At 34.9% G+C, this 72089-nt stretch overlaps 1 protein-coding gene and 2 pseudogenes across 1 annotated transcript; 2 read left to right on the top strand and 1 right to left on the bottom strand.

The window, feature by feature from the left end:
• Nucleotides 1-9531: 9531 nt before the first annotated feature.
• On the top strand, nucleotides 9532-10879 carry LOC125809065 (uncharacterized; annotated as a pseudogene).
• Nucleotides 10880-12381: 1502 nt separating this feature from the next.
• On the bottom strand, nucleotides 12382-15855 carry LOC125809066 (uncharacterized). Its single transcript, XM_049488737.1, has 7 exons — nucleotides 15534-15855; nucleotides 14640-15245; nucleotides 14439-14594; nucleotides 13868-13937; nucleotides 13403-13571; nucleotides 13055-13246; nucleotides 12382-12963 (listed from the first exon to the last, which is right to left on the bottom strand). The coding sequence occupies exons 1-7, from the start codon at nucleotides 15853-15855 to the stop codon at nucleotides 12382-12384; spliced, it is 2097 nt and encodes a 698-aa protein (XP_049344694.1).
• Nucleotides 15856-38984: 23129 nt separating this feature from the next.
• LOC125809042 (F-box protein CPR1-like) lies at nucleotides 38985-39835 on the top strand (annotated as a pseudogene).
• The last annotated feature ends 32254 nt before the right edge of the window (nucleotides 39836-72089 follow it).

A 72089-nucleotide genomic window follows, 5' to 3' on the forward strand; every position in this document is an offset into this window, starting at 1 on the left:
GACGCATAGCTTGCAATAAATCTTGACTCAATTCTCATCTTTTATACCTGTGAAAAGAAGAACAAAAATAAAATTAAAATTTTATTTTGAAGTGTTCATACTAGGGCCAACAATAAAATCTTTTTTATAAGACTTATTAAAAAGATTATCCTTGGTATTACAATTCCATTTATATTTAGATGTAATTCTTATCTTCGGATTCAATCTGAAAATAGTGTGTATGTGTTTGCTTTAGGCATACATAAATTTTAATCACTATAATTAAAAGTGTCAATGGTACGGTTCGAATGATTATTGTATAAATTTACATCATAGCAATTTTTCGATTATTTAGTTGATATACTCAAAATTAGACTTTTCAAAACCATTTCACCACGTCAACTTTTTTTGGTAATAATATGATTCAATTAATTAGTTATTGTATGTGTCTATCTTTGTTATAAATGTTCCAACATAAATAAAATATTTTCCTGTAATAAATTAAGTAATTTATTTTTATAATAAAATAATTAATCTTAAGAAAAAAGGTCAAAAAAAAAGAAAAAGGATAAACACAAATAAAGCGATAAAAGGTGTCACATCTCCTTGTCTATATTTCTTCTTTATATTATATAAATATATTATGTATACATATAATTTTGTCTTGTTTGTTCAATTTATCCCCTTTAAATCTTTTATTTTATACTTTGTCCCTTTAATGTCTCATAATTCCTCATTTTCTTTTAAGAAATGTCAAATCATTTTTTTCTTCATTAACTATCTAATAATAAAAGATAAGTTACCAAAAAAATAATATTTTCAAGTCTGAACATAAATTGTAAAAGAAAAAATTTAAGAATACACTTCGACTAATGAATACAATTTCCAACTGAAATTGTATACAAATTTGTTAAGTGAATATGGATCAATGATATGAAAATAAATATGAACCAATGTATACATATTGCAGTTACAGTACACATAAACTATATTACATGATTTTTTTTTTTGTATACATATATTATATTAATCTCTTTATCCATACATTATATAGTTACCACTATAATTACTGTTAATATTTTTATGTATATAAACAAAATATAGTTTATCTATACATACTAAAATTGATGTATACATCAACTAAATTTATACGTCAATTTATGAATTTTTTTGTATACATATAGTATATTAAATTTTCATGTATTTATTATGTAATTGCAATTATAATTGTTGTTAATATTCTTATGTATACAAACAAATATAATTTATGAATACGTATTGCAGTTTCTAATAAAAATGGTTGCTTTTATTATTATTATTTAACTATTTATCTTCAATTATCTGGTAATTAGTAGTCGTTAATTTTTTTCATTAATATATTTTCATGCCTTAAAAGTTAAAAGTAGTCACAATTTTTTTAATGAGTTAATTAGGAAAAAAAAAAATCTTTCTTAAAAGTGGGTGTACCATTTCTTAATGAGTTAACTAAGGAATTTTTTTTCATTCCTTAAAAATAGGGAACACTAAATAATTATAATAAATGCCTCAACTAATAATTTTGCTTAACTGATACTAAATCTATATATATATATATATATATATTGTTGTGCTATATTATTAAAGTTGATAGTTTCGTTTAACTGATACTAAATATCTCTCTCTCTCTCTCTATATATATATAAATTCTTTCTTAAAAGTGGGTGTACCATTTCTTAATGAGTTAACTAAGGAATATTTTTTCATTCCTTAAAAATAGGGAACACTAAATAATTATAATAAAGTGTGTGTTGTTTAAGATTTCTTGTTCACACCTTACTAATTAGTCAATGATACTATAAGAGTATCATTAAAGTTAAGGTTTCTTATTTAGAAATGACTCATTAGTCAATGATACTGTAAGAGAGAGTATATATATCTATATATATATATACATTTGTATGTGTGTGTTGTTTAATTATGTATAACAGTATGAAAGTGTATACGCACATATTTATACACTATTATACATGTATATACAAGTCTATACATTTGTACAGTAAGTGTATAAGATCTCTTGTGAAAAAAGACAATATGGGAGTAGTTTAAAAATATGGGCTCTATAGATATAGTTATTAATTAGACTGTATATTTTTAAAATATCTTTAAATATATTTAGTACGATTCTGTCAATTTATTTATTTATTTTTATAAATTTTAAAAAGTATTCTATACAATTATAAATTTATATAAAATTAAACTTCTATTTTTTAAAAAGAAATCTAATAATCAGTTCAATTCGATCACTAAATTATTTTTGTTAAAAAAAAACCGATACCCATAACTGTAGTACTTCATTATAATATATTTGAAATCCTAGTTCGTTAATTTGTTTCATTTGCCCTTTCATTTTTTTAGTTCATTTCAATTTTCACACACTGATGGAAAACGTTAATATAAATTCATGATCATACCTTTGCAAATTCAAAGTTTGTAAGTCAATGTTATCTCTGTATAGTTTACTCTACGTATTAATTTAAGTTGATTTGAGGCAAATGAGGGGTATATATGGTAAAATAAGTAACGGTAGGGGTAACACTAACTTCACTTTAACGGTAAGGGCATAGTCAATCAATAAAACAAAGTTGAGGGGTATTTTTTACCCTTTTCCCTTTTATTTATTATATGTTACTATCTTTATATATACTCCCTCTGTCCCAATTTATGTGACACTTTTCATTTTTCGAGGGTCAAACAGTTTAAGTTTGATCGGGAATTTGCGCATGGAATTAACAATTTTTTTGAAATGAAATTTATATATTTGTAAACTACGTAAAAATTACTATAAGTCACAATAATTGATAATTCAAAATATTTAAAAGATCTATGAAAAATTTTACGGTCAAAGATAGACTTGTTTGAATTTCGAAATTTGAAAAGTGTCGCATAAAATGGGACGGAGTGAGTATATATATATACATATATATATATATATATAAAAGTCGTAACGTGAGGAGCTTGAGGTAAAGGTTGCTTAGTCATTTTTCAATCTCCTCACATATTTTTTTTCGATAAAAAGGATATTTATATTAAAACTTAATTAGAGGCAAATATACTGCTAGTTGTAGCGTAGTTAGAGTTTTGGGCCGTGGTATGGCCAATTACACTGCTAATATTAGGATTAAGTTTCCTTGAGTACATAGTTCCTGAAATTTCTGCCCAAGTTGCATCCTTTGCAAACAGTGGAGGAACTATCAAATAGGTCAATTTTCCAAAAGTACTGCATTTGAGGCCTTCTTTACTAACCATGTATGCCACCTTGTTCTGCTCTCTAAATATATGTGTTGACATTGTTTCTCTCAGCTTCTCTATCAATGACCTGCATTAAGAGATTAAGTTAGTATAGGGGTGGTTTTCATGCTCTAGTAAATTTATCATCTTTGTGGAATCAGTATTTATGTCTAGGGAATGTATTTTAAATTCCATGGCCATAAGAAGACCTTGTCTGAGGGCTCTGATTTTGTCTAGGATAGGATTGATATGATCTTCCCTACTGATGAAACCAATTATTCAGTCCCCCCCCCCCCCCCCCCCCCCATGATATCAGATTACACCTCCATGGCCCCTGGTTCAAGAGTCATTTTCACTGCTCCATACGTGTTCAACTTGAATCTGCCTGGTGTGGGGGATCCCATTTAACAATGATAAATTGGTTATCCTTCTTGACCTAGTGGTGATCTTTGATTGGAAGTTGGAATTCAGAGGCTTGATTGATCACATTATTGAATGGAATGTTGTCCTCCTTTTTATTGAAGAGGTTGTTGTTTCTCTGGAGTTAGATGGCCCAGAAACACCAAGGAAGGACCACCTCCCAGAATCACAACTATCAATTCACCAATAGGAGGAAATCGACATCCAATAGCAACTCATCATTAGGTGATCCTAGTTTTCTCCTATTGTGACTTTTATCCCTTTTCTTGACTAGCACATTACAAACCAAAATTCTTTTAAAAAATAAACTAATTTTTTGAACCAATCCATCCTTGAAGTGATAAACAAAGTGTAAATGCCTAAGGTGGTGCTGGAACATATATTGGATGAAAACAAAAAGTGTTATGAGTATCACAAAAAGGAGAGGGAAAAAAAGTGAAAAGTTGAAAATGAAATTGTACAATTAGGAATTTGTAACTATAAAATATGAGGGTTACTGTCTTTTTTATGTTTATTTTGTATTATTAGGAACTAGTGTACTCATCCGCGCTTCGCACATAATTAAATATATAATTTTTGGATAATTGATTTCTTAATTGACTATTTTTTTAAAAATAGTGTATAAGAAAAAAAAAATACAAATCAAGTCACGGTCTTAATGTTGTATGTTCAAAAAATTGCTAGAAAGATATTTTCAAATTGTAATTTTCGTTGAACATTGTCGATAAAGAAAAGGGATAAGGGTCTAAAAAATACCCTAACTTTGGTCGGATTTGCTATTGCGATACTAAACTTTCATGAGGACTGATTACCTTCCTAGACTATTTAATACCATATTTTAAACATATATATTTGCCCACGTGGACATAAAAAATAATGCAAAATTGTAAATAGCAATGTGTCCACTTGGACACATATACACCTTTAAAATACACTATTACATAGTTCAGGGGGTAAAAAATACGATATTAAATAGTCTAGGGAGATAATAAGTCCTTATGAAAGTTTAGTATCGCAACAACAAATCCGACCAAAGTTGGGGTATTTTTCAGACCCTTATCCCTAAAAAAAAACATAAAATGTTAATCCAAAAATTTTCAGTAAATTGATTATCGTGGTTTCTTATTAAATTCAATCAATTTTATAACAATAATATTAGTTCAATCAAAGTAACATTAAACTTTATTCATTATAAATTACATGACTTTGTTTATGTATAAATCACTTGATTTGTAACACAAATAATTTAAAATATATTTGTGACGCATAAAAGTAAGTAAAATACTTGAATTATGTTTCAACATAGGTATACATTAAGAAATAATTATCTTAAGTTCAACATCTCAAGAATAATAAATTAAGTTGATTATATAACATTATATTAGAGATCATACTTTGCAATAGAAATAAAAGAATTGAAAAACATAACATAAAAAATAAAATGTATATTTATAAGAAATCATAATGTCATTAGTAATTTGATGTGTTACATATCTTTTCGATTATATAAAGATTATCATAGAGTGACAAAATATTAAATTTTCAAGAATACATTAAGTTTCAAGTTATAGAAAAGTATACCAAGAGTTGAATCAATATTTGTCCCTAACACATTGTAGACAATAAAATTCGCGTCGAGAAAACAATAATCAAGAACGGAAAATTATGCAACAATCGTATTTATTATTTCAAAGTGCGAATGTTACAATCTCTATGATTCCTCTGAATTCGTCTTTTCAAACATAAATTCAAGGGCTTGAAAGCTTGTTCTTGAATCTCCGATGAATTTGAACTTGAACTTTATCTTGATCTTGACTTTTACTTGAATTCAAGGGCTTCAAGCTTGTTCTTGAATCCGATGGTCTTGATCTCGATCACTCTTGAACTTGAATGCTTGAATTCTTAAACTTGTAGCTTTATAGAGAATTTTATCGCGTTTGTACCACAAATTTTTTCTAGCTTTTTGTTTAGAATTTTCGGTCCCTTTTCTGAATTATGAGGACCCCTATTTATAGTTTTAGAATAGGAGAGTTGCGATTAGAACAGGATTCCCTTCGACCAATCAGATTTAAGTGGCGTGGCCTATGGGCTTATGGAGCGGGCTTGTCATCTTTGACACATGTCATGATCCTATTGGCTTCTTGTTTGACTTGGCATGCCACGTCATTTGTCACGTGACATCAAAAGAATGGGCCTCTAGGATAAGATGACATTGGACTTAGCAAATTGGGCTCATCTATTGTAGCCCAAATCAATTAATTTCAACTTTAATTAAATCCATATTTATTGGACTTGAATAATAAACCCAATTATATTAATCCATGATTTATTTGGACTAATATATTCATGAATTTAATTTAATCCAAATCATTTTATAAATTTATGTTTAATAAATTTTAAATGATTACAAATGTCCCCTGCTTCAAGTCTTGTCAAAATAGTTTATCTTTTGAAGACTAGGCTTGAAGTATTAATTACACAATAATTGTGTATCGTGTATTTTAAAGTTAACCATAAATATATTTAATTAATATATTATTGCTCCATCATAATTAGATATATATATATATATATATATATATATATATATATATATATATATATATATATATATATATTATATTTGAGTAATTAAGAAGACTTCACTTTTAAGTCTTTAACTCAAGCTGCCAGTGCCACTTTTTAAACTAGATTTGCACTTCCTTTATTTTTTGTCCTTTCCAATTCTTACCAAATTCAACGTAAAATCCTAATTGAAGGTGAATTAAGATAGAAAAAGAAAATAATAATAATAAAAAAATTTCCTTATCCTAACTAAAGAAGAATTATAGTTAAGATAGGAGAGGATCTTCTCACCGCCTCTTATCATCTATAAAAGGAGGCTTGCTCTTATTATTATTTTTTATTCTCAACATCAGCAATTACAAGTTTTCTTGCATATCGTTGGAGCTTCCACGAGCATTTATCAAGGTACGTGTTTTTTGCTTTATTCCCTTTTTTTTTTTTTGTGTATTCTTCCTCTTTTTTGTGTCTTTCTTTTCAGAGACAAACATAAATAATATTTATATTTTGCGGAGGCTAAACAATGGAGAGCTTTATCACAATACAAGAGTTTGATCGTGAGATGTGAAGGGATGTGTTTAACGTCCCCGCCTTGAAGACCACTAACTTGGGGCTTTACTAAATTCCGAATACTTGAACATAAGGTGTGAAGGGATGTGTTTAACGTCCCCACCTTGAAAACTACTAAGTTGAGGCTTTACAAAATTCTGAATACTTGAGTATAAGGTGTGAAGGGATGTGTTTAACGTCCCCGCCTTGAAGATCACTAGCTTGAGGCTTTACAACATTCCGAATACTTAAGCATACGGTGTGAACGGATGTATTTAACGTCCCCTCCTTGAAGATCACTAACTTGAGGCTTTACAAAATTCCGAATACTTAAGCATAAGGTGTGAACGGATGTATTTAACATCCCTGCCTTGAAGATCACTAACTTGAAGCTTTACAAAATTCTGAATACTTAAGCATAAGGTGTGAAGGGATGCGTTTAACGTCCTCGCCGTGAAGATCACTTACTTGAGGCTTTACTAAATTCCAAATACTTGAGCATAAGGTGTGAAGGGATGTGTTTAACGTCCCCGCCTTGAATCTCACTACCTTGAGGCTTTACTAAATTCTGAATACTTGAGCATAAGGTGTGAAGGGATGTCTTTAACGTCCCCGCCTTGAAAAACACTAATCTTGAGGCTTTACCAGGTCCCAAATACTTAAGCATAAGGTGTGAAAGGATGTGTTTAACGTCCCCACCTTGAAGATCACTAACTTGAGACTTTACTAAATTCTGAATACTTGAGCATAAGGTGTGAAGGGATGTGTTTAACGTCCCCGTCTTGAAAAACACTAATCTCGAGGCTTTACAAGGTCCCAAATACTTAAGCATAAGGTGTGAAGGGATGTGTTTAACGTCCCCGCCTTGAAGATCACTAACTTGAGGCTTTACTAAATCCCGAATACTTGAGCATAAGGTGTGAAGGGACGTGTTTAACGTCCTCGCCTTGAAAAACACTAATCTCGTGGCTTTACAAGGTCCAAATACTTAAGCATAAGGTGTTAAGGGATGTGTTTGACGTCCCCCCTTGAAGAACACTAATCTTGAGGCATTTCAAGATCCCTAATGCTTAAATTATTTTCCCCTTCTTAACTACCTTTTTTTTTCAAGTTTTATCTTCTTTCGTGCATCATCATAAATAAATATTAACACTCCCTTTTTTTTGTAGTTTGAAAAATGATTTTATTCAATGATTATACTTGCCCATCTTCTAAACTCAAATATCTCATCATTGGAACGGAGGGTAGCACGGTGGAGACTAAGCTTTTGGTCCAAAATTCTTTAGTTGGTCGTTATGTTGATCCATGGCCACAATTGAAGAACACGCTTCATATAAGAAGTTGGACTTCTGAATTCAATCACAAATCTAATAAAACCTCCAAAGTATGGTATCTTGAGCAACCAAATCTCAAGGTACAAATATCGTATGCACTCTTTCAAATTTAGGTCGCCGCATGATTCAAGAGGAACTGCGTTGGAGGGACAACATTGTGCTTGAAGTTGAATATCATTGCATTCCAAGATACTAGGAATGGACAAAAGATGTCTTAAGCAAAAATGGGTAAAGTCTAAATAACGCTTATATTTGTGATATTGTATTTGCTTCTCTTTTTACTTAATTATGATCGGAACTCCATTATTATACAAGCCTTTTGTGAGGCTTGGTGCCCCCAAACAAATACATTACTTACATCTACCGGAGAAACATCCATATCTCTTTGGGATTTTCATATTCTTGGTGGCATGCCAATTAGCGGAGTCCCTTACCAATAAGTGATACCTAATGCCACAAAACTTACAGGTTTTGATGATAAGAGGGAAAGATTTCTCCCCCAAACTTGTGAGTATATGTTTGCTGCCTTTCATCATCTTAAAGAGGAAAATAATGGTAATATAGGGGTCCCTTTTAGTGAATGGATACAATTTTGGTGCAAGAAATATCTCAAATATAAGTTATCTCCCCAAGGAAAAAGAAGAAATCTCGACATCTGTCACCTACACATAATCCAACAAGTGAGATACCTACTGAGATAAACACATGATTAAGTGCTCAAGAGATGGTATTTTCTAAGCTTGGAGCGAAACACAAAAAATATGAGACTTATCTGACGACCTTTTTGTCATGTTAGTTGTGTGCCTTTGTGTTTCCGTCTGAAGAAGGGAATTTCATTCGGCCTGAAACTTTCAAGATGGCAAGCTTAATGGCGAGCGGTCGAAGGGTTAGCCTTACAGTTCCGGTCTTAGCGAGCATATATCATGGCTTAAACAAAATTTCAAATTCTTAACAGTTAGACATATAAGAGTTTGTTTTCCCATTCACTATGTTTGGTTGGCTTGCTTATTATCTCAAGACACACTAGCCGCTTACTAGTGGACCTTCTCTACCACAAATGGTGGTATATTCTGGGGAAGGTGCTGTAAAGTATTTTGACAAAGATGAGGCAAGAAAGCATGTTCATCGGGGGGAAAGCATTGTATGGAATGCAACCATGCTTAGTAGGCCTCACCCAACTTATTATATTGATGATGGCAAAGCACCATAGTTAGAGTTATCTTATTGTATGAGCCTTCGTTTTAATTATCTTCCATTAAGGAGGGGAGATTCCTTTGTCATTGAGCCATATAGTCCGCACTGATTTAGTCGTCAATTTGGTTTCCATCAAGATATTCCTAGCTATTCAGAAAATGATATTCGTGTTGTGTTGGTTGATGAAGGCCTCAGATATTGGCACATTTGCATATCACGTGCAACTATGTCTAAAGCGACATTTCCTCCTGCGATAACTTCTGCAAAGAAGCTTTACACTACCCGATATTCATCTTGGTGGGAGAGATCCCATGGAATGTTTCTTGAGGATAATTTTGGACGTTTTGATGGAGAAAGTTATGTCAAACTTTGTTACACTTTTAGAAGAAAAGAGTCAAGATATCGAGAAGACACTTTCAAAAGTCAAGACACCACTTGCTCCCGAACATCAAAGTAAGAAGCTTAACTCCTCTAAGGCATCTATGAAAGAAGTAGTTCGTACTTTTACTGATAAAGAGAAATGTCCCCAAATTCTTTTCTCTAGTAAATGGGCTTTTCAAGAAACAAGCAAAAATAGCAAGGATCGATGTTGGAAGATGCAAAGGGTTGAATCATCTGGGGCTGATGTTGTTGATGTAGAAGTCCAAATGTCGATAGTCCTTCAAGATCATTGACAATTCAGAGTGACACAATTTTTTTTTTATCTTGAATAAAATGACTTTGCTAACCAACCCATTTCGCTTGTAGGTCAACACTACCGGACATTCACTAGGATCACCACGTGAAAGGCCATAAGTTAGCGATGAGTCTACTGCAATATCAAGGTCTAAGGCAAAATCAATTTCAAATATCGAGCAAGAACAAAAGACATCATTTGCTTCTTGTGACCAAACTTTAAAAGGGTTGCTCCTAATTCAAATGAGCTTTCTCGAGTTCTTCCAAAGGGTAATGGAGCTCTGTCTTTCTTCGAAGGGAAAGGTGTTGTGTTCAACCACAAAAAGAAGTACATCTTGGGTCTTTGGGAAGAGATTTGTGGAAAACTTTCTAGAACTTCTCTAGACAATATTTCATCTTACGAAGATGATATTTGTGAGATTTTCAAGGAGATGAGTGAGATGAAATTATTAGATGTTTCACCATTGAAGAGCTTGGTAGATTCTCTTTTTGATCATGCTACTTCTTATGATCAAGAACACTCTAATTTTGTTGACAAGGCACATGAAGATAAGAAGATGGAGTTGCTTTCCAATGCTAAGGATCGTCTTGAATTGTTCAAAGTAGAAGAGGGTGAGAAGGCAAAACACGTTTCTTCTAACAAGAAATCGCCAAAGAAGGCTAAGTGGAAGCTAGCAACTTTACAAGGAGAGCGTGAAGGACTTGAAGCTATTTTAGAAGCTACTAAGAAGAATGTTGAGGAGATCCAAGCCAAGATTTTAGCTACAGAAGATGAGATATCCTTGTATGAAAATATGAGTTTATTAACGCCCGAAGATTCAATTCGTTTGGAACAGAAAAAAGAGTGCTTGGAGGCTAGTCGTCAAGATTTGACCAACTACAAGTTACGCTTAGATTAGGCTTTTCTTTGTCTTTCCCTTTTTTTATTTTCTTTAGCATTTGATTGATGTTTTAGACAATTTATAGTAATGAAGTTCTTTCCCTTTTTTCCTCATATCATGCATTTTTATTGCATTCTCCAATTTGAATTTGCTCTTTAATTCTTGATTGTAAGCTTTTAGTAATTCAAAGTCATTCCATATTTTGCATGCCAATAAGAATGAATATAGTGCAAGTTCCACATTTTTAAGTTTGCACCTTCAAACTTGACTTGTGAATTTTGTGGAATTTAATGCTTCAACTCGTAACGAGTTTTTGGACCTTAACTTGTAAATTCATAGAATTCGAAGACATTGACTTGCAAACTTGGTTGATTTAAGAGTCTAACATGCAAACTTGTAGGACTTGTCTTGTTATTTTATAGAATTTGAAGACTTCAACTTGTATACTTGAAGAATTTAAAGACTTCAACTCGCATACTTGTCTGAATTTAAAGACTTCAAGCCTACTGTCAAAGAAGCTCATATTTTATAAGGGTCCCCCCCCCTTTCCATTGACCCATCAATACTTCGTACAAGTCTAAAGTTTGATAAAACAAAAGACAAAATAACAATACTTATTGCTTTGACTTTCATGTGAGGGATCAAGTAGGAACATGTGGTTGTTTTACACTCATGCAACTGAACTTAGGATATATTCTAAGCGCCTATGTACCTCAGTGAAGAGGATCAAGTCACAACGTAGTTCTGGGGGAGTGAGTGATTCTTTTTTTTGTGTTGTGCTCAGTTTTTACTCTTGCGGACCAGGAGTGACATGCAGTTTAGGCTCGTACCTTAAGGAGGAGCATCTTACTTCAGCGGTAGTACCTCTTTAGGAATTTTGCATTAATAGGACTGATCTTTATTCCATCTTCTTCAACAAGCTTGTAAGCACCATGTGAGTATGCTTCTTGTACGACATATGGTCCATCCCACTTTGAGGTGAATTTGCCCTAAGACTTGTGCAAAGTAATGATGGGTCTTCTTACCGCGAGAACTTGGTCTCCAACTTGGAAGCACCTCAAGTAAACATTCTTATTGAAAGCACGAGATAGACGAGCTTAATAACATTCAAGATTTTGTAGAAGACTCTTTTCATCAAGTGCTTCTAGTGGAGCAAGACGCAGTCGAGCATTTTCTTCTTCAGTGAGCCCTTCTCGAATAGCAAGCCTTAAGGAAGGTATTTGATGCTCGAGTGGCAGGACTGCTTCAACTCTAAAAGTAAGTGAATATGGTGTTGCTTGAGTTGATGTGCGGTATATTGTCCTATATGCCCACAAAGCTTCTTCTATTCTTTCATGCCAATCCCGTTTGGACTTGAAGACAACTTTATTTAGGAGGTTGCATAGAGTCTTATTAGATGCTTCAGCAAGACCATTGGTGGCATCATGATACATAGAAGATTTATGTTGCTTGAAGCCAAAGAGGTCACAAATTTTGTTCATTAACTTGTTATCAAATGGCTTGCCATTTTCCGTTATTATCTAGCGAGGGATACCAAAGCGATATATGCTATTCACTCGAATAAAATTTGCAATATTCTCTTTCTTCACATCTTTAAGAGCGACAGCTTCAGCCCATTTTGAGAAGTAATTTATTGCAGCCAAGATATACAACTGTCCACTAAAAGATTTTGGTAGTGGTCCCACAATATCCAATCCCCAAGCGTCAAATGGCCAAGATGCAATAGTTGGGTGTAATACTTTGGGCGACTGATGTATGAAATTTGCATGAAATTGGCAAGCATTGCACCTTCGAGCATAATATAAGAAATCCTTCACCATGGTTGCCCAATAATACCCCATCCTCTTTATGTGAAAGTGGAGCTTCGGTCCAGATTGATGTGATCCACACATTCCCGAGTGTGCTTCTTGCAGAGCTTGGACTGCTTCTTCCTCTCCTAAACAACGTAAGAGTACTCCCTCAAATGATCTTCTATATAATGTCCTTGTAGTAAAGGAAGTGAGGTGCACGACGGCGAATGTTAGTCCTTCTCCTTGGATTTTCCGGAAGTATCCCATAACACATGTAGTCAATAATGGGTTGTCTCCAATCTTCGTCCGCGACTTCAAAAACAACGACGATATGCTCAAGCTCATTTTCTATATATTCTTCCTTATTTAGCGGTGGTACTATCCATTTTTGACAAATAGTAACTTGCGCCTGATCAGGATGGGATAGCGTTGAAGCTAGAGAAGCCAATGCATCAACTTTCTTATTTTCCGTTCTATGCACATGTTGAAGGGTTACATCTCTAAGCCATCCTATCAACTTTTGAGCATAATCATGATAAGGAGGCAATTCGGGCTTCTTCACTTCACAACTTCCCAAGAGTTGATTGATCACCAACTGAGAGTCACCAAAGACTTGTAAGTGTAATTGTTTCATGTCGACGACCATTTCAAGTCCAAGTATCAACGCTTGATATTCAGCGATATTATTGGATCAACATTGCTTCAAAGTAAATGAGAATGGTAGAATCTCTTCTTGTGAAGTGATGAACACCACGCAAGCGCCACTTCCACCACGATGTGCAGTCCCATCAAAATATATTTTCCAAGGAAGTTGAATTTCAATAGACATCACATCTTCATCAGAAAGGTCATCAGTTAACTCCCAATCATCTGGTATCGGATGGTTTGCCAAGATATCTGCTAATGCTTGTCCCTTCCAGCTTTCAGAGGGATGTACACAATCTCAAACTGTTGGAATTTGAGGTACCATCTTGCTAGTCGGTTACTAAGGACAGGTTTCGACATAAAAAACTTGATAGGATTTGCTCTAGAAATAAGACGAACAACATGAGCTTGAAAATAATGCTTCATCTTTTGAACTGAGAAGACTAGCGATAAACATAATTTTTCAATTGGTGAATAGTTCAGCTCATTTGGTGTCATCGTCCTACTCAATTAGTAAAGAGATTTTTCTTTGTCTTCAATATTCTCTTGAGCTAACAGGGCTCCTACGAACCTTTCTTGTGCTGCAATGTAGAGTATCAATGGCTTTCCAGGTATATGGACGGCCAAAACTGGAGGTTTCTCTATATATGATTTGATAATTTTAAAGGCATCGCTACATGTTTGGTCCCAATTAAAAGGAGCACCTTTTTTCATGAGATGACCGAATGGTTGACATCTTCTCACTAGATCCGAGATGAACATCCTCAAGTAGGCTAGTTTTCCTTGGAGACTTTTTAACTCATGAATATTTTGAGGCTCAGGCATTTTCGATATTGCATCAACTTTGGCTTGATCAATTTCAATTCCTCGATGTCTCACAATAAAGCCAAGGAACTTGCCAAAAGTAACTCCGAAGGCATATTTCAATGGATTCATCCTTAGTTGATATCTTCGGAGCAACTCAAATACCATTCTTAAGTCTTTCAAATGATCACCCCTCTTTCTCGACTTTACCACCAAGTCATCAACATAACATTCAACATTTTTATGGAGTAAGTCATCAAATATATTTTGTATAGCCCTTTGATATGTGGCACCAGCATTCTTTAAAACAAATGGCATCACTTTGTAGCAATAGATACCCTTAGGTGTGCAAAATGCGGTGAGTTCTTCATCTTTTGGTGCCATGCGGATTTGATTATAGCTGGAAGAACCATTCATGAAAGGAATCACCTCATAACCAGTAGTGGCCTCGATCATTAGTTTCAGAATGGAAAGAGCGAACTCATCTTTAGGACCTGCATTATTGAGATCTCTAAAGTCAACACAAACTCAAATTTGACCATTCTTCTTCCTCACAGGAACAATACTTGAAATCCATGTAGGATATTTGACCTCACGAATAAAGCCTGCCTTAATGATTTTGTTAACTTCATTTTCTATAAACGGAACTAAGTCTGGCCTAAAACGTCTTTGAGCTTGCTTAATTAGACGAGAACCATTTTTGATTGCCAATTGATGGACTGTTACTTTAGGGTTCAAGCCAGGCATTTCTTTATAACTCCAAATGAAGACATCCCTATATTCCTTGAGTATATTCATATAAGCAATTTCTTCATCAACTTCTAGAAAGGCACTCAAGTAAGTTGGCCTTGGGTCTTTATCAGTGCCAAGGTTAACTTCCTTTAAAGGATCTATTGTGGTCTTCACTCCTTTTTCAAGTTCTGGTGGACCATCTCTAGCATCTTCTTCTTCTAAAGGCTCATTGTCATTGACAGATATATGACAACAACAAACAATATCTTCCAACTCTTCATCAAACTTCATTTTAGGCAAGGCATCGTGCTCATTTCGGATCGTAACATGATATGAGGAGCCTTCATCTTCCTGAAGCTCCTTGGTGTACACTACAATTTGAGCTTTTGCCTTGAGTTCCTCTTTACAACAAACTACAAGTTCCACTCATTGCCTTATTCTAGAAGGAATCAAACTTTTGAAATCCTTTTGGATAATAGGTGAAGCAAGCGTTGTCACTTTTAGATAGCTTCTCAGATTCTTCTTATTCTTCTTCTTCAACGAACCTAACCTCTTGAACACAAAAGCTCTTGCAGTTGATTCTCCAAATCAATAAAAAACGGAAGGCTTTTTGTTGGAAGTAGTGACATCATCTTCAAAAGTTATATGGTTATTGCTTGCCCTTCTTATGGAAATGTGAATTGGCGGCGGTTGGCTATAACCTAGGCCTTCATGTGCTTGCCTAGTCTTGGAACCAGATTTCTCAAGTAGAGCCAATATCTTCTTGATCTTTTCAGCAACACATCTTCCTCCTTCTAAAGCATTTATGGAGGAACTTGCTCCTTTTGGAGTCAAAGACCCAAAAATAGGAGTTGATGCGGATGACACTTGAAGTGCTTTTTGTCCTAGTGTAGCAGCCTTGCTCCTTGTAACAGCTCCGAAACTTTCAAAGGTAACACCAAGAATTCCATCAACTTCAATAGAGAATTTGGAGCTACTAGCCTTAGAGGCAGTTGATTGAGAGCTGTTCTTCATGGAAGTCATCTCGATTTTCTTTGATGCTTGAAAAGTTGAGATGAGAGGTAAAAATTGTCCCACTGGGCATGACTGAATTTATAGACAATAAAATTCGCATCGAGAAAACAATAATCATCGAGAAAACAATAATCAACAACTGTATTTATTATTTCAAAGTGCGAGTGTTACAATCTCTATGATACCTCTGAATTCGCCTTTTCAAATATAAATTCAAGAGGTTTCAAGGTTGTTTGAGAATCTTCGATGAAGTTGATCTTGACTTTTACTTGAATTCAAGGGCTTCGAGCTTGTTCTTGAATCCGATGGTCTTGATCTTGATCGTTCTTGAACTTGAATGCTTGAATTCTTAAACTTGTTGCTTTATAGAGAATTTTATGGCGTTTGTACCACAGATTGTCTCTAGCTTCTTGTTTAGAATTTTTGGTTCCTTTTCTGAATTATGAGGACCTCTATTTATAGTTTTAGAATAGGGGAGTTGCAATTGGAATAGAATTCCCTTCGGCCAATTAGATTTAAGTGATGTGGCATATGGGCTTTATGGAGCGGTCTTGTCATCTTTGACACATGTCATGATTCTATTGGCTTCTTGTTTGACTTGGCATGCCACATCATTTGCCATGTAGCTCCAAAAGAATAGGCCTCTAGGATAATATGACATTGGACTTAGCAAATTGGGTTTATATATTGTAGCCCAAATCTTTTTATTTTGTCTTTAATTAAATCCATATTTATTGGACTTGAATAATTAGTCCAATTATATTAATCCATGATTTATTTGGACTAATATATTCATGAATCTATATATATATATATATATATATATATAAAGTGAATATCAGCTCGCTGATGTGGCATGCTTCAATGATCAGTATCACTATTTATTTATTTTTTCAAAATTTTTAATTTTTACCTTCATTTTCTGTTCAAAAATATGTAAAATTATTCTCTTCCCTCATTATGAGCCTTCATAACATTTATTTCTTCCAAAACTAATGATACAATGACTAGAAATGTACAATGACTAAAAAGGGAACGTTAAATTTCTTAGTTTAATTTGATTAAGTTACTGCTAAATCGATAGTAACTAAAACTAACCAAAAATTAATATTAATTTGAGTATACCATTGACTTAAAAAGGAACGTGAATTTTGCTTAATGTAATTAAATTAAATTACTGCTAAATTGGAGGTAACTAAAATTAACCAAGAAGAAACATTAATTTGGCTAGCTGTAAGTTTTCTTTTACCTAAATAACCAATGACTAAATATTAGCACTAATTAAGTGATTTTAATTTTTCTTAATTGTGAAATTAATGATTAGCTGTATGTTTTCTTTCTTTCCATTTTTTTCATCAACAATTTCCAAATTTTCAATTATATTAATTAGTATGTATTTATCTTTGAGCAATTATATTTTAATAATTTTGTGTGTTTTCATATTCTATATTTTTGTACTATATATAGATTGGAAGTGTAATTTTTTTTCTTCATGTAGTAACTTGTTTACTATATTTGTTTTTAACTTGATTGTTAGTTTGACATATTTTTATTTTTTTTCCAGAGTTGGTCATTATAATAGACATGATTTGAAGATAAGAAATAAGATTTGAAGAATGTGGAATGCGATTTATCTCAAGACAAAAGGTGAATTGATTTATAATTTTTCACTCTTCACATATGAAACCTAGATGACACTAATTAAATTCTCTTTGGTATGTTCAATCTCTTATTTGACTTCTTGATCACCTTAATTCTCATAATGTATTGTGAAATCATGTATGTTGAAGTTTTTTTTTTTGATAGAATGTGTTTGGCAAGTAGACTAACTAATGTGGAATACAAAGTCATCCATGAGACAAAGAACAAATTGAGATGATTGATGAGAAAATTTGTGGGGGAAAACTAGGGATTCACGTACAAGTAGGAGTTGAGAATTTTATCTCGATAGTAATCATAAATTTTCACAATATTTTGTTACATTAGATGTTTGTATGTCAATTACATCAATCCGTCTGATAGGAAGAGTTGGCCCTCTCAATGAATTTTCTTAACCTTCTTCTTTCTATACTTTTGAAACATAGCGAAGTCCAAAAGTCAGCTTCTTCGAAGACATGATCTTTCCTTCATTAAGAATGGGACAAAGTTCTTTAGTGTCAACTTTTGCCTTTCTGACAGCTGGATCGATTCTTTTGCTTGTGATCTTATCAGACTTTATTGTTTTAACATCATTAGATTTTGTTCGTTTAACAACATAACCCTTCAAATAGAATTTTGCATCGGCAAAGTGTGTCTCAACTTCGGTGAAAGGATTATCATCTGCGACTTTCTTCCTTTCAATCCCTCCTTCAAGATACTTCAAACATTGATAGTAAGAAGATGAGACAATTCTATTCTCATGTACCCAAGGCCTGCCAAGTAATATATTGTATGCAGTTTTTGCATCGATCACATACATCCATGCGTTTGATCGCAAATCTTCCAAGTGGATTTCTAATTTAATAGAGCCTATGGACCTCTGTCCCCCTTGATTGAATCCTTGTATCAACAGACGACTTTCACTTCAGTCGTGATGTTGAGTTCCTTCAATGTGTGGATAGGCAGAATGTTGACTCCACATTTCAAAGACAAGCTTATCGCATCGATCCGTCTGATAGGAAGAGTTAACCCTCTCAATGCATTTTCTTGACCTTCTTATTTCTTTACTTTTGGAACATAGCGAAGTCCAAAAGTCAGATTCTTCGAAGACATGATCTTTCCTTCATTAAGAATGGGACAAAGTTCTTTAGTGTCAACTTTTGCCTTTCTGACAGCTGCATCGATTCTTTTGCTTGTGATCTTATCAAACTTTATTGTCTTAACATCATTAGATTTTGTTCTTTTAACAACATAACCCTTCAAATAGAATTTTGCATCGGCAAAGTGTGTCTCAACTTTGGTGAAAGGATTATCATTTGCAACTATCTTCCTTTCAATCCCTCCTGCAAGATCCTTCAAACATTGATAGTAAGAAGATGAGACAATTCTATTCTCATGTACCCAAGGCCTGCCAAGTAATATATTGTATGAAGTTTTTGCATCGATCACATGCATCTATGCGCTTGATCGCAAATCTTCCAAGTGGAATTCTAATTTAATAAAGCCTATGGACCTCTGTCCCCCTTGATTTAATCCTTGTATCAACAGACGACTTTCAGTTCAATAATGATGCCGAGTTCCTTCAATGTGTGGATAGGCAGAATGTTGACTCTAGATCCTTCATCTATTAAGATTCTATTTATATTCTTCTCTAACACGTGACCCAACATATACAAAGGACGGTTGTGTAGTGTTTCACCAAATAGAAGATCATTTTATGTAAATGTGATTTTTGTATCACATGCATGTGCTTCTAGGAAAGAAGGTTCAATAGATTTTTCAGAATATGAAAAAGACATCATTGTCAAGATTTCCCTTGTTTTTTCTTCGTCACTAAGAGACACTTTTGGTGAGGATTCACTATTTGTTCCTTCTTTGTCAGGACATTCTTATTGTTTCTTATTTATCAGCACTGAAACATGATGCCTCGACATTGTCTTGAGTAGACTTTGTGCAGAACGAACTTGGTAAGAATTCCTTTAGAGTCACAGGACGTTGGGGTTTCTGGTAGTGATGCACTTCTACCTTTACCCTTTTTGGGCGCTTGATTGATTTCTGCTTCTACAATTTCTTCACCATTTTCCTTATAATCGATTGCTCGAATGATTCTTTTCGTAAGCTTGACTTGTTGCGTCTTCACCTAGTCACAAGAATCCAACCTTCATCACCATCTATATCAATTTCTTGCTCCAATGCTCTTCTTCATGCTTTTCAGAGATATATATTTGGACCGGATCAAGTGAGCCGAATGTGATAAAGATCTGATTAGAACTAGCCTCCTCATCATCAAGGAAAATTTTCTTTTCGTGAACCAATCACATCACTCTATCCTTGAAGACAAAATATTTTTCAAGAGGATGACTCACAAGTCTATGATACTTGCAATAATTTGGGTCATCAGCTTTTCCAACTTCATCAGGTCGCTTCATCTCTGGCAAGTCAATGAGCTTTAACTCGAGCAACTCATCAAAAATTTCAGAAACGTCAGAATCCATGAAGGGATATTTTTTTCCCTTGCATCTCCCTTAGTGTTGACGTTTGATTTGAATGTCCTTGGAAAGTCGTTCTCATATTTTGCTTCATGCCCTCATTCGTGGAGAACTTCGTAGGCGACACATTAACATTCATGGATTGTTTGTTGTCATTTCTGGGCACAAATTTGCTCCATCTTTTGCGTTCTTGCTTGTCTCTTCCTTTGCGAGGATCATGGACAAATGTCATATCATTTCCGCCAGAGAACATGCTCAACTCGATATTGTAACACCCCGTATCCAAAAACATAACTTAATGCAGATTTCCAGAAGTTGTAGGTGCAACTCACTCTTGCTACCCACAGACTGTAGGGCGACCCACGACCCGTGATGGCGATCCGTGGTTCGCATCTGCAACCATCCCCAGAAATTCAGACAAAACCATTCTAAGGCATGACCCACAGACTGACTTGACGGATCGTGGATCCATCGACAAATCGTCGATCAGTCCGTAGGTCGAGGCCCTCAGAACCTGGCCTCTGAAGTCATCGATGAACTGACAGGATGGATCATGGATCCATCGACGGATCGTCGATCAGTTCGTAGGTCACTTCAGCAAATTATAGGGCAGAGTCGTTTTGGTCTTTTCCTATTTTGTTGGACTCCAAAGCTACGTCGTTTAGACCCTAAATTATGAGGTTTTAGTCAGTTTAAGCCTAGAAACATAACTAGAACATACCTAAATCAAATCATTATTCAAAACTTAGAAACTTATAGCGTACGAGGAGAAAAAAGGTCAAGAACCCTAGTTCAAGAACGCATCAAGTTTTCTTCAGTTCCAGCTCAGAAATCAAAGGATTTCTCCGTGAAATTCGTCACCAGGTATGTGGAATTTCACTAGTGGGTTCCTTTCGCCCATTAGGTCCCTAGAATTCAGTCAGTTTCTTGATTCCATAATTATGAACAGACCTAGGGTTTCTAGAATTTCAACAGATCATCATGAATTAGTTATTTAAATGTTCCAAATCAAATTATTATGTTATTTCTCAGTTTATTGCATGAATTTCAGAACCCTAGGTATGTATTTCTTTAGTTCTTGAATTACACATGCTAGGTCAGATATTTCAGTATTCAATTATACATGCCTCAATTTATGAATCCATCATTATCAGATTAATTGTTGCATTGTCAGTTTTGCATGTTCAGTTTTGAGTTATCCAGTATTATATATATTCAGTCATAATGTGTTAATCACTTAATCTATTGGGAGTAGCATAATATCGAGTTGAACTAAGGTTCAACGTACCCATATAATCCCAGAACTACGAGCCACGTAGGTGTAGGTCCCCTCTGTGGGCAATATCAGTTAGTGATCACGCCAGCATGCCTCTACACCTTTGGTCGGGTGTATTGGGTCCTCTCGATGAGGCGTATACATCGGACTCCACCTTTAACTCATGTGGTTTTATGTCGGTTGTTAGTAGCTCCCACAGTCCAGTCAGATTCTATTGCATTGACCATGTATCAGTATATTCAGTATTCAGTCTCAACATGTTATAAATTGGTCATTGCATTCAGTTAGCTCAGTATTCAGTATCTATATCATGTTCAGATTATTTCATTGCTTTATTACTTTGTTCAGTTATATCTTATTTCAACTTTACTCTATCCTGCATGCTCAGTACCTTTCAAGTACTGACGCATACATGTGCTACATCTTCTCGTGACATAGGTTCAGGTTCTCAACATCCAGATCACGCTTAAATCGGTTCCCGATCTCCAGTTCAGCAGAATCAGTGGTGAGCCCTCATTCTCCGAGGACAATAGTCATGAGTCTCTTTTTAGTAATATTTTTAGTCCTTTAGTTTCAGTTTTGCTAGACTTAGCTGGGGCCTGTCCCAGCATTTCTAGTCAGTTAGAGGCTATTTTCAGACATAGTTAGATTCAGCTTAGTATTGAGTTAATATTATCTTTGTATTAAACTCATCAGTTTTCATATATCTCAGTTATAGTATATGGGTATTCCCCATCTTTTCATTTTATTTATGATTTAGCTTCCATATCAATTTATTATCTTTAGTAGGCTCATGATCATGCCAGCAGGGTTAGCTTGGGATCACTTGTGGTCCTAGGTCCCCTGTCCGCGACTCGGGGGTAACTCGGGGAGTGACAAACTTGGTATCAGAGCATTAGGTTTAAGTGTCCTAGGATTGTGAAAATCCGCACTAAGTAGAGTCATTTTCATGGGTGCGAAGTGCACCACATCTAATGAGAGGGAGGCTATGAAGGGTTTTAGGAAAACTTCACTTTCTTGGTACTCTTATCGTGCGTAAGGTATGATCTAAATTCCATTCTAACTCGATATTCTACGTTTCAGTGATCATGTCTCCTCGTAGAGCTAATGCCAGGAACGCAAATACAGCTCCTCCAATCCCTAATCAAGAAGTGTTGAATGCAGAGTTCAGGAATGCCATTCAGATGTTGGCTCAGAGTGTGGCCAACCAGAACAATCAGCGGGCTCCAGTTTTGGTAAATGCCAATGTTGGGTCAGCTGCAGCCAGGGTGCAAGACTTTGTTAAGATGAATCCGCCAGAGTTCCTAGGATCGCAAGTTGGAGAAGATCCCCAAAACTTCATTGATGAGGTCAAGAAGATCTTTGAAGTGATGCAAGTAACTGGGAATGATCGGGTTGAGTTAGCATCTTACCAACTTAAGGATGTGGCTCATATCTAGTATACTCAGTGAAAGGAGAACAAGGGTATAGATGCAACTCCTATTAGTTGGGATTGTTTCAGCGAAACCTTTCTAGACAGGTTTTTCCCATAGAGTTGAGAGAAACAAGGGCCCAGGAATTGATGAACTTAAGGCAGGGTAACATGACTGTCCAAGAGTATGGGCTCAAGTTTAACCAACTCTCCAGGTATGCTCCTCACATGGTTGCTGACTCCAGGGCTCAGATGAATAAGTTTCTTTATGGGGTGTCAGACTTAATGAAAACAGAGTGCATGAATGCTATGTTGTTAGGAGACATGAACACTCATGACTCATGCTCAACAGGTTGAGGGTGATAAGCTTAGGGAACAGGCTAAGAAGACTAAGAAAGCAAGAACAGGTAACTACGAGTATTCCCAACAGAAATTGGGTGGTGGAAATTGCTCTCAGTTTCAACAGAAGTCTTCAACTCCAACCCCTTCATCAGCTAGTGTTCCATCCCCTAGGTTCCGTAATGATCAGAAAGGTAGGGCGTCAGGCTCTAAGTCTCAAGGTAGTGTTTCAGGCACCAAAACTTACCCAACTTGCCCGAAATATAGTAAGAACCATCCGGGCGAGTTCCTTGTAGGTAAGGAAGGATCTTTTAGGTGTGGTCAGTCTGGTCATAGATTGAAGGATTGTCTTTCTAGATAGGGTCAATGAAGAAATAATGGTAGATCTCAGTCTACAACTTCATCAACACCAGTAAGTCGCCCGACTCAGCAAGGTAACTCATCTGGAACAAGTGGCAGACATCGCCAAAACAGGCTCTATGCTCTTCAGGCTCGTCAAGATCAGAAAGATTCTCCTGATGTAGTCACTGGTACATTACGAGTCTTTGATCTTGATGTTTATGAATTGTTAGATCCACGGGCTACTTTATCTTTTGTAACTCCTTAGATAGCAGTACAATTCAGTGTTAGCCTAAAAACTCTTTCAGAACCCTTCTCAGTTTCTACTCCAGTCGGTGAACCAGTTATGGCTAGACGGGTATACAGAAATTGCCCTGTCATAGTCTCTTAGAAAGTCACCTCAGCAGATCTTGTAGAGTTAGAAATGGTAGACTTCGATGTCATTCTAGGCATGGATTGGTTACATTCCTGTTATGCCTCAGTTGATTGTAGAACTAGGATTGTTCCTTTTCAGTTTCCAGACGAACCAATCCTAGAATGGAAGGGTAGTAGCTTAACGCCTATGGGTCGATTCATTTCTTACCTTAAGGCCAGAAAGATGATCTCTAACGGTTATCTCTATCATCTAGTTCGGTTTAAGGATTCTAGTTTTGAATCCCCAACTCTTGAGTCAGTCCCTGTAGTCAATGAGTTTCCAAAAGTATTTCCAGATGATCTTCCCAGAGTTCCTCCTAAAAGGGAAATCGACTTTGGGATTGATCTCTTTCCAAATACCCAGCCTATCTCTATTCCTCCTTATAGAATGGCTCCAGCTGAGCTTAAGGAATTGAAAGAGGAGTTGAAAGACCTTCTAGATAAGGGCTTCATGAGACCTAGTATTTCGCCATGGGGTGCACCAGTGTTGTTCGTAAAGAAGAAAGATGGTTCTATTAGAATGTGCATTGACTATAGGCAGCTGAACAAGGTCACAATTAAGAATAAGTATCCCATCCCCATGATTAATGCCTTGTTCGATCAACTTCAGGGTGCTAGTCATTTTGCAAAAATAGACCTCAGATCAGGTTATCATCAACTTAAAGTCAGAGATAGTGACATTCTGAAGACAGCCTTCAGAACTCGGTATAGTCATTACAAATTTGTAGTTATGTCATTTGGACTAACCAATGCTCCTGCAACTTTCATGGATTTGATGAACAGAGTGTTCAAGCAGTACTTAGATATTGATGATATCCTCATTTACTCTAGGAATGAGGAAGAACATGCGAGTCATTTGAGAGTTGTTTTGCAAATTCTCAAAGATCGCCCGTTATTTGCAAAATTTAACAAGTGCGAGTTTTGGTTACAATCAGTTGATTTCCTTGGGCATATTGTGTCTAGTGAAGGAATTCGAGTAGATTCCCAGAAGATAGAAGCAATGAAACAATGGCCCAGACCTACCTCTGCTACAGATATCAGAAGTTTCTTAGGTTTAGCGGGCTATTACAGACGGTTCGTGGAAGGATTTTCATCCATAGCCTCACCATTGACTAGGTTGACTCAGAAAAAGGTGAAGTTTCAGTGGTCAGATGATTGTGAGAAAAGCTTCACGGAATTGAAAACTAGGTTGACTACAACTCCTGTCTTGACTCTACCAGAGGGTTCAGATGGTTATGTGATCTATTGTGATGCATCTAGGGTCGGCCTAGGTTTTGTGTTGATGCAACGAGGTAAGGTTATAGCTTATGCTTCCAGACAGCTTAAGGTGCATGAGAAGAATTATCCGACTCATGACCTCAAGATTGCAGCAGTGGTGTTTGCACTCAAGATTTGGAGACACTACTTGTATGGTGTTCATGTAGATGTGTTCACAGACCATAAGAGCCTCTAGTATGTATTCACCCAGAAAGAGTTGAATCTTCGCCAGAGAAAGTGGCTTGAGTTCCTCAAAGATTATGATATGAGTGTGCATTACCATCCTGGTAAGGCAAATGTAGTAGCAGATGCCCTTAACAGACTATCTATGGGTAGTGCAACACATGTTGAGGAAGAAAAAGAGAGCTAGCAAAGTATGTTCACAGACTTGCTTGCCTAAGAGTTTGTCTTATGAGCATATCAGATGGTGGTGTAACGGTTCAAAATTGGGCAGAATCTTCTTTGGTAGTAGGGGTTAAGGAAAAGCAAGACAGTGATCCAATCTTGCTTGAGCTTAAGGCTGCAGTCCACAATCAGAGAATGGAGGTTTTCTCCTAAGGGGGAGATGGTGTGCTTCGCTACCAAGGCCGATTATTTGTTCCTAATATGGGTGAGTTGAGACAACATATCCTTGCATAGGCCCATAAATCCAGATATTCTATCCATCCAGACGCCACTAAGATGTACGGCGATCTGCGGGAAGTCTATTGGTGGAATGGTATGAAAAGAGATATAGCAGACTTTGTGGCTAAGTGCCCCAATTGCCAGCAAGTCAAGGTAGAACATCAGAAACCAGGAGGCATGACTCAAGAGATTGACATTCCTACTTGGAAGTCGGAAGTGATCGACATAGACTTCATCACAGGTTTACCTCGTACTCGCAGACAACATGACTCCATTTGGGTGATTATTGATATGGTTACTAAGTCTTCTCACTTTTTGGCGGTCAAGACTACATATTCGGTGGAGGATTACACCAAGATTTACATTAATGAGATTGTGAGGTTGCATGGGGTTCCTTTGTCTATCATCTCATATAGAGGTCCTCAGTTTACCTCTCATTTCTGGAAGTCATTTCAAAAGGGTCTTGGTACTCAGGTTAACCTTAACACAACATTTCATCCACAGACGGATGGTCAGGCAGAGCGTACCATTCAGACCTTAGAGGACATGTTGAGAGCTTGTGTGATCGACTTCAAGGGTAGTTGGGACGATCACCTTCCTCTTATTGAGTTCACCTACAACAATAGTTACCATTCCAGCATTCAGATGGCCCCTTATGAGGTATTATATGAGAGTAGATGTAGATCTCCAGTTGGTTGGTTTGAAGTAGGTAAAGCAGCCTTGATAGGACCAGATTCATTCCTTGATGCTATGGAGAAAGTGCAACTCATTAGAGATAGACTTAAGACTGCCCAGAGTCGCCAAAAGTCTTATGACGATGTGAGAAAAAGGGAACTAGAGTTCCAAGTTGATGATTGGGTTTTCCTGAAAGTGTCACCTATGAAGGGGGTGATGAGATTTGGCAAGAAAATGAAGCTCAGTCACAGATATGTAGGCCCTTACCGGATCTTGAAAAGGATTGGTAAAGTGGCTTATGAGTTAGAGTTGCCAGCAGATTTAGCAGTAGTGCATCCAGTCTTTCACATTTCACTTTTGAAGAATTGTGTGGGTGATCCAGCATCCGTAGTCCCATTAGAGATTGTAGTTGTAAATGATAGCCTTTCTTATGAGGATGTACCAGTTGAGATTCTTGATCATCAGGTTAGAAGGTTGAGAAACAAAGAAGTCGCTTCAATCAAGGTTTTGTGGAGGAGTCAGTCCGTAGAGGGAGCTACTTGGGAAGCAGAAGTAGCCATGAAGTCCAAATATCCTCACCTCTTTCCTTCCGATTCCATTCCATCTTGAGGTAATAGTTCCTCTTCAATTTTTCAATCATTCATGCGTAAATTTAGTCTTAGAATTATGTTCCTTCAGTTTATACTTACATTTTCAACGTATTTGCATGTTCTTGGAACTCAGTTCGGTCAGAAATTCAGCTCTCAGTATTTAGTGGTAGGGATTGCAGCCATTTCCCTCTATTTCAGCTAGTTTAGTCATCATTCGAGGACGAATGTTCTCAAGGGGGAGATAATGTAACACCCTGTATCCAAAAACAGAACTTCATGCAGATTTACAGAAGTTGCAGGTGCAACCCACGGACCGTAGGGTGACCCACGACCCGTGCTGGTGGTCCGTGGTTTGCATCTGCAACCATCCCCGAAAATTCAGACAAAACCATTCTAAGGCATGACCCACAGACTGACTTGATAGATCGTGGATCCATCGACGGATCGTCGATCAGTCCATAGGTTGAGGCCCTCAGAACCTGGCCTCTGAAGTCATCGACGGACTAACAGGACAGATCGTGGATCCATCGACGGATCGTCGATCAATCCGTAGTTCGCTTCAGCAGATTTTAAGTCAGGGTCATTTTGGTCTTTTCCTATTTTGTTGGACACCTAAGCTACGTCGTTTAGACCCTAAATTATGAGGTTTTAGTTAGTTTAAGCCTAGAAACATATCTAGAACTTACCTAAATCAAATCATTAATCAAAACTTAGAAACTTATAGTGTAAGAGGAGAAAAAAGCTCAAGAACCCTAGTTCAAGAATGCAACAAGTTTTCTTCAGTTCCTACCCAGAAATCAAAGGATTTCTCCATGAAATTCGTCACCAGGTATGTGGGATTTCACTAGTTGGTTCCTTTCGCCCATTAGGTCCCTAGAATTCAGTCAGATTCTTGCTTTCATGATTATGTACAGACCTAGGGTTTCTAGAATTTCAACAGATCATCATGAATTAGTTATTTAAATGTTCCAAATCAGATTATCATGTTATTTTTCAGTTTATTGCATGAATTTCAGAACCCTAGATATGTATTTCTTTAGTTCTTGAATTACACATGCTAGGTCAGATATTTCAGTATTCAATTATACATGCCTTAGTTTATAAATGCATCATTATCAGATTAATTGTTGCATTGTTAGTTTTGCATGTTCAGTTTTGAGCTATCCAGTATTACATAAGTTCAGTCATAATGTGTTAATCACTTAATCTGTTGGGAGTAGCATAATACCGAGTTGGACTAGGGTTCAGCGTACCCATATAGTCCCAGAACTACGAGCCACGTAGGTGTAAGTCCCTTCTGTGGGCAATATCAGTTAGTGATCATGCCAGTATGCCTCTACACCTTTGGCAGGGTGTATTGGGTCCTCTCGATGGGGCGTATACATCGAACTCCACATTTAGCTCATGTGGTTTTATGTCGGTTGTTAGTATCTCCCACAGTCCAGTCAAATTTTATTGCATTGACCATGTATCAGTATATTCAGTATTCAGTCTTAGCATATTATAAATTGGTCATTGCATTCAGTTAGCTCATTATTCAGTATCTATATCATGTTCAGATTATTTCATTGCTTTATTGCTTTGTTCAGTTATATCTTATTTCAACTTTACTCTATCCTGCATGCTCAGTACCTTTCAAGTACTGACGCATACGTGCGCTACATCTTCTCGTGATGTAGGTTCAGGTTCTCAGCATCCAGATCATGCTTAGATCGGTTCCCGATCTCCAGTTCAGCAGAATCAGTGGTGAGTCCTCATTCTCCGAGGACAATAGTCATGAGTCTCTTTTCAGTAATATTTTTAGTCCTTTAGTTTCAGTTTTGCTAGACTTAGCTGAGGCCTGTCCCAACATTTCTAATCAGTTAGAGGCTATTTTCAGACATAGTTAGATTCAGCTTAGTATTGAGTTAATATTTTCTTTGTATTAAACTCATCAGTTTTCATATATCTCAGTTATAGTATATGGGTATTCCCTATCTTTTCATTTTATTTATGATTTAGCTTCTGCATCAATTTATTATCTTTAGTAGGCTCATGATCATGCCAACAGGGTTAGCTTGGGATTACTTGTGGTCCTAGGTCCCGTGTCCGCGTCTCGGGGGTAGCTCGGGGCGGGACACATATCATGAGCGCGAGTAGATATATCTTTGAAGGATTTTGGTTTTATTCCTTGTAAGATGTAAATAAGCTCTCAGTGCATTCCTTAGATACACATTCTATTGCAGAAGCTTCACTAAGCCTATCCTTGCAATTTAGGCTTGCGTTCCTCCATCGATTTATGAAATTTATAACCGGTTCATCCTTTCTTTGGCGAGTATTCATGAGTTCTACCCTGCTCATCAAATGCCTCGTGCTTTAGAAGCGATTGAGAAACTCGTGCTTTAGTTGCTCCCAACTATCAATAGAATTAGGCTCAAGATCTGTGTACCAATCAAAGGCATTTCCTCGTAGAGAGCGGACAAACTGTTTGACAAGATGGTATCCGTAGGTTCCAGTATTATTACATGTCTCCACAAAGTGTGCAGCATGTTGTTTTGGATTTCCTTTACCCTCAAATTGTTGAAATTTGGGAGGTTGATAACCAACAGGCATTTTGAAGTTATCAATTCTTACAGTGTATGGCTTGGCATATATATGAGAAGACTTGAGGGAGACTTCATACTTATCTTTGATTGTGCCTTCAATGAACTCCTTCAAGCGATTGAGTGGGATCATTCCTTTAGAAGAAACTAGCATTTCATTAACAAGTGGTGTTTTCCTCGCAGGCTCTCTGATCTCTTGAACTTCAACATCCTTTCCAGGCGCATGGCTCACTTCTCCATCTAAAAGTCCTTCCATCCTATCCATCAACTCATCAATTCGAGACTCTTGATGTTGAACATGCTTTGTCAATCCTTCAACCAACTTCATCAAATTTTTGAGTTGTTCCTCAAGAGAGGAAGTAACATTCACCATCGCTTGCATGATCATTTGAGATGTAGGAGAGTAGCATGGATTGACGCGTAAATTAATCTTCAGCGAACTGACATTACGCGATGCATGTGGAGATGATTCATTAGTTGAATCATAGTTCTCCCTTGTGGTAGAGTTCTTGGAACCAGATTGCTCAAGTAGAGCCAATGTCTTCTAGATCTTTTCAGCAACACTGCTTTCTCATTTTAGAGCATTTGTGGAGGAACTTGCTCCTTTTGGAGTCGAAGACCCAAAAACAAGAGTTGATGCGGACGACACTTGAAGTGTTTTTTGTCCTAGTATAGCAGCCTTGCTCCTCATAACAGCTCCGAAACTTTCAAAGGTAACACCAAGAATTCCTTCAACTTCAATAGAGAATTTTGAGCTAGTGGCCTTAGAGGCAGTTGATTGAGAGTTGTTCTTTATGGAAGTCATCTCGATATTCTTTGATGCTTGAAAAGTTGAGATGAGAGGTAGAGATTGTCCCACTGGGCATGCCTGAATTAGTAGACAATAAAATTCGCGTCGAGAAAATAATAATCAAGAATGGAAAATTATGCAACAATCGTATTTATTATTTCAAAGTGCGAGTGTTACAATCTCTATGATACCTTTGAATTCGCCTTTTCAAATATAAATTCAAGGGGTTTCAAGGTTGTTCTTGAATCTCCGAGGAACTTGATCTTGACTTTTACTTGAATTCAAGGGCTTCGAGCTTGTTCTTGAATCCGATGGTGTTGATCTTGATCGTTCTTGAACTTGAATGCTTGAATTCTTAAATTTGTAGCTTTATAGAGAATTTTATGGCATTTGTACCACGAATTTTCTCTAGCTTCTTATTTAGAATTTTCGGCCCCTTTTCTGAATTATGAGGACCCCTATTTATAGTTTTAAAATAGGGGAGCTGCGATTGGAATAGGATTCCCTTCGGCCAATCAGATTTAAGTGACGTGGCATATGGACTTTATGGAACGATCTTGTCATCTTTGACACATGTCATGATCCTATTGGCTTATTGTTTGACTTGGCATGCCACGTCATTTTCCACGTGGCTCCAAAAGAATAGGCCTCTAGGATAAGATGACATTGGACTTAGCAAATTGAGTTCATCTATTGTAGCCAAAATCAATTAATTTTGACTTTAATTAAATCAATATTTATTGGACTTGAATAATTAGCCCAATTATATTAATCCATGATTTATTTGGACTAATATAATCATGAATATATATATATATATATATATATATATATATATATATATATATATATAAAGCTGAATATCAGTTCGCTGATGTGGCATGCTTCAATGATCAGTATCACTATTTATTTATTTTTTCAAAATTTTTAATTTTTACCTTCATTTTCTGTTCAAAAATATGTTAAAAAATTATTCTCTTCCCTTATTATGGGCCTTCTTAACATTTATTTCTTCCAAAACTAATGATACAATGACTACAAATGTACAATAACTAAAAAGGGAACGTTAGCTTTCTTAGTTTAATTTGATTAACTTACTGCTAAATCGATAGTAACTAAAACTAACCAAAAAAATAATATTAATTTAAGTATAACATTGACTTAAAAAGGAACGTGAATTTTGCTTAATTTAATATTAAATTAAATTACTACTAAATTGGAGGTAACTAAAATTAACCAAAAAGAAACATTAATTTGATTAGCTGTAAGTTTTCTTATACCAAAATAACCAATGACTAAAAATTAGCACTAATTAAGTGATTTTAATTTTTCTTAATTGTGAAATTAATGATTAGCTGTAAGTTTTCTTCCTTTCCGTTTTTTTCATCAACTATTTCTTTATTTTCAATTATATTAATTATTATGTATTAATCTTTGAGTAATTATATTTTAATAAATTTTGTGTCTTTTCATATTCTATATTTTTGTACTATATATAGATTGGAAGTGTATTTTTTTTCTTCATGTAGTAGCTTGTTTAATATATGTTTTTTAACTTGATTGTTAGTCAGACATATTTTTCTTTTTTTTCCAGAGTTGGTTATTATAATAGACATGATTTGAAGATAAGGAATAAGATTTGAAGAATGTAGAATGCGATTTATCTCAAGACAAAAGGTGAATTGATTTATAATTTTTCACTCTTCACATATGAAACCTAGATGACACTAAATAGGCGTTTGGCCATGCGATACCATATCACGATATGGTATCGTGAGATGAAATCAGCATTTGGACATGCGATTTTACGTTGATTCAATCTCATGATTCCATATAATGAGAGGTGATACCATATTCTCCAAAACCATGATATGGAATTATATGGTGATTCCATATCATGATTTGAGATATTTTAATACAATAATTGATCCATGAGATTATATTTTGTTAAAACAACCCCATATTTATATCTACTAACCATTTGTTTCATATGTAAATAAAATTTATAATCACATCATTACTTTTTAAAATTTATTATTCTCACCAACATTCACTTGAAACAATTAACTGGCATGTTAAAATAGTTACCGAGGCAATTAGCAAGATGACACCAGCATTTATACAACCAAAAAGTATGACTGGTGTACATTCCAAAATTCAACATAATACTCGATTTTGGCCTTGGTTTATGGTAAAATTTCAATCACATTAATAAATTTATTTTATGGCCTTAATAAGTGCACATTTATATTTTATGTGTAAGTTATTAGTATTTAGTTACATATTTCCTATCAACTTTGTTTAAAGATATAATATTTAGTATATGACTTTGCATTGTCTTGGAAGCACTATTTTTATTACTCTTACAAACATTATTTTTATGAAGTGCATTCTATAATGCTTCCAATTTATTTTATGTTCACTAAACTAATATTGATGTATTTTTTATTTGGTAGTATTGTGTTGGTGCGATTGATGGAACATATATAGAAGCGGAGGTTCCTAAAGCGGTGCAACAAACATATCGTAATCGCAAAGGAAGAACATCACAAAATGTCTTATGTGCTTGTGATTTTGATATGCGATTTACCTTTGTTGTTGCTGGTTGGTAAGGTACTGCACATGATAGTAAAGTACTTGAGAATGCACTTGTTGAACCAACGTCACAATTTCCATTTCCGCCACATGGTAACTTTAAATTACATCCTTAGAATAAATATTATTTATTTACACAAAGTTGTCTCATTTACGTCACATATGCTTTTAGTAATTCTTTATAAAATATTTTTTGATAGATAAATATTATGTTGTTGATGCTGGTTTCCGAAACACTAAAGGATTTTTAGCTCCATACAAAGGACTACGCTATCATTTGCAAGATTACCGAGGAAGTGAAAGAGAGCCTCAAAATGTCAAAGAACTATTTAATTATAGGCATTCATCTCTGCGCAATGTGATTGAATGGACTTTTGGAGATTGGAAAATAGATTTAAAATACTGAAACAAGGCATAAACCATTATGATATTGATACACAAGTGAAAATTGTCATAGCTTGTGCAGTGTTACATAATTATTTGCGAGAATACCAAAGTAGTGATGAAATATTTATGGTCTATGAACATGAAGATATAGTTGCGGAGGATATTGACCAACAAATGGCTCAAAGTAACAATGTTGGTTCGTCTTCTCGGTCACATGATTGAGAAATGCAAGTTCAACGTGAGGAAATTGTCCGTACTATGTGGGAGGATTATATTAAAGACTAGTACACTACAATTTATGTTCAATTTTTTTTATTAAATTAAAGTGTGATGAAACAATTACTTAAGTGGAGAACAAATAACTTTGTAATAATTTATTATGCGATTTTATAATTTTTTGTTTATTTGATAAGATTGAATAAACAATTGGGGCTATTTTAATAGTTTTACAACTTATGAGATTTTTATGTTTATGAGAAAATATACAACATAAAAATTCCATATCGCATGTCCAAACAAACCTTCAATTTCATCATATGATTCCATATCATAATACCGTATCATGATTCCATATCATGATACCATATCGCATGGCCAAACGGGCCCTTAATTAAATTCTCTTTGGTATGTTTAATCTCTTATTTGACTTCTTGATCACCTTAATTCTCATAATGTATTGTGAAATTATGTATGTTGAAGTTTTTTTTTTTTTATAGAATGTGTTTGGCAAGTGGACTAACTAATGTGGAATACAAAGTCATCCATGAGACAAAGAACAAATTGAGATGATTGATGAGAAAATTTGTGGGGGAAAACTAGGGATTCACATACAAGTAGGAGTTGAGAATTTTATCTCGATAGTAATCATAGATTTTCACAATATTTTGTTACATTAGATGTTTGTATGTCAATTATAGGACTCCTCTACCCTTCTGGGTGTCCTAGTGGTTTGGGCTTGGGACTTCCATGTTGGAGGTCTCAAGTTCGAAACCCCTTGCCAGCGAAAGTAAGGGGTTTGCCTTCTGGGTCGAGCTCGTCACACCGGGCTTGCCTAGTGCGGGTTACCTCTCTTATGTGGTTTGTAAGCTATTGCATAGGAGCGAAGTTTTATCCTGTGCGCACCCAAAATGTAGCGGCTGCGGGTTTCCCTTGTCATAAAAATAAATAAATTACAGGACTCCTCTTACTTGGTGAAATTATTCCTAAATTAGATGATCAACCATTCTCTCTATTGTCACCATAGAAGTGTGCTAAATGAGTTTAGAAAGAATAATTATGCAAGTTTTTCATAGAGATGCCATGAGTAAGTATCATTGTTTAGACAACCACATTACTGTACATACAATGATTCATCAATTTTTTGAAGAAAATATTTTATGCTCTTTTCAATATATTGTCTCAAAGCCTATATCAAATATGCATAATAATGTCATATGTACTTAACTTTGTTAAAAAATATGTTGTGTGTTTGTGTTTTTGTGATTTTAGTTTTATTAGGTTTTATTTCATTTTTCTTTTATTTGAAATGCAAATTTATTTATTTTTAAATGCGGTTCATCTATCAATAAAAATATTATTTTTGTGTTTTAATCAATATAACAAAATTAAAATTTATTTTCTCTTATGAAGTTATAAAAATATTATTTTCAATTTATTGATTTTTTTATAAACCGTGCGAAGTGCGGTCAAATTCACTAGTTTAATATAATCCCAATCATTTTATAAAATTATATTTAATAAATTTTAAATTATTACACACATGTAGAGCAATGGAAGAGTTTTATAATGTTAAGCTAATTAGTATTGTAGTCATCACTAAAAAATATATATGATAATAATCAGTGGCGGAGGCAGGAATTCTATCAAGGGGGTTCAAATAAAAAAAATGTTGTTGCCTGGAATCGAACCCGTGACCCAAAGCTCACATAGGCTGAATCCTAACCCCCATAAACCACTGAGCTACTCCTTTGACATATGCTCAAGGGGTTCAATTTTAAATATATACACGTACACAAAAAAATTGATCTTATATATATAGTGTGATTTTTTTTTCGAGGGGGGTCGGATGACCCCCCTGGACACACTATAGATCCGCCCCTGATAATAATATATCTATTCAAAAGATAACTCCTTCTTTAATGTGGAAAATTTAAGATAAATTATTTTTGCTTTAAATAATTATAAGTTAAATGCATATTTATCACATATGTACATTTATTGCAGTAAAACCATATTAAAAAATATTATGTATATACATCTTATTCATTATATCATAAACATTGTTGAGGTTATCGATGGAAATGGAGAAGCTCGATCATGAATTTGCCTCTTCCCTAATCTATGATGAAGTCGAAATGAATGTACACCTTCAAGAGGTCAGCTACAACAACAAAGAGACAAGCTTATCAACGGAAAAAAGACGAAGAGTCCGTTTGGATTAACTTAAAAGTTGATCAAACATACTTTTAAGTCAGTTTTTGATTTTTGAAAGTGTTTGACAAATATAAAAAATAATCTAAAATAAGTTAGAAAGTGTTTGACAAGGTAAACAATGACTTATAGTAAATTAAAAGTGAGTTAAAATAAGTCAGAAATCAAAAGTAGGTCACCCTCTACTTTTTATTTTTTGACTTAAAAATCATTTCAATTTGACTTTTTATTTTTGACTTAAAAATTACTTTTTTTTAAGTCAATCCAAACGGGCTCAAAGTGGAAATGTTAGTTCTTCACCTGTTTTTCCGTCTATGATTGGAGCAGTTGCGCCTCTTGAAGAACAAACTTTAGGACGGGTTTAGAGGTGAAATTGTCGATTGATCGGTGGAGATGTGGAAGAACATGATTGATCGGTGGAGAGCAGTTGCACCTCTTGGAGATGTCGATTGAAGTTTGAAGAGGACAACTCTTCACTTTCCTCTTTTCACTTTTAGTTCTGTTATTCCAGATTTTAATTCTTTTCATTTCTAAATTCTCTTTATTTGTTTGTTTATTGTTATTCTTTCTTTCCTTACTTTATTGATTGGGCCTGCTGACTTGGGCCTGATCATTTGATGTATATTGCTCTTATTTTGATATTAAAATCTAGGAAAAATTACTTAAATACACAACATTTATTTACCTATTCTCAATATTTTCCTACTCTTTTACTAAAATATAAAAATCCCTTATTTTCCCTCAATTCAACTTAACCGAATATTTTATTAGTTTAAGTATCCGTCCGTTATTAATTAAAGTATCTGCGCTGCTATATTATGCATCCGCCGTTAATTAAGTATCTGTGCTGCTAACAACTTAATAATTTAAGTATCCGCTCGTTATTAATTAAAATATTCGTGCTGCTATATTATGCATCCGCCCGTTAATTAAGTATCCGTGTTGCTAACAACTTAATAATTTAAGTATCCCCCGGTTATTAATTAAAGTATCTGCGCTGCTATATTAAGTATCCACACTGCTATATTATGTATCCGAAAAACACTAAAAAAAGCAATTTTTGGTAATTAATGAAAGAGTAGGGAAAGGAAGTAATTTCTTTCTTATACTATATGTCATTTGCCTAATTTTTACAAAAATCTAGCTCTTTGGTCTTTTAGTTAAAAATAAATAAATTCATAATATCATAAAGAAAAATATTTTATGTATCCGATCATACTACATAGATATGTTATTGGGAGAATTAAATGAGGAAATTTAAAGTTTTTGTTTTTTTTACAATAATTAAAAGAAGTTAAAGAAATAGTATTTTTTTAGTCTGGGACTGTTTTTTAATATGATAAATCATATCATATATATTTTTAAGGGCAACAATAAGTAATAGTTATGAGAAATGTATCAAGGGTAATATTATATATTTCAACTATGACAAAAATTTAAAATATTAATTAGAAATTAATAAACATATATACACAAAAATAAAACCATATAACTTTTCATATTCATTCATTCACATAATAATAATAAGAAGAAGTGCAACGTTAAATGAGTAAAAAATGTTAATTGCTCTTTCTAATATGTTGGTTAGTATAGTTTCATAATTTCATTTTTGCTGAATAAAAGAAAATTATATATCTAATCAAAATAAAATAAAAAAGAGTAGAATAATATAATTGAAATCAAAACAACACATGAATGAATCTTCAAAATATTTGGAAACCATTCAAGCTATTGTACTAATATGACCATCTCTTTTGATGAAATCTTTCAAGATCATTAAGCTTCGTTCTTCATTTTGATGAACTTGTACCAACGTAATGTGAACATTTATGTGATGAATCTTAAAGAATATATCTATGATCTCTAAGATGAATTTTAATAAATTTATCTATGATCTTTATCAAAATGAATACCATATGGTGATATTATGAAGTACATAATTTATGAAGAAGATGAAGAAAACAAAAAGATTAAAAAGAGGGATAAACTATACTAATAAAAAGAAAGAATAAGAAAATGAAAATGAACATTCAACATCTCCTTAGATAATTGTTATTTATAGATTATGTAAACCATAAGAATAGTTAGAAAGGATTTGAAAAGACATGTTATTTAAATAGGGAATATTAATAGATGGAGGTTTTTTTGTAACTTATTAGATATAATTAGAATAGTAAATATGATTGAATTTTTTAATTAATAAACAAACTATTTAATAAAAAGAAATGAAGTAAAAAAGCCAAAAAAAAGGAGAAAAAAGAAAAATAGAAATAGAGGTCATAGAGAGGTGTCACATCACCTTGTCTATGTTTCTCCTTTTATATATATATATAATTTGTAGTTGAAGTGTTAAAAATTGTCAAAATTGAGAAAAAGGACAATTTAGGTGTATGTCTGCTTGTAGCGGATTGGGGAAGAAAATTTGTAATTTTGGAGAGACAATATTCACGGTAAATAACAAGACACCAAGAGTTGTCAGTATGGAAAATATAATACTCATAGAAATCAATGTGAATTGCAAGGAAATTATAAACTTTATTGCTAATGATTATCTATTATATATCAATATTTTATGTGATTGCAGAGATATGTTTTGCCAGCTGGGGAACCCCATGTACCATAGTTACAGAGAAACAAATCACGTGGAAGATACGCTTGCAAAGGAGGGCACAAACATGGAGCAAGCTAACTTCTTCATCTTTTGAAAAGTTCTACCTTTGTTTGTTTCGAATGATATTGAAGCAGTCAAAGCATAAACTTGTTTTCTTAGGCTAAAATCTCCAGTAATTACCATAAATAGTTGTAATAGTATTAGTATTCTCCCCGTCCCCCAATCCTTGGTAGCGGACAAACAGATTTACCTGATGCATATTAGTTATTAATATAGTATATATCCCTTTATACCAGAAAAAAATAATTTTAAAAGACAACTATAAACTTAAAAGAGATAACATTCTTTTCTTTAAGACACCTCATTATAATAATAGCCAAACTTACTAGTATTTTTCACACAATCTATTTTCTTACACACAACCATATACTAGTCATACTTGATATTTTTTTAAACACATCACTAAATATTAGTCATACATTCTACTTATTTATTTCACAAACTATTTTCTTACACACATCACCATACACTAGTCATACTTTCTATTTTTTTTCACAAACTATATAGTTACATTATTTGTAGATTACTCTTCTACCAATATTATTTTTCACTCTTTCCTTAGAGCCCAAATATATATTTAAAAAAAGGGAAAATTTATGCACCACATATTTTTCCTTTCGCTCCAAAACAATAATGACAACCAAAGGAAAATAACCTATGAGTAGGGATCTGAAGCAGCATAGTATAAGCTTTTTTATCCAATTGAAATGTTTAGGAAACTTGCATGCAATCAATTATGGTCCATGGTCTTATGAATAAATTGCCTGAAGATCTAATCATATTTATACATTTGAAGTTTCCAGTAAAATCTCTCATAAGATTCAACTGTATCTCTAAATTTTTTTACACTGTTATACAATCATCTACTTTCATCAATCTTTATCTAAATCGTACCACAACAACCCAAGAAGAATTTATCCTATTCAAGCGCTCCATCGAAGAAGAACTTAATCAATATAAAACAATCTTCTCATTTCTTTATGAAACTGATGCTAATTATATTAACCCGATCTTTTCAGATATCGATGTGCCATATCTCACCTCCCCTCGTAGTAGGAATTATGATCAGCTCATTGGTCCTTCCCATGGTTTAATTGCTTTAGTCAGTAACACTAGCGCTGTCTTATTTAATCCAGCTACAAGATATTATAGGGTTCTACCTCCTAGTCCCTTTGGTAGTCCACCAGGTTTTCGTCGTTGTATTGAAGGTGTTGGCTTTGGGTTCGATCAAATTAATAATGATTACAAGGTTGTTAAGATTGCTGAAGTATAGACGGATCCACCTTACAGAGATCCTGACGCGAGGAAGAGAAAAATCGAGGTATATGACGTGTGTATAGATTCTTGGAGAGAATCGGATCATGTAGATCAACAGTTTCCCTCGATGTACTATTTACCTTGTTCTCAAATATTTTATAAGGATTCTTGTCATTGGTTTGCAATTCCAAACACAGAAGACATTGTTTCAATTCTCTGTTTTGATATCAGAACAGAGGTATTTCGCGTCATGAAAATGCCTAATAATTGTCATTTCTTTGGCAGAACGTGTTATGCTCTCGTGATTTTAAGTGAGTGTCTAACGTTGATTTGCTATCCGGATTCAAAATCAGATATTGATCCAACGCAAACAATGAGGGAATATGGTGTGTATGAGTCTTGGTTTAAGAAATACACAATTGGACGTCTTCCTATTGAATCTCCATTAGGTGCTTGGAAGCATCACTTATTGATTTTTCAGAGTATAACCGGTTATCTGATTTTCTATGATCTGAATTCTGGAAAAACCCGGTAATTTAGTTTAGGTGGTTCTCCGAGAAGTTTGAGAGTTGCTTCTTACAAGGAAAACTTGAATTCTATTCCGGGAGGAACTGAACCTGGTACACAAGTTCAAAAATTCTAGAGAAGATGTAGTAGCTCTTCGATTTTGAGTTTTGACAAATTCGCACCTTATTAACAACATTCTGCCATGCCAATGTCCTTCAGGTGATAATGGATGATGACTATAATAAAAGAAACATTTAGTGGTAATATTTGTTCCCACAAAACATTTAGTTGTAAATAAATTAATGTCCTTGCATTCTGAGTTTTTAAAGCCTTCAGTGACATTTATATAGAGTGGGGTTATAAATATCCATATTTATTGTTGCTAAATCCTTTATTTGTTGTCATGAATGCAAGTTATTAACCTATCCAAGTCTGATCTTCATTAAGCAGATACCGAGAAAGGGCCCAAAATAGTCTCTCATCTTTAGGTTAAGACTCAAAGTCATCCTTGAGTTTTCACATGGAGCACTAATAGTCCCTCATGTTAGCAATATTGGTGCACTTTTGGTCCTCCCCTAAACTTTTGCCTATATTTTAAAATTAATTTTATCCACAATTTTATGTAAGGAAATTCAGTGGCGGAGTTAGGATTTTCAATAAAGGGGTTCAAAATTTGAAAAAATAGACATACGAAGTAGCCGAAGGGGTTCGACATCTACTATATATACCTAAAGAATTATTTTAACCATGTATAAATAATATAATTTTTCTCCGAAGGGGGTTCGGATGAACCCCCTTCTTGTAAGATGGCTCTGCCACTGTAAGGAATGTTCAATCGTCTTTTTATATATTTTAGTAGAAATAATAACTCTATGTGAGAGAAGGTGAGAAGAAGAACAAATTGTTTTGTTCAGTAGAAATATTATTGCAGCTAAACTAAGAACATCTTGACATATGACGTTGCAAGAAAAGAAAAAAATGTACTATTGCACATGGAATCGTCGTGATGAACCTCTCGACTTTACCTGCAATACAATTTCTACTAAACAAAACAAGGTGTTTTTCTTCTCACATTTTCTCACCCAGAGTTATTATTTCTACTAAATATATAAAATGACGATTGAACATTCCATACATAAATTATGGATAAAAACAATGTTAAAATATAGGAAAAATCTAGGAAGAGGACCAAAATTGCACTAATATTGCAAACATGAGGGACTGTTAATGCTCAATGTGAAAACTCAAGGATACCTTTGAGTGTTAACCCAAACATGAGAGACTATTTTGGGCCTTTTCAGTTACGCCCCGAGCCTACACCCTGGACGTGGCCGGCACTCGAAGACCATTGTTGGCCCCCAAGCGATCCCTTGGCCTGAATTTCTTAACTCAGTGGAAACTTAACTCAACAGAATAACTCAATGCAATGAAAGGTCATAAAACAACCTAACTGACAAAAACTGGCCAAAAAGGCAATTCGTGTCTCAAAATAGAATATTTATATATATACATAGATGAGAGACTCAATACTACCAAACTGACGGTCTATGAAGCCTCTATAACACTGAGAAAGATGTTGGGACAGACCCCACAACATCCTAATAAAACAAAACTAGGAACACAAAATAACAGAGTCCTCCGGAAGGCAAGAAGGCTCACTATTGACTATGGAGTGCTCAGCTGGATCAACGGCGTGCTGGATGCTGATCCTGGGTACCTGCGTCTGCATCATCATAAGATGCAGGCCAACTGGCATCAGTACATTGAATGTACGAGTACGTGAGCTTGAAAGCTAAACAACAATTTAAGCTTAAAATGAGTACAAAGGAACTCTTACCTTGGCTCTGTTCGACTCATGAATAACCGAATTTGATATAAAGCAATAAGACACATGCAATATATATAAAGCTTGTAAAACAGTGTAAACAACTTAGTTCGTTAAGGGATAAAACAATAACAAACTCAACTTTACTTATATATAAGTAATATAACTTTAGTGGGAGATTCTTTAACTGACAACCACCACTATGAGCCCTAGTGGATCCGCTAGCTTAACTTACGTGATCATCTAAAATGTACGACCCATTAAATCCCATGTTTGGCTACATGGTTCTTATGGAGAGTTGAGTTAATATGAACTTTTGTCCCCAATTCGGTGCTCAATACTACTCCCAAAAATATACTTTAGCTCATAAGTGTTTTAAACACATCTTTATTTAGTTTGAGATAATTGCTCAAAGCTTAGCACAAAGGCTCTCTTGGAAAACATAGTTCCTTTCTTACTCAAATGTAAAAACATTTATAAACTTCTTTGGGAATACTTAGTTCCCTAATAACTTTTGAGAAATGAACTCAACTCTATACTCTTGGCTTAACTTGAAACTTGAGCCTTAAAACAAAGTTAAAACGTTCAATAAAGACTCTTGAAAAACTTTAAGAAACTTGCTTTGACTTGCTTCTTAACTTCTAGACTTGACTCTAACTTCACTTGACTTCGATCCTAACTTTCCTCGAATTGGATTACGGATTCAAGGGTAATGATCTCATGATTTATGGATGAGTTCGTGATGTTTAGATGTACCTTAGAGTGTTGAAAACAACTATAAAACATAGGTACATTACCAAGGAACATGTATGAAAAAGTTGGGAAGGAATGGGGAGGAATGGCGTCCTTGACGCTCTAAGAAGCGCAGGGCGCCAACCTTCAATTTCCAGAGGGTTTGCTGGGCGCACTGCATGGCGCGCCACCCCAAGGGGGGGAACTTCAGAGTCCCTTTTGGGGTACGCTGGCTGGCGCGACGCCCCAGCCTTTTGCCCGGAAAATCCGACTTTTCTCCTTAGTTTCTCCAACTCTAAACTCTCTTAACATCAAAGGTTCTTTCCCCAAACACTTAGAATCATTAAAACCCTCAATATACAATAACTTCAACTCAAAATCACACCCGGAAACACGTACCAAACCACCAAGAAACTTCAACAACACAACCACAAGAATTCAACAGCCACAACCAATCTTTTCTTTGAATTAAAACAAGTATGGCATGTGGGGGAATGAGCCAACCCACCACCATGATCTCACATACCTTATTAGGGATCACCCCCGACGAAAACCACGATGATCTTGACGAATTTTTCTTCTTCTTCTCTTTCTCCTCTTCTTTCTTTCTTCACTCACAACCCTAACTCTCACTTTTAAAAAGGAAAACTGAATTAAAATCAGTCTAGACCCTTAATATAACCAAAAGAAATGGTTAGGGAAAAGACCAAAATACCATTACAAATTCGAACTAAACTACCCTATGTCAACAGCCTAACTCCAAAGGGCATAACTCCCTGATACGAACTTGAAATCGAGCAAACTCAGCGGCGTTGGAAAGATCACTCCAAGAGCTTTCCAAACATAACTGGTAATACACCTAACTCATCCTGAGCTAGGAGTTATGACCATTTTAAATTGACCAAAAACTCATTTTTTTTCATACTTAACTAAATTTCCAGATTTTTGAATTCTTTCCAAAAATGACTATTTCCAATTATAAGCTCATTCATGGCTATTTCAAATTGCACGATGTTACAATATCTCCCCCTTGGAAACATTCGTCCTCGAATGAGGTTACCCTTATTAGGCTAAGGGTGTAACATCAAACTCAAACACCCAACAAGCAACCATGCAAACAACAACAACAACATGCTCACTATAATTAAAGAGCACTAAGAAGGAAATTAGTACCTTGATCTGCATTTCCTCCGGATTCAAAGAGATATGGATATCTCTTCTTCATGTCCTCTTCAGCTTCCCAAGTAGCTTCCTCAACAAATTGGTTCCTCCAAAGGACCTTGACTGATGCTACCTCTTTCGTTCTCAACCTGCGAACTTGGCGATCTAAAATCTAAACAGGAATATCCTTATAAGATAAGCTATCCTTGATCCTAATATTTTCAGTTGGTAGAATCAATGAAGGATCGCATATGTACTTCTTCAACATGGAGATGTGAAATACCGGATGAACCGCTGCTAATTCCTGTGGTAGCTCCAATTCATAAGCAACATTGTCAATCCTCTTGGTCTATGCGGTAAGGTCCAATATACCGGGGACTAAGTTTCCCCTTCTTACCAAACCTCATAACCCTCTTCATGGGTGAAACTTTCAAATATACCCAATCATCTACTTCAAACTCTAACGCCCTTCTCCTAACATCAGTGTAGGATTTTTGACGACTCTGTGCCGATTTCAACCTCTCTTGAATCACTTTCACCTTCTCCATAACTTGGTGAACTAAATCTGGCCCTATCAACCCTGCTTCACCCACTTCAAACCATCCAATAAAGAGCTTCATATGGAGCCATCTGGATGCTAGAGTGATAATTGTTGTTGTAGGCAAACTCAATGAAAGATAGGTGATCATCCCAACTCCCTTTGAAATCGATCACACAAGCCCTCAACATATCTTCTAAAGTCTGAATAGTGCGCTCTGCTTGCCCATCAGTCTGAGGATGAAACACAGTACTTAAGTGCACCTTTAAACCCAAGCCTTTCTGAAAACATTTCCAGAACTGTGCAGTAAACTGTGCACCTCTATCTGAAATAATAGAGATTGGGACTTCATGAAGTCTCACCACCTCTTGAATATATAACCTGGCATAATCTTCTGCTGAATGGGTAGTCTTTACCGGAAGAAAATGGGTTGATTTTGTCATTCTGTCGACAATTACCCAAATAGAATCATGCTGTCTGCGAGACCTTGGCAGCCCTGTGATCAAATCCATATTGATCATCTCCCACTTCCATTTCGGAAGTTCTATATTCTGTGCCAAACCACCGGGCCTTTGGTGTTCAACTTTCACTTGCTGGCAATTTGGACATTCAGCAACAAATTCAGCAATGCCTTTTTTCATGCTATTCCACCAATAAACTTCTCTCAAGTCACGATACATCTTTGTGGAACCCGGATGAATGGAATATTTGGAGCTATGAGCTTTTTTCATAATCTTCTCTTGGAGTCCATCCACCATAGGTACACAATCTACCTTGAAATCTCAATACACCATCTCCCCCTGTTCAAAAACTAATACTTTTTGCTTTTGAACATTTGCCTTCAACTCAAGCAAAATGGGATCTTGGTCTTGTTTCTCTTTCACTTCTGACACTAATGATGACTCGGCCCCATTCGTCACCGCTATTCCTCCTTCTGTGGAATCCATAAGTGTGACTCCCAAGCGTGCCAGTCTGTGCACATCTTTTGCTACCTCTCTCTTCCCTTCTTCAATATGGGCAGTGCTACCCATAGACAACCTGCTTAAAGAATCAGCAACAACATTAGCCTTAACTGGGTGGTAAAGAATACTCAGGTCATAATCCTTGAGTAATTTTAACCACCTCTTCTGTCTGAGATTAAGCTCTTTCTGAGTAAGCACATATTGAAAACTCTTGTGATCAGTGAATATATCAACATGCACACCATACAAGTAATGATGCTATATCTTCAAAGCGAATACTACAACAACCAACTCTAAGTCATGGGTTGGGTAATTCTTCTCATGAGCCTTCAACTGTCTGGAGGCATAAGCTATAACCTTGCCATTCTGCATTAATACACAACTCAAACCAACTCTAGATGCATCACAATACACCACAAAACCTTGAGTGCCTTCTGGTAAGGTCAAAATTGGAGCAGAAATCAACCTCTTTTTCAATTCCTGAAAGCTTTTCTCACAAGCTTCAGCCATTGAAATTTCATTGTCTTCTGAGTCAACTTGGTCAAAGGAGATGCAATAGACGAGAACCCCTCTACAAACCTTCTATAATAGTCAGCTAAACCCAAGAAACTCCTAAATATCAGTTGGAGACGTGGGTCTAGGCCAATTCTGCACTGCCTAAATTTTTCAAGTATCAACTTTAATTCCATCCCCAGACACAATATGGCCTAGGAATGCCACAGACTCAAGCCAAAACTCACACTTAGAGAACTTGGCGTACAACTCCTTATCTTTCAAAGTCTGAAGAACTATTTTGAGATGACTAGCATGATCTTTTTCATTCCTTGAATAGATTAGTATGTCATCAATGAAGACGATAACAAACATATCTAAATAAGGTTTGAAGACTCTATTCATAAGGTCCATGAATGCTGCCGGTGCATTGGTCAAACCAAAATACATGACCAAAAACTCATTATGACCGTATCTGGTTCTGAAAGCTGTCTTTGGAATATCACATTCCCTTACTCTTAATTGATGATAGCCTGATCTGAGGTCGAAAAGATCATCAATCCTCGAAAGAGGGTACTTATTCTTGATGGTAACCTTGTTCCACTGGCGGTAATCTATACACATCCTGAGGGAACCATCTTTCTTTCTCACAAACAATACCGGAGCGCCCCAAGGTGAGACACTTGGTCGAATGAAACCCTTATCTAGGAGATCTTTCAACTATTTCAACTCTGCTGGTGCCATTCTATATGGCGGAATAGAGATAGGACGAGTATCTGGAATAATATCTACGCCGAAATCTATTTCTCTCTCAGGAGGAATTCCGGGTAGGTCATCAGGAAAAACTTCTGGAAACTCTCTTACTATAAGATCTGATTGAAAAGAAGGTATCTCAACACTAGAGTCATTAACTCGGACTAAGTGATAGACACAACCCTTCGAAACTAACTTTATCGCCTTAAGGTACGAAATGAAGCAACCCTTAGGCACTGCTGAACTACTACTCCACTCTAAGACTGGCTCATTTGGAAACTGAAACTTGACCACTCAATTTCTACAATCTAATGATGCATAACATGCATGAAGCCAATCCATACCTAGAATGACATCAAAATCTACCATGTCTAACTCAACCAAATCAGCCATGGTGCTCTTGTGATTGATGGAAACAGGACAATCACGATAGATTCTTTCTGCTAGAATAGACTCCCCAACGGGTGTAGAAACACAAAAGGGTTCACAAAGTCTTTCAGGAAGAACATCAAACTTATTTGCAACATAAGGAGTTACAAAAGATAAACTTGCTCCTGGGTCTAGCAAAGCATACACATCAAAAGCAAAGACTTTGATCATACAGTGACATCATTTGGAGAATTCTCTTGCTCATGGCGACTGGTGATTGCGTAGAGGCGGTTTACTCCTCCGCCTATACTAGAAGTAGCTCATCTAGGTGCCATCCTGTCTAGGGGAGCAACTGATGAAGATTAGGCCCTGTTGCCCAGATTTCCACTACCTTGCTTGCTCTTAGGGCACTCTTTCATGAAGTGACCCTCTTGTCCACACTTAAAACAAGCTGTCTGACCATCACAACATTTCCCTGGGTGGGTTCTACCACACCTAGCACATGCAGGAATCAAACTACCTCATTGTGCCACACCTCCTGAGGACTGTGCTGGTCTAGTCTTGAAGTCCTTTGAATTCTGGCCATTATGTTCACCTCTGTATCTGGGTGCAGGTGCCCTAGCAGATGATAGAGCAGGTCCCTTTTGCCTTTGTTGAAAGGACGGACGGTTTGCATTACCTTTCTGCTGCCCGGACTCATTACCGGTCTTAGCTCTCTTATTTCTGAAATCTTCCCTATCCCTCAGTTTCTCTTCCTCAACCTGCTGCACATAAACCATCAATCTTGATATGTCCATGTCCCCAATAAGCATTGCAGCCCTACCTTTCTTACTCGATAGACGAGACAACCCAGCAACAAACAAGCTCATTCTACTCCTCATGTCCGCAACCATCTTCAGAGCATAACGAGATAATTGGGTGAACTTCAACCCGTACTCATGAACACTCAAAGAATCCTGCTTAAGTGTGAGGAAATCACGTACCTTGGCCTCTTTCAATTCTCGAGGAAAGAAACGCCCCAAGAAAGCTTCCTAAAAATAGGCCCAACTCGCAAGTGGTGCATCCTCAGATCTTCCCCCTTTTCATTGGTCGAACCAAGTTCTAGCAACATCCTTCAATTGGTACGTAGCTAGTTCAACTCGCTCAGTATTTGCCATATGCATCACATCAAAAATCTTTTTCAGCTCCTCAATGAAGTTCTCTGGATCCTCAGTAGTGCTCGAACCCATGAAACTCGGAGGATTCATCCCCAAGAACTCACGAATCCTTGAAGTGTCAGCTCCTTCATGTCGAGCTCCCCTTTGCTGACCAATCTGATTAGTTACATCTTGACTCAACATCCTAATTGTCTTTCTGAACTCAGCATTAGTAACTTCCCTTTGATGTTGCACTCCCAGGGCATAAGGTAACTCTTGTTCCTCAACATAACGTCTAGCAGGACGCCCTCTGCCAACTCTTCGTAAAGGCATGATTATCTGAAAACACCGCAAGCACAAATTAGAAAGAAAATGTTTAGAGATAAACTCTAACGCACGAGATGAGTGTGAAAAAAAATAAGAAATCTTCCTAAGTGTCGTAGCCTCCTAATTATAGTTGTGGCGCGCTTCACGCTGATAACTAGGACTCTATAGACACGGCTTCATAGACTCCCTAGGACTCTTGAACTCTGTGCTCTGATACCAAGTTTGTCACGCCCCGAGCCTACACCCTGGACATGGCCGACACTCGAAGACCATTACTGGCCCCCAAGCGAACCCTTGGTCTGACTTTCTTAACTCAACGGAAACTTAACTCAACAGAATAACTCAATGCAATGAAAGGTCATAAAACAACATCGCTAATAAAAACTGGCCAAAAAGGCAACTCGTGTCTCAAAATAGAATATTTATATATATACATAGCTGAGAGACTCAATACTAACTAACTGATGGTCTATAAAGCCTCTATAACACTAAGAAGGATGTTGGCACAGACTCCACAACATCCTAATAAAACAAAACTAGGAACACAAAATAACAGAGTCCTCTGGAAGGCAAAGAGGCTCACTACTGACTCTGGAGTGCTCAGCTGGATCAATGGCGTGCTGGATGCTGATCCTGGGTACCTACGTCTGCATCATCATAAGATACAGGCCAACTGGCATCAGTACATTGAATGTACGAATATGCGAGCTGGAAAGCTAAACAACAACTTAAGCTTGAAAGGAGTACAAATGAACTCTTACCTTGGCTCTGTTCGACTCATGAATAACCGAACTCAATATAAAGCAATAAGACACATGCAATATATATAAAGCTTGTAAAACAGTGTAAACAACTTAGTTCTTTAAGGATAAAACAATAACAAACTCAACTTTACTTATATAAAAGTAATATAACTTTAGTGGGAGATTCTTTAACCGACAACCACCACTATGAGCCCTAGTGATGATACAATGTTTTACCTCACGTTGCCCAAGGACCATCCTATACCTTGCCGTGATATAGGACCTTACTTAACTTAGTGATCCACTAGCTTAACTTACGTGATCATCTAAAAAGTATGACCCGTTAAATTCCATGTTTGGCTACAAGGTTCTTATGGAGAGTTGAGTTAATATGAACTCGTGTCCCCAATTCGGTGCTCAATACTACTCCCAAAAATATACTTTAGCTCATAAGTGTTTTAAACACATCTTTCTTTAGTTTGAGATAATTGCTCAAAGCTTAGCCCAAAGGCTCTCTTGGAAAGCATGGTTCCTTTCTTACTCAAATGTAAAAACATTTATAAACTTCTTTGGGAATACTTAGTTCCCTAATAACTTTTGAGAAATGAACTCAACTCTATACTCTTGGCTTAACTTGAAACTTGAGCCTTAAAACAAAGTTAAAACGTTCAATAAAGACTCTTGAAAAACTTTAAGAAAATTGCTTTGACTTGCTTCTTAACTTCTAGACTTGACTCTAACTTCACTTGACTTCGATCCTAACTTTCCTCGAATTGGATTACGAATTCAAGGGTAATGATCTCATGATTTATGGATGAGTTTGTGATGTTTAGATGTACCTTAGAGTGTTGAAAACAACTATAAAACATAGGTACATTACCAAGGAACATGTATGAAAAAGTTGGGAAGGAATGGGGAGGAATGGCGTCCTTGACGCTCTGAGAAGCGCGGGGCGCCAGCCTTCAATTTCCAGAGGGCTTGCTGGGCGCACTGCATGGCGTGCCGCTCCAAGGGGGGGAACTTCAGAGTCCCTTTTGGGGTGCGTTGGCTGGCGCGACGCCCCAGCCTTTTGCCCAGAAAATTCGACTTTTCTCCTTAGTTTCTCCAACTCTAAACCCTCTTAACATCAAAGGTTCTTTCCCCAAACACTTAGAATCATTAAAACCCTCAATATACAATAGCTTCAACTCGAAATCACACTCGGAAACACGTACCAAACCAACAAGAAACTTTAACAACACAACCACAAGAATTCAACAACCACAACCAATATTTTATCAGAATTAAAACAAGTATGGCGTGTGGGGGAATGAACCAACCCACCACTATGATCTCACATACCTTATTAGGGATCACCCCCGACGAAAACCACGATGATCTTGACGAATTTTTCTTCTTCATCTCTTTCTCCTCTTCTTTCTCTCTTCACTCACAACCCTAACTCTCACTTTTAAAATGGAAAAATGAATTAAAATCAGTCTAGACCCTTAATATAACCAAAAGAAATGGTTAGGTAAAAGACCAAAATACCCTTACAAATTCGGACTAAACTGCCCAATGCCAACAACCCAACTTCCAGAGGGCATAACTCTCTCATACGAACTTGAAATCGAGAAAACTCAGTGGCGTTGGAAAGATCACTCCAAGAGCTTTCCAAACATAACTTGAAATACACCGAAATCATCCTGAGCTAGGAGTTATGACCATTTTAAATTGACCAAAAACTCATTTTTTTTCCCATACTTAACTAAATTTCCAGATTTTTGAATTCTTTCCAAAAATGACTATTTCCAATTATAAGCTCCTTCATAGCTATTTCAAATTGCACGATGTTACATTTTCTCAGCAGATACCTATCAAAAGAAATATTCTTACTAAGTAATTTGTTTAAAAGTCGTTAAAACACAATGATCTTTGTATTTATATATATTTTTTTTTTGAAATTTGATGATTAATAAACTGTGTACAAGGAACTGGAAAGGTATTATTGAAATTAATGCATTTAAAAGGATATTATCATTGATGTTTAGTTTTTCAATATTACTCCATCTGTTTCAAAAAGAGTGACCTAGTTTGACTTGACACAAAATTTAGAAAATAAAGAAGACTTTTGAATCTTGTGGTCCTAAATTAAAGTTATGTCAAATGTATAAAATTGTCCTTTAATCTTGTGGTCTTAAACATGTCACGTGGAAAGTTGAAAGTAAAATGTTACAAAAAAAGAAAGAGGTCATCTTTTTTTAAACAAACTAAAAAGGAAAGGAAGCCATTCTTTTTGAAACGGATGGAGTATCTCTTAGTTTATCAAGAAGTCTTTTAGGAGTTTGTAATACATGTATCTAGTTATTTGTACAAGACCTTTGATTGATATTTGAGTAGCATAAATAGAGATATAGTTGATGATTGTAAGAATCTCAAGTGACCTCAAGTAGCCTAATATAACTTGAGCATTCTCTAAGAAAAATATTCTCCTTCTAAATTTTCTACAAATTGGTATCAAGAGCAATTTTTTGTTCTTAATCTGGGTTAGGTGAAGAAATAATTATGGCATCCAAAATAAATGAAAGTTTTGATTCTTTAGTTGTTCTTACCCCATTTTTTTTTATGGAAATGACTTTGAATACTAGAAGATAAGAATGAGAACGCATCTGAAAGTTGAAGGCTTGTGGACTATTGTTGCAAATGACTATGAAGAGCCAGAAGACAATGGTGAATTAATAGCAGCAGAGATGAAAAATCTTGAGGTTAAGTATCGTCAAGATGCAAAAGCCTTGAGCAAAATTCAAATGGGAGTCTCAAGAGCATATTTTGCAAAAATTGCTACTTGTGAGACTGCAAAGCAAGCTTGGGAGTCTATGGAAGCTAAGGTGTATGTTGATAAAAAGGTACACATTATAAATATTCAAACTCTTAGAAGAGAGTTCCAAAATTTGAAGATGATAGAATCCAAAAAAATAGATGAATATTGTCCAGGAGCCATAAATATTGTTAATGAAATGAGAAATCATGGTGATAAAATTACTGACCAGCAAATTGTGGAAAAGATTCTAATTAGTGTCACAAAAAAGTATGAGTCTATTGTTGTTATCACTGAGGAAACAAACGATCTTTCTATGTTTTCCATCAAATAGTTAGTTGGATTATTTCTTACACGTGAAAATTGAAGATTTTTTTTCGTGAAAACTAACCCAAAGAGACAGTTTTCCAGTCAATAACCATGAGAATTCTAAAAATTTCTCAAAAAATCAACAAAAAAGAGTACAATCCAAAAAAGAAGCAGGATCATGATGATTCTTCTAAGAAGGTTGAACCAAAGGTGAGAAAAGCACTAGTCTTCTTTGTAATATTTGCAAAAAGACTAATTATAATGCAAAAAAATATTGGCATAAAAATAAGGCCAAATCCATCGGTGGCCCCCTAAAGTTGGCATCAAGTTTTACTTAGACACCTTAACTAGGCGATGTTCATTTTAGACACCTCATGTAGGGATTTGTTGTGTCATTTTGACACTTTTTGCTGACATGTCAAAGTGAGTGTGATACACTCAACAATAGCGCGTGAAAGGCTTAATTTAGCCATTTTTAATTTTATTTTCTCTTCTTCTTCTCCATTTTTCAAGCCACCACTCCCACCTTTTTTTCAAGCTTAAACTTCTTCAATGGAGGTCAAATTTTTTATTCAAATTCGTTTTTAAGTCATTTTTCTTCTTCTTCATTGTATTACATTTCTGAATCTACCATCACCTCCCTCCACTTTTTGCCGGAAAAATGGATACCAACACCCATATTTCATATTTATTCTATCTTTCTTTCTTCCTCTCCCTCTTTTCTTCCAAAAAACAACACTAAAAAGAAAGAAGAAGAATAAATATGAAAAATAGTAAAAGAAAAGAATTTTTTTTTTAAAAAAAAAGTACAAAAGAGATTTTGAGTGTAATGAAAAAAGAGATTTTTTAGAATAATATTTTTATTTTATTTACTAAATAGATTTTAAAATAATTTTTAACTGAAAATAACACATGTAATTATTTAATGGATTGTTTGCCCCGTCATCAACGAATGTATTACACTCTCCTTCAGTTTTTTATTTATTGTCAGAAAAGTGTCAAAATAACTACATGAGGTGTCTAAAATGAGCATCGCTTAGTTGAGGTGTTTAAGTGAAACTTGTTGCCAACTTTAGGGGGCAACCGATGTGTTTGGCCTAAAAATAAACCTCAATGTAACTTTTGTAAAAAGTTTGGCCACATTGAGAAGGATTGCAAACACAAGCAACGGGAGCAAGCAAATTTCTGTGAAGGAAATGAGGAAGAAAAGGAAAAAAATCTTTTTTTTTGCTTCTCAATCTGATGCTTCAGCAAAAATCAATGAATGGTATATTGATAGCGATTGTACCAATCACATGACTGGAGATGAAAATATTTTTCTTTCAATTAATAATCACATCACTACTAAAGTGAGAATGAAGAATGGAGCCTTAGTTGATGTAAAAGGTATAAGTACTATTTTGATCAACATAAAAGGGAGCGGTAAGCAAATTCATGATGTTCTTTATGTTCCTGACTTGGAAGAAATTTTGTTTAATGTTGATCAACTCATGAAATATGGTTATTCTCTTGTGTTTAGAGAGATAATTATTGTAAGATTTATGATAAAATTGAACCAAATCAAGTCATCATATCATATATCATCATCATATATATATATATATATATATATTACTATAAGTGAGAACAAAAAAAGTTAAAAGTTGAATTACGGTTTTATCCCTACTATAAATTAATATGTTATAAAAAAAATTAATTATTTAATTTAAATATTAAATTATATCATTTTAATAAAAATGTTAATGACTTTTGCACTTCCTTAGGTTAATTCCTAATTATAATAGCTAATTTAATAATATTTATCATCTATACTAATATTTTTTGAAGGAATGTACAAGATTGAAACACGGTAAATAATTTTACATGGAGAAAGTAGCGTATAATTAAATTATTAATAACTTTTTTAATTCATGGAAGAAATAATGATATAAATGTTTATCCTTATTTAATTATCCTTTTGTCTCATTTTGAGAAAAGCAAATTCAATGTTTCAACTTTTGATATTGTTTCATATTTTAAGTTGTCACTCCGTTGATGCTATGTTTCTGTATTCTAAGCTCATTTTTGAAAAAAATTAATTTGGTAGGATTCAAAACTTGAAATGATCCCTTGATAATAATAAAAATTAATATTGATTATTAATTGTAGCGTTCATTTTATTTTAATTAACTCTAAGAAGTGACTATCAAATTCTTTTCATTTTTTATCTTTCTTCTTTTCTATGAACATTGTCTTGCACGTAATTAACATATGAGATAAGACTATACATATATTAATTTGTCATATTTTAATTTGTTATTGGTATTATGTCAACTTAGATGGGTACACATGCAACGCGCGTGTTCAGAATCTAGTTATTGAAGTAAAGATGATAAAAAGAATTTTTCCTTTGCAACACATTCAAAAATGAAGTTGTAGATGATTCATGGATTTGACACAAAAGATTTTGTCACTTGAATTTTCATGATTTGAAGCTTCTCAAGAAAAAAGACATGGTGCAAGGCCTTCCTGAGATACATATAATGAGGTGGATTCATGTGAAAGTTGTAAAATGGGAAAGCAACATAGAAAGTCTTTTCCAAAAGGAAAGTCTTGGAGAGCAAGTGTACTTTTGAAACTAATTCATACAAATATTTGTGGACCAATGAAGACTCCATCTATGTGTAGCCAAAGGTATTTTTAATCTTTATTCATGATTTTTCAAAAATGACTTGGGTTTATTTCTTGAAAATAAATTTCAAAAGCATTTGCTACATTTAAGAGTTTTAAACCTTTGTTGATAAGCAAAAAGACTGCAGCATCAAAACAATTCGCAATGATAGAGGAGATGAATAAACAAGTCGAGAATTTGAAGAATATTAAAAAAATGAAGCTATGTAAAAGCAACTTACAGCAGGATACACTCCTCAACAAAATGGGTTATCTGAAAGAAGAAATAGAACCATTGTTGAAATGGCTACAACGGTGATGAATGAGAAAGGGCTGCCAAAATGACTTGTTAAGATCTACCATCTTGACATCCGTGGATTTTTCAATTGTAGCCATTGTGAATCTCCTTAAAATTATTTTGTGAGTGAAAATTACAATATTACAAATTACAAATGAAAATAAAATGAAGAAAATAAAATCTCTTAAGGTTGAGGCGCGGATATCTTGCTCTGTTTAAGGAGATTCAAGTCCACTGCAACAAATGTTTTTCACCGGTTCAGCAGTAGTCCTTCTTGACTTGTCCCCTCAAGGATAAAACAACCTGCTAATCACAAAGTGTAACTCAACAAACTCTAGACAAGAGTTGAGTCAAAAGCTTCACAAAAAGAACACTTCCCTTCAACTAATAAGAACTCTCCTAATTTTGACAAACTTTTATGCACTTTATATTTTTCTTGTGTTTAAAACAAATGAAAACCACCACTATTTATAGTTGAGGAAGCCTTTCTAGCAATGAATAGGAAGATAATGGGGTAGTAAATAGTGAAGATAAATGTCCTAGAGATTACATAAGTTGCAAGACATAATGGAGGAATAATAATGAGATTTCAATATGGATAAGTAATGGTCATTTATGACCATTTCACGTTCCGTCAGAAACCACAAAGTGGTCAACAAAAATCTCAATGTTCTCAACATTGAATTACTAATCAAGAATGGCAATGGAGCCAAATTCTAACGGACAAAAAGAAGTAATGCATTATGCACCATAGGTAATTATCCCTAACTTCTGACAAGAGTGAAACAAAGGGATTAGTACTACACTTTAGCATAATTAAAAACATATTAAATGCTCATATAACCTCATAGAACCAACAATGTTGATATGCTGACTACAACTTGTTGATTCATGAACATCAAGAAATGTTTCTAGTTGGTCTCTAACACTACCATTTTCAAAAAAATGAGGTTTCCATGTGTTGTTTGTTATGAATATCAGTTGGACCTTGTGCTTCTAGGCATAGTTCAAAGTTTAAAGAAAATGAGGTTTCCATGTGTTGGACTTTATTTCAAGACTTGGTTAGTCAAGCAAAGGAAGAATTTGCCTTTGATCATCCAATAGGCGGTGTCACAATTCCCTGTAGTGAGGATGTGTTCATTGATCTTACTTCTCGCTTGAATATGATCTGAGCCTTTTCCTTTCACAATTTTGTACATTAGAAGAGTTAGGAAAGATGCATCATATATACCACATCTTAGAAAATTAGATAGAAGGGCGTACTGTCAAATGCAACAGTAGATCCCAACCGAATTGTAATTTTCAGTAGTTTAGCAAATGAAATCTTTTAACATACATTCTTTATCCAATTGGTTTTGATAGTAATCTTGTTGAACAAAGTTCCTTACAAAACTCCATTTTCTCCATAACATAGCAAATGGTCTGAAGTGCTAAAATCTATGCTAATTAACTCCAAATAACCTATATTATATGTGGCCTTATCTTGAACACTGGAATATTTTTGGACAACAAAGAAAGTTTATATCTGCATAAAAAATCTCAAAATATCCAAGAAATTACATTAGTACGTGGCACTCCATCCGACGTTTTTGTTCTTATCAGAAGTTCTAGTCTGTGTATCTTAAGATAAAACCTACATGTTTATCCAATGGATTACTAATAATAGATTCAGAAAGAAGGTGAAACCACTGATTAAAAATGTAAAAATACATTCTAGTCAACCATCCTTCATGTGGAATAAGTCAATGTTTTACCTGCCAGGTTAGAGTAACTTCCTTAACTTGCAGCTTTTCTTTCTAGTGACATACGCACATCTAGCTCAAATGTGGTTCTCCTTGTTCTTTTATTGCCAAAACTTCATAATTATCTCAGAATATGAGATATTAGTATTTTAATATGCAAGAAATATGGTTCCTTTGGTTCATGTGCTGATGTTTATAGTTGATCCCACTCTAATATCAAGAGAGCTACTTACAGTAACTCAAGGAGCTCCTGGCAGGCTGCCACACAAGTTAACAGTGTGTAGTGATAAGATTAGCTACCTATTTTTGACTAAGTCCAGCACCAAGTTAGGAATATCCCACTTCCCTTGTTCTATTGGTATGTAGTGATGCATATTCCTTTTTTTTTTTCAGAATAAATGTGCTGTAGAATATCAAGTTGACATCAGGAAAGTCTAGGTGGATAGACTTGACTTGACTACATCTCCTCCTTAGCAATTTGATTATGAGTCCAAGAAAAGGTAGGGCCTGTTGTCTTGACTTAAAGTCACCGATATTTTGACAATGAGTTGGAAGGCAAAATCATGTTACTTCAGGTGATCTTTTGTTGGTTCTCTGAGGAAGAATTTGGCTTTGATCATCCCATGGGCAGTGTCACAATTCCCTGCACTGAGGATTTTTTTCATTGATCTCACATCTTGCTTCAGGAAGTGAGAAGGAAACCATTCCCCAATTTTGCTCAATTTCGTATAGTTGTAAAGCAGGATCTCCACCGTGTCCAGTTCAGAGTTAGAATATACATTACGTAGACAATAATGAAAGGATGAACCTTTTTACTTCTATGATTCCATTCTAGTCCATATATTGATGTAATGAATTCATTGCAATAGAAAATTTTGCTCAACTCTCATCGTTTGCTAATCAGAATGAGCTAGAATCCAGTCTTCTAAAGTGGCATATATAACCCATTCAATTGGTGATATTATGGCCACTGCCATCTTGGTAAAATGATAATTACACTTGGTGGTTTCAAATGGATTTAGCTGCACTTGGTTGAGGCTGTGAGGCATAATTCAAGATGAACTAGAGCTGCAGCATTGTGGAAGTACTGAGTGTAAATTATTAATTCCTAATATGATATACTATCTATGCTTCTCTTGATTAACTCAAATTTCTGGCTAAAATAAGGTTTCGGCTGACTCATAATTTAGTGAAGATTTTGTAAGACAGACACAGACATGTTGATAGTCAGTAAACAGTACTATTCTCTACCGTTTGGAAACATTTCTTAAAATAACTTGAGAATGAGTTGAACATCAAATCCATGAGCTATTGTCAATTAATAGTGCAACAAATGCCTCTTCACTAGTGAAATCCAAAATAAGGCAAGCATGTTTTCTCTTATTCTTCTTAAATAAATGGAGACGCAGTTTGCATATATTTTAGTCCTTGAAATCAACATATGGCAGTTGGCACTGTTTCATATTGATGGATTTGATTCTGAGAGATACTTTGTTCCATGTATGAGAAAACAGTCGGACCTACTGTTCTTGTACTTATATGATCTAAACAATTAATCATGTCAATAAGCTGGAAGACAGGATCATGTGGTAATTGATATATACGTCATTGTTTTTCACTGATACCCAACCCAAATGGCTCTTCACCACAAATCGAGAAGATTTTTGACTTGCTAATCTCTGTTATTGATAAGGTTTGGAGAGAATAACTTGTTTATTGCTCAATGATTACAATGATATAAATCATATTATATTATTATAAGTGGGAAGCTCCAACATTCAAAGTTGAATTACCATTCTGCCCCTAAACTAAATAAAAATGTTATAAAACATGTAAATAATAAAATATTAAATAGTTAAAAGTTGAGTTCATTTTATCATTTTAAAAAAAAAAGTTATTTATTAGTAATTTAACTACATTTAATTGATAGAAATCTTTCATCTCCCCATTAATTAACCCAATACAGATTATTTGAACTCAATTTACAATCCTACTATTTCATATCTCACATTTACTATTTTTTCCCTTGAGCTTCCAAAAGTTATGTGAACTTTTCATGTTCCTTGTCAAATAGAATTGGAGTACTATATAGTGCATGTGCAGTGATTTTCTACAACTCGAGTCACATTAATCTTTCATCTTTAAGCTTTATATAATCTATATATATATATATATATATAGATTAGCAGCTATACGCCATAAAAGTTTGAATATATAAATATATATTGTTGATTGGTAACTACTTTATTCCTCTTATGCTCATTTTTGTTCTCAACAATATATATTTAATAGACGAAGATTTCCTTGAGTTTGCTAACTAATTATTATTTATTTCTCTACATTTCAGATTTTATTTGGTAACTATGCGCTCTTCACTTCTCATCATCAGGTACATAATGAATATGCTATTTACAACTCTCTTTTTATCAATTTTATTATTTCACATACATAAAATATAGTTTGTAGGAAACGTGATATAGAAATAAGATTTTTGAGATTTGAGAAATTGTATGTATAATTTTCAGGATATTTAGATCTTATACTTTTTAACATCTTTTACATATTTTAACTTTTTATATCAAGTCCCTTGTTCTTTAATAAGGATCGATTCTTATTATATTTCGTAATGCAATTATACTAATTAAACAATACAAGTAATACTCTTATGTCAAATTTTCATATGAAAGAATGTTCTTGAATAGAGATTGATTCTTATTATATTTCAACCATACAAATAATATTCTTATGTTAAAGAAATCCTAATCTTGAATCAAAGAAAGGATACATGTAGGTGCAATTATAATTAATATATATTGATTCAATTTTTTTGATGTCAGTAATAATTAAGTATCTTCGTCATAATATAATTACTACTTTTTTACTAGGTGTATACTATAAAATTGACAAGGATATTCTAGCCATATTAAAGAAGACATATGTTGATCAACTTTTTATTCAACATTTACAAAATACTACTTTCATTCGACAACAACTTCTTGTTATACATACGACTATAAGAGGAGGAATTCCCAATTTCTGAAAGTCATAACATAAGTTTTAATAGGTGAAGCATTTGAAAACATAACCAACCTTGCTTATGTTCACATTTAAACTATTAGGTGTTCCTATCAGAAAACATGGAAAGTGAATTAATATTTCAAATTTCAACAATTTCTATTTTATAATTTAATTTTTACAATATAAAGAAGTTTTATAATAAAATAATATGGGACAAACGTGCAAAGCACGTTCCCAAAGACTAGTACATAAAGAGTACTAACTAACTATGGAAACTAAATAATCAAATCCCTACAAATCAGCTAGACTACCATATATACAATATTGTGCAGCTGTAAATTGATTCTATAACACTCCCCCTCAAGCTGGAGCATAGATATTGATCGTGCGCAACTTGTTACAAAAGTAATCAACTCGAGTTCCATTTAACGCTTTTGTGAACAAATCAGCTAGTTGCTCTCATGTCTTCACGTAACCAGTGGAAATCATTTTTTTATGAATCTTCTCATGAATAAAATGACAATCGACCTCAATATGTTTAGTTCTTTCATGATACACCGGATTTGAGGCAATATGAAGAGCAACTTGATTATCACACCAGAGCTTAGCTGGTGTATGATGCTTTATGCCAATTTCTGTTAAAAGGTGATGTATCCACATAATCTCACAAGTAGACTGTGACATAGCTCTGGACTCGGATTCTGCACTAGATCGAGATACAACACTTTGCTTCTTACTTCTCCATGAAACTAAGTTCCCTCCAACAAACACACAATAGCCTGTAGTCGATCTCCTATCAATTTTTGGATCCAGCATAATTAGCAACACTCAACACGAGTATGACCTTGATTGCTATACAATACGCCAAGTCGAGGGGCTCCTTTCAAGTAACACAAAATTTGTTCCAAAGCTTCCCAATGTTTAATCGTAGGTGTGGACATAAACTGGCTAACAACACTTACTGCAAAAGCAATATCCGGACGAGTCATAGGAAGGTAGTTTAACTTCCCAACTAACCTTCTATATTTCTCTGGATCATCAAAAGGATCACTATCATCTGTCATAAGATACACATTGGGAACCATTGGAGTACTACAAGGTTTGGCTCCCAACTTTCCAGTGTCAGCAAGCAGGTCAAGAATATACTTTCTCTGAGACAGAAAAATTCCCTTCTTGCTTCTATTTACTTCTACTCCCAAAAAGTATCTTAACGGTCCCAAATCCTTCATTTGAAATCAGGTATGTAAGAAAGACTTAAGGGAAGAAATCCCCGCATAATCACTTCCTGTGATGACAATGTCATCAACATATACAACAAGGAGAATAGAGCCAAATATAGATTGCCGATAGAAGACTGAGTGATCTCATTTGCTCATTTTCAACCCAAAATCTTGAACTACCTCACTAAACTTGCCAAACCAAGCTCGTGGACTTTGCTTCAAGTCATACAAAGACTTCTTCAAATGACAAACTTTCGCATACTCCCCTTTAGCAATAAAACCGGGTGGTTGCTCCATATAAACTTCCTCCTGAAGATCACCACGAAGGAATGCATTCTTGATATCTAATTGATGCAAAAGCCAATTCTCATAAACAGCTAGAGAAATGAACAATCGAACAAAAGTGAGTTTGGCAACTGGAGAGAAAGTATCTGAATAATCTACCCCATATATCTGTGCATACCCTTTAGCCACAAGTCTAGCCGTAAGTCTTGTTACAAAACCATCTGGATTAACTTTAACTGTGAAGACCCACTTACATCCCACTGGTTTCTTTCCCTTTGGTAAATCCACCAAATCCCATGTGTGATTTTCCTCTAAGGCATGTATTTCATCTAACATTGCATTAGACCATCTTGGATGGTTCAAAGCCTCATTCACTGTTTTGGGTACAAAGATGGAGTCTAGAGAAGTAATTAATGATCTAGACGTGGAGGATAAACGGTCATAGGAAGCAAAATTAGCAGTAGAATATGTGGATTTGCAAGTGCGTGTACCTTTGCGAAGAGCAATAAGAAGGTCAAGATTTTCTGAAGGATCATGTGTGTCACGACCCGAGAGTACCCCCTAGTCGTAACATGACGTATTCGACCCCGAAGGGGTCTTATACGAGCCACATAGTCATTCATTGCATTCAATAATGAAAATAGTGCGGAATAAAAAAAAACTTATTTACATCCACACATTTAAACTTCATTAAAACAACTTTAAAAACACACAGCGGAAGTCTAAGTCTCACATGGCCATCTTAGACACAGTCACAAAACATAAGTAGGGACACGACCCTTTACAATCAAAAGAAGTCTATTAAGTCTATTACATGAACAAAAGAACTTAAAAGTCTTATCCTCGAATCCATGAGGACATACCAAGTCTTGGAGGAAAGCAATCCAACACTTCAAACTAGCTAGGAGGGATCACTTGCCGAAACCTACACTTATAGTAAAAATATGAAGAATATGGGTTAGTACACAAAATGTACTAAGTATGATGACCATGCAAAACATGCTTTAAAAGGGACATTTTGGCTAGAAACCATGCATTATGCCACTTTTTGAAGTACCATGAATAGTTGCATAAAAGACATACAATACAAGCATAAACATCAAGTAAGTCATAATATTACCTTTAAACAATTTCAACATGAAAACATTTACCTTGGACCTTCACCTCAAGAAACCCTTATACTATACCTCGTGCAATGTATGGATGGCGTCCCATACCACCATTCATACTAAGGCACCACATTTAGGTCACTTAAAGTAACTTATCATTCATTTCTTTCACCTTTGCACAATATTCATACATAAGAGGTATATCATTAATTAAGACATGACAAGGGAAAATAACTCATAATATAACCCAAGTATAGCATGCATCTCATATTAAGCATTTGAGAGCCAACATTCTTTAATAACCTTATTTAGGCCACAATTGTGTCACATACGTTAGGATTTAGAGAAATTCACTATGACCCTCTCCAAGCCTACTCGTGCAATGTATAGGTAGCATCCCATACTACTACCTACACTTTGTAGAACCTATCAAGAAACCATAATGAAATCTCGCATGATGGGAAGTAAGCATTTAACCGACATAGACCATGAGAGCTTGTCATGGAATCCGGTGTCATAAGTCCCCACACCGTAAAGAGGTGGTCTACTTGCCTAAGGAAGACCGGTATATAGCTTAATGGATCCACTAGCTACCTATGCGGGCACATAGTTTATGGGATAAGGTAGACGATCATTGAAACTCATGCCTAACTATTGGGGGAGTTTCCATCTAACCAAATCCACTTGGTGCTTAGCCAACATTCCCATAGAATAGTTCGTTACATTGACATTATCACATATGAGAGGTGCCATTGGCCTACCAACTCCAAATTACATTTATTAACACGTGAAAGGGTGCTTTAAGCTTACCGTTTTAAGGTTCATTTAGGAAAGCTCATTAACTCCTCTTGAAAGGGTGCCATGGGCCTACCGGTTCAAGTCTCATCATTAACCTTCATGGAAAGGTGTCATAGGCCTACCGATTCCAAGGTTCATTATAAGCTCGTGTGGAAGGGTGCCACTAGCCTACCGATCCGAGGATTCAACAATTAACAATATAATCATTTATACAAGAAAATGATGCACAAGCTCTATCAATTCGAGATATGCAATAAATTGGAGAATCCTTCATATTCTATCATCAACATTCATGAGTGTCAAATTGAGAAAAATCCTTTCAATAATAACACCTTTATGTTCATAACATGATCACATTATCTTCATTGAATTCTCATTCATATAATGTCATGATAACACTCCAATTTCTCATACTATGCCTTTAAGGTCCTAAGCCTCACATACCCATACACCAACAATACACCATAAAATAAGCATGGGTAATGACATACTTCAACAATCTAAAGACCTTTAAACAAGTTTGATTCATATACATTCATTATCTAGCAACCCACTTCATAAAGGCATAAACTAGGAATAAAGAGAAATCATGGGTTCATGGAGTATTTTCATCTTAAATCGTCAATACAACAACAATATAACCATAAAGTGCCATTAGAAACCTTTTAAAACCATTTGGTGGAAGAACCCATGAGATTGAGTGAAAACCTAGATTTTTCATACTTTGAAATAACTTTGGATTTGGCTCCTTGAATGGAAATTTAGACAAGGATCAAGACCACCATACCTTTGCTATGATCTCCCACGAAATTTGATGAAGAAAGCCTTGAATCCAAAGCCCTAGCTCCCACTTCTTCTTCTTCTTAATGGAGGATTGTAGAGAGGGAAATGTTTTAGGGATGGGAATTGAATTAATGATATCTAGGAAATAATATATGTCCTTTGGAAGAATGGTCCAACACTTAGAAAAAAAATGAGGCGGGTGAACAGTAACCACGCCTACTGGAAATTGCCTTTTCCTGCCGAACAGATTTTACGAAAATGGGCATAACTTCTTCGTCCGAACTCCGAATGAGATGAAACGAAGTGCGTTAGGTAGCTAACTCAAAGGGCTTTCCATGGATATATTATTGGCCACCCAAATAATTTGTGTGCTAGGAGATATGACCCTCCAAAGTAGACCCTCGAAAAAAGCTTCACTTGGAAATTTCGGATTTTGATACGGTTGCTCTAAAATTTGGGTTAGACCCATTTCCCACTCAATTTGACCCCCTAAACAAGAATATGAAGTCGGATTTTTGAAAAACGAAATGGATCTTTTTATATACAGCTAAACAAGTTTCCGGTAACTTCCGAAGCACATTTTTAAGAACTTTTTGGGTCAAATTCAATTATAATCATTTCATTAAGTTCTCGACTCCAAACTCACATGTGAGGCTCTAGTTTTACTCTATCATTTTCCGGGTCGTTACAATGTGACCGAGCAGGTGCATGACAAGTATCATCAGTCTCTCGCCTCCTTGAATATACTTGAACAATTGGCGGTCTTGCTACCACAGATGGATCAGGTACTGAAGGTACAACAGTTGGGTGGTGATTAACAGAAGGACTGAGAGATAAAGGAACAACATCAAATTGTTTTGTCAAAACATAAGTGACTTGATAGACTAACCACTCATCTTCCTCCCCCTGACTTATAGAATTAGGAGGTGCATAGAAAAATGGTGTGGTCTCTGAAATACCACATCAGTTGACACAAGATATTTGCCAAGTTCAGTAGAATAACACCGATACCCTTTCTGAAAGCAAGATTAACCTATAAAAACACATTTCAATGCCTTAGGATCTAACTTGGTAATAAATGGTCAAACATCTCGAACATAACATGTGCTTCCAAACACCTCGGTTCCATCGAAAATAGTGACTTATTAGGAAAAAAGACACTATAAGGTATATTACCAACAAGCACAGTAGATGAAATGCGATTAATCAGAAAGCAGGCTGTAGAGACTGCATCTGCCCAAAATTGTTTAGTAACCTTCATTTAGAATAAAAGTGCCCGAGCTATCTCAAGTAGATGTCTATTCTTCCTCTCAGCAACTCCATTTTGAGAGGGTGTATCAACACACAAGGACTGGTGGAGAATACCATGTTGTCTTAAATATGATTGAAACAAATTTGACATATATTATTTAGCGTTGTCACTTCTTAGAGTGCGAACCGAAGCATTGAATTGGGTTTTAACTTCAGCAAAGAAGGCACAAAAGTGAGTAAACACTTCAGAGCGACTCTTCATAAAATAAATCCAAGAGAAATCATCCACAAAAGTGACAAAATACCTATGTCCCGTTTTGGAAGTGACTGAACATGGTCCCCAAACGTCAGAATGAACTAACTCAAAAGCCGACTCAGCCCACTTATTAACCCTTGGACCTACTGAGTTGCGATGATGTTTTGCCATTCGACATGACTCGCATTCCAGTGAAGAAATATTCTGAAATTGAGGACAAAACTTCTTTAACAGAGGTAGAGAGGAACAACCCAATCGACAATGTGCTTCAAACGGAGACACGACACTTGAGCAAGCTACAGACTAAGGCTCTCATTCATCAAGGATATATAGATCATCAAATATATGTCCTTTACCAATAATCTGATTTGTTGTAAGATCACGAAATAGGCAATGATCGGGAAAGAAAGATATATAGTAATTAAGGTCTCTTGTAACTTTGCTAACAAAAATCAAATTAAAGGCCAACTCTGGTAGACTTAATATAGATGACAGGGTAATAGATGAGGTTGGTTTAACAATCCCATATCCAACACTGTTGCAAGTTGATCCATCAGCTACAGTAACCGAAGAGGGTGCTTTGTTTGATTGAAAGCTAGAAAATACATTAGGATTACCTGTCATGTGATTTGTTGCACCTGAATCAATCACCCATTTATTTGAAGACGTGATAAGACATGACTCCGTAAAAGCATTAACTCAAGTGGGTTCCTTCACTGATTTATGATATTGAGAGATTTTAGCAAATTCTTTCACCGAAACCAAAACCTTTTTATCATATAATGAACTTGAAGTAGTCATTTCCCCAAACTCACTATATCAAATCAGAATAATAGGGAAATAGCCAAAGCTCTCCGATCAGAATACTAGAGAAGCTGCCAAAGCTTTGCACCAAAATGTTATCCCAACAATTCTGTCCATGCCAACAAGTCAGATTGTTTGAATCAACTCAAAAAGAGCTCCACTCACATATAAAGGTCTTAACAGTGAAGCAGCCAACTCTCAGCTAAAGGGTTCAAACTCAAATAGACTGAAACACCCAGTTGTTCTAGAGATGGTCCAGAAAATAAAATATGAAATACCCAAATGATCCAGATGTGAAACTAATTGAACAGTGAAGAATAGAATTCTAACAACAACAACAAAATTCAAACAACGTTGCAGCTCAAAACAAATCAAAGCGGCAAACAAAGAAATTCAAACTCAAATATGACAAAAAGAAATCACAGAACCTGGTTGTTGATGATTATTCTTCAAAACTTGGTCCAATATCCAAAAGACTACCATAAGTCGGCTGAGAATTTTAAGGCGTCATAAATCAGGAATCCATACCAAGATTGGTCCACACACGCGCCTCCACTTCTGGCTAATTCCGACGACGACCAGCCGTGAAGTTCGACATACTACACTTTCTAATCCGACAAGGCTCTGATACCATGTTATTGATAAGGTTTGGAGAGAATAACTTGTTTATTGCTCAATGATTACAGTGATATAAATACATAAAGAGTACTAACTAACAATGGAAACTAAATAATCAAATCCCTACAAATCAGCTAGACTACCATTTATACAATATTGTGCGGCTGTAAATTGATTTTGTAACACTCTTATATAAACATGTTTGGAGAAATAGCCACCACCACTACAACTCTCTCAAAAAACTATGGAACTACTCAAATATTTTCCTGAGCTTTCAGAATATTTAGTAATTCTTCTTTTCATCATTTGCTCATCTTAATCGAAAGATCATGGCTCTCCATGTTCCTCGTATAATAAAGAAGTCTTGGATGTTTCCAAGGGCCATTTTGCTATTTATGTTGGGGAGAAGCAGAAGTAGAGATTTGTGATACCGATAATGTTGGGGTGGTGCTTTTTGACTCACAAAGACTAATTCAAAGAATACAAATTAAATACTCCTCTCCGCCTAAATGATTTATTTAGACAATTATGTGTTATTGTTTATCACTTTAATCCGACAGTGAGAAAAACTATACATCATTAGTGCAACAACAACAACGTACCCAATGTAATCCACAAGTGAGGCCCGGGGAAGGGTAGGATGTACACAGACCTTATCCCTACGCTTTGTAGGATAAAGAGGTTGTATCCGATACATAACTAGAGCATAAAAGTAAAATCCTTTTGGTTTTTGATATTTTTCATAAGCTTAATGATATATATTTCAAAATACTAACAGCTCAACTAAACAAAGCACCAAAATGACACAAGTAAAATAATAAGATTAGAGAAAGCTAGGCTATGGTTAAGAGGCTCTTTTTATAAGTGTTACAAGTAAAACTTGCTGAGCCATGTGGACATTGGATATTCCTCAAAGTATTATGATACATATTATACATAAATAATCCCCTTTTATCCCAATAAAATACTTAAATACCAGTTCACCATCCAGGAAGTGCAAAGGCTTTATTTGCCAAGACATGTGCATAACTACTTCCCAATAACTATAGTGAAGAAAACGCATATTGCGATAAACACCTTGGTTATTAAATACAAGTTTAACCTTACATTTTTTGGTCCATACCATTTTTCATAGTCCTCCAAGATCCATACATCCATCATATTATTAAAGATAAACAATTGGCATAGAGACAAAGACTCATCCTTCACTAAAAGAGATATCGTTTGATGTATTTTCCATGATCTGCAACTTCTGGGATGAGGCATATTGGAGAACTCTTCTTTGTCCATTTTAAGCACCATGATTCCTTTAGCATAAGGAGGAATATCCGGTTTCTCTAAGGGTGTGTTTGGTATGAAGGAAAATGTTTTCCTATAAAATGTTTTCCTGGAAAACAAGTTGATTTTTGACTTCTTTTCCCATGTTTGGTTGGTGAGTAGAAAATATTTTTCGGAAAAGATTTTGTGTTTGATTTATGAATGATTTTTTTTTTTGAGAAATATCTTTTATTTTTACTAGGGTAGAAAATAATTTTTGAAATTGAAAATATTTTTAAAAAACAAACTTAAATTTTTTTGGGGGTGGGTGGGGGGGCTGGTAGGGGTGAAAAAAAATGAAATTTTGAAATTGAAAATATTTTTGAAAAACAAACTTAAAATTATTTTTGGGGTGGTGGTGATGGGGGGGGCTGGTAGGGGGTGGGTGGGGGGTCGAGGGTAGGGGTGAAAAAATAAAATTTTAAAATTGAAAATATTTTTTAAAAACAAACTTAAATTTTTTTTGGGGGGGGGGGATGGTAGGGGGTGGGTGGGTGGGGGGTCAAGGGTAGGGGTGAAAAAATGAAATTTTGAAATTGAAAAATATTTTTAAAAACAAACTTAATTTTTTTTTTTTGGGGGTGGGGGGCTGGGTAGGAGGTGAGTGGGGGGGGGGGGTCAAGGGTAGGGTGAAAAAATGAAAATTTGAAGTTGAAAATATTTTTTAAAAACAAACTTAAAATTATTTTTTTTGGGGGGGGGGGGGGGGCTGGTAGGGGTGGGGTGGATGGGGGGCTGGGTAGGAGATGCGTGAGGGGGGGTCAAGGTAGGGTGAAAAAATGAAATTTTGAAATTGAAAATATTTTTTAAAAACAAACTTAAATTATTTTTCTTGGGGTAGGGGTGGCGAGTAGGGGGTGGGTGGGTTGGAGTGGGGGGGATTAAGTGTAGGGGTGAAAAAATAAAAAATTGAAGTTGAAAATATTTCTTAAAAACAATAAAAAAAAAATGATAAGGGGGGGAGGGTAGTCGGTGGGGGTAAAAAATAAAAAATTGAAATTAGAAATATTTTTTGGGAGAGGGTGGGGGTAGGGGTAGGGGTAGGGGTAAGGGTGGGTAAAAAAATTGAATTTAAAAACAAACTTTAAATTTTATTTTTTGTGGGGATTGGTTGGGGGCTGGTTTGAGGGTAGGGACAAAATAAATTGATTTTTTCAACAAAAAAATAATTGTAGTTTGAAGTTAGAAGAGTGGTTTGGAAAATTTTTTCCTTAAGTTTTGAAGGGAAGTCATTTTCCTTAAATTTGAGAAAAATGAGTTGATTTGAAAAATATTTTCCAAAACATTTAACCCAACCAAACATGAGAAAATTGGAAAACCTTTTCCAGAAAATGTTTTCCTTCATACCAAACACACCCTAAATCTCTAGCGACAAGCAAATGCACTGCTCCATTGACAATTGCAGGAGAGACATATGGCAAAAAATTGGGAGTGGGACAACGGATTTTCCTCCTCCACGTCTGTGTCCTGACAGAGTATATGGAATACTCCAAACGATAATTTTTTTCTCGTGCATAAATCAGTTTGAATTGTCTTGTCAATAAACAATAATAAAAAGCACACAATTTTCCAGGGTCGAACATATGTTGTACAATTACTTCCTCTTGTGTTATTGGATTGAAAATGACATAGGTAGGCGGAGAATACTCAAAAGTGAACAGAAGAACACCTTCACAAGAGTATCTAAGACGAAGTTTGTGCTGTCTATCCGCATTGGTCATAATGTTGTGTTTGAGAAGTACTTTTGTGAATATCTTCTCCTCCTCCTTATTAAGGCTTTCATCAAATACAAAAAGGTTCTGCTCAATAGTAGTAGCAAAACAATGGTAGTGTAGGATTAGTAGAGGTGTCTAGCTCTTTTGAGATGTAAGGTGGAAAATTACCGCGATGAGATCAATGTCTTAGACACTCCAACAAGGCAATCTGCTGGAAGTCTATAAAGGATTTCGATGAGGAGACAATCAGGCAAACATCTAAGAGATGATAATTCTTCATCATTATCATATCTACGACACAAAAGTTGTGTAATCCAACTGAAACATTCAAGTGTCATCACCTATATACAAAATTAAGCATAAGATTACAAAACAATATGCAATTATTCATAGTGAAAAAAATAATTGTTCAAAGTTTTCTGAGAAAGTAAAATAAAAAAAATGTATAAAGGAACTCATCATAAAACATAGACAAGATTGAAAGGATCTCTACAAATTTCTTTCATATGAAATCACAAATTTTATATGAACCAATCAATTCCTTTAAAATGAAAAATCTAGCTGCAGGGGTCGATTGGTTCATGAGATCAGGTGAAATGTTCGAGATTAAAGTTTGGGATTAAATTTATATCTTCACCCATACAAAATATAAATTTAATCATCCCAAACTTAATAGTCATGACTATAATCACAAGATAACTTAGTTTTCGAACCAAACACCCTAAAACAGTCATGACTATAATCAATGCTGTATTCGAACTAATATCAATCAAAAGTAAAAAAAAAAAAGTGTATCAAAACAGTAAATTCAGAGTTAGAGTAATACCACAGTCCCAAAAATTTAAATATATACACTAAAGTTATTAGTCAACAATTAATATAGTCATATTTTTAGGGGGAAACTATATATATAGGACATACAATAGGAATAATTAATCCACATATATATTTAAGACCTTATATTATATCCTATACATCTACTAATTATTAATAATTTGTAATATAACAAATTAATTAGTATCGAACTAAAATTATTTTCTCTATTTATTTTAATATTTAATGCATGTAAAAGAAGGTAAAAGATGTATGTTTTAAGTGGAGATACCGAGGATATTAAATTACTATCATTTTGGAAGGAGTTACTAGGAAATCAAATTACTACAATTAAGGGAGCAGTTACTAAGGAAACTAAATCACAATAATTTAGGAAGAAGCTAATGAGGAAATCATTTTACACATTTTTTTGTTTTTTTCAATAAGATAAATTAACTTCAACCATATCTTGTAATCTCAAACCTCTCTCCATAATCTTCTTAAAAAAAAATAATCATAATCATCTTTATTTCCGTGTTTATAGATTTCGATAATACGGAAAGTTACAATATTGTCATTCAAATTAGTTCTACAAAACAACCCGACAAAAAAAGATGCAAGAATAATGTTGTCTCTCCTCCATCAGCCGATTTTAACTTAGATTTTGTACCATAAACACATCACAAAAAGGTAAAAAATTTGTGAAGAGTGAGACATCACAAGCAAAAAAAGCCAAAGTCTAGTGTGAGTGTGAAGAACGATTTGAAGGATTCCAAATCTAAAAAGGGAAAGTTGTTCCAATAGTATTAATAGTTCAATTTTTATTTTTCATATTTGATGATTTTTATTCATTAGAACTTGTATGTTGTGTTTTATAATTTTACTAGGTGATATATATTCTAAACACATATTTGTTGTATGGATTATGAATAAATTGAAATATGTTCATTTATTTGCAAAATAGATATAAAAATAGCATTTATTGGTAGATATGCATATAAAGTAGGTATTAAAAGTGCATTCTTATTATTTTATTTTAACAAAGCTAACTTTATACATCATTGTGAATTATTGTTGGTGGATTAGAGTATGGAGTAGGTATTAAAATCCTAACCCTTTTAATAATAATAATAATAATAATAATAATAATAA

The sequence above is a fragment of the Solanum verrucosum genome, unplaced genomic scaffold, assembly GCF_900185275.1.
Source record: "Solanum verrucosum unplaced genomic scaffold, falcon-dt-bn FXZP01000296.1, whole genome shotgun sequence".
Classification (NCBI taxonomy): Eukaryota; Viridiplantae; Streptophyta; class Magnoliopsida; order Solanales; family Solanaceae; genus Solanum; species Solanum verrucosum.

Excerpts from the sequence above, each read along its gene's own strand:
- LOC125809066 (XM_049488737.1), bottom strand. The coding sequence starts at position 15,855 with ATGACTTCCATGAAGAACAGCTCTCAATCAACTGCCTCTAAGGCTAGT. Across the intron at positions 15,246-15,533 it reads GCAAGCACATGAAGGCCTAG|TTTGTTGTAAAGAGGAACTC; the intron begins GTTATAGCCAAC and ends TGGAACTTGTAG. Across the intron at positions 14,595-14,639 it reads TCCTGTGAGGAAGAAGAATG|GTCCTAAAGATGAGTTCGCT; the intron begins GTCAAATTTGAG and ends TCAATAATGCAG.